This window comes from Lygodium microphyllum, chromosome 2, assembly GCF_053477565.2.
Source record: "Lygodium microphyllum isolate KBCC chromosome 2, Lygodium_microphyllum_v1.1.10, whole genome shotgun sequence".
NCBI classification, from domain to species: domain Eukaryota; kingdom Viridiplantae; phylum Streptophyta; class Polypodiopsida; order Schizaeales; family Lygodiaceae; genus Lygodium; species Lygodium microphyllum.
This window is the reverse complement of record NC_141136.1, coordinates 5777268-5849356: the sequence shown is the minus strand read 5'-3', so window position 1 is coordinate 5849356 and position 72089 is coordinate 5777268. Positions and strand designations below refer to the sequence as shown.

General features: G+C 42.9%; 1 protein-coding gene across 1 annotated transcript; it reads left to right on the top strand.

The window, feature by feature from the left end:
* The first annotated feature begins 25340 nt into the window (after positions 1 to 25340).
* Positions 25341 to 43079, top strand: LOC148039437 (uncharacterized). Its single transcript, XM_087664988.1, has 3 exons — positions 25341 to 25599; positions 42337 to 42401; positions 42500 to 43079. The coding sequence occupies exons 1-3, from the start codon at positions 25452 to 25454 to the stop codon at positions 42566 to 42568; spliced, it is 282 nt and encodes a 93-aa protein (XP_087521114.1). The 5' UTR covers positions 25341 to 25451; the 3' UTR covers positions 42569 to 43079.
* Positions 43080 to 72089: the final 29010 nt, after the last annotated feature.

The window sequence follows — 72089 nt, the reverse complement described above, 5'->3', positions numbered from 1 at the left end:
TGGGTGAAGCACGGATGCATCCTAGGGCATGTAGTGTCACGGAATGGCATTGCCACTGACTTCTCAAAAATCAAGGCCATTGTCGACCTCCCACCGCCCACCAACTACAAGGGCATCCAGTGTTTCTTAGGCCACACTGGATACTATCGACGCTTTGTTCTGAACTACGCGCTGATTGCTAGCCCATTGTACAAGCTGCTGATTGTATTCGAGTGGACTGAGAAATGCCAACGAGCGTATGAACAGTTAAAGAAGGCTCTCACCACTGCACCAATCTTGCGAGCCCCAGACTGGAGTGTAGCATTCCATGTATACATAGATGCCTCCAAGTTTGCTATCGGAACCGTTCTATGCCAACGTGGTGAACATAGTCTTGATTACCCCGTGAGCTTTGCCAGCAGGCAGCTCACCGAAATAGAAATGAACTACTCCACTACAGAAAGGGAAGGGCTAGCCATGGTGTTCGCCATAAAGAAATTTAGGCATTACCTGTTGGCCACACCCTTCGTCTTTTTCGTGGACCATCAAGCCTTGCTATATCTTGTGAACAAGCCATGCACCATAGGTCGCATAGCAAGATGGTTACTTCTCCTGCTGGAGTTTGATTTCTCAGTGATTGTGCGTAAAGGAAAGCAGCACTACATGGCAAATCACATGTCCCGCATACCCACAGGGGAAGCTGCTAGCCAAGGCATCCCTGACGATTTACCGGACGCGCACCTCTTTGGCTGTCTAGCGAAGGGGACTTGTTTAGAGCTGATTTGACGTCTTATTGGGTAGACGATGTTGTCCAAGTGTTAGAAAACGGCCTGCCAGAGAGACCTATTGAGAAAGCCAGGCTAAGGAGACTTATCTTAAAAATCCAGCCATACCAACTAATTGCTGGCCAACTCTATAGGTTGGGGTAGGATGGGCTGTTACGTAGATGTGTGTGGTGCGAGTACGAGATGCACGATGTATTGAGAGAGGCGCATGGCGGGATAGCTGACGGGCACTTTAGTGGGGACACGACCGCCCGTAAGGTATTACAATCCCAACTCTGGTGGCCCACCCTATTCCGTGACGCCGCTAAGTTCATCAAACACTGCGACGAGTGCCAGAGGACTAAGGTGCCCATGCACAAAGATAAGATGGATTTAACCCTCGTAATAGCGCGACAACCCTTCGAAAAAATGGGGCATTGACTTCATCGAACTTATCAATCCAGTAGCTCAATACTCCCAAGCATGCTACATCATTGTGGCAATGGACTACTTGACGAAGTGGGTGGAGGCACGAGCCACTAGAAGGAACGATGCTAGGACCACTGTGAAGTTCCTATGGGAACAGGTCTTTTCACAGTTTGGTTGTCCAATCAAACTAGTAAGTGATCAAGGTGCACACTTCGTTAATGAAGTAATATCCCACCTACTCTCAACCTTCCTAATCATTCATAGAAGGTCCTCTCCCTACTATCCTCAAGCAAATGGCCAAGCGGATTCCACAAATAAAATCCTAGTCAACATGCTTACTAAGGTAGTATCCACATCACGAAGAGACTGGGATAATAAACTGATGGCTGCCTTGTGGGCTTATCAGACGGCTGTTGGGCAAACGCCCTTTAGGCTCACCTATGGGACAGAGGCCATTCTACCTTTAGAATTATTTGTTCCTAGCATAAGAATAGCAGCGCAAGAGCGTTGGGAGGGAAGAGAGGCTTGGACTAACCGCTTAGAGGAGCTAGAGCGTCTCACAAAGACTCGGCTTTTAGCCACCCACGCCTCTAATCTGTGAAAAGGTACGACGAAAGCTGTGGTATGACAAGCACGTCAACCGGCGCAACTTTGGTCAAGGAGACCTTGTACTACTCTACTCAGTGAAAGGGCACAAACAGAAAATGAAATTTCGAGGGTTGGGACCTTTTCGGGTGCGTGCAATTAGCAGAACTGGCAATGTCGAGTTGGAGATGCTTGAAGGGAAAGGAATAGGCTTCTTCAATGTCAGTCGCATGAAAAAGTACTATCCTCCTTCCCATCTGTTGCACGAGCCACCGATGCGCGAAGCCCTCGTCACCATCTGCGTGGCCACAATTACCGAACTAACCAATCAAGATGAAGAAGCAATAGCACCCGCCTACCTCCGAATCACGGTCAATGCAGAACAGACATATTCTTTTGATGCCCTGATCAACGAAGGGGCTGACTGTAATGTCTTAACACACGACTATTGGACACGCATTGGTCAGCCTAAATTATAGCCCACAAACACGAAACTTAGCCCATTTGGGGGCAACACTTACCCTCACTTAGGGAAATGCCTAGCGGCTGTCTCCATCGAGTCTGGAAGTATCCCAGTCATCTTTTATGTGTTACCAAACACTAAAGGGCCGGTGATAAATCACTACTAGGGCGCACTTTCAAAAAGTAGACAAACTGCAATGTGGACTACAACCTAGACCGCATTCACCTGACCGTGGGCAATGAGCGCATAGTAACTACTTTCAACAAGGGCCATCTTGCGCCTTCTATAACTACAGAGCCACCGATAGAGACCCCCACGGCCAAGCCTAAGGAGAAGGGCATGAATATCTTACCTCATGCCCCAAGCGCCAGAAGCAAACCCATCCAAGCCATTCACATGGCCAGGGAGCCCACGCACATATGGGTGCCAAAACGGCGAGCGCCACCTCCTAGTAGACCGCAGAAGCGCGCTCCTAAACGCAAAAACTATCAGTCGCAGCCTAAGAGGCAGTCCAGGTGCCATCGACATGGGCACACCGCCAGGCCACGATGGATATTGAAAGATCTCCTGCGAGCACAATGATACTATGCGAACAACCCCTGGATATGGGTGCCTAAGGGTAGATACCCAAAAAGATCAACTTTGAGCAATCCCACTCCAGTTGGACAGACCGACACAGGCAAAGCACGAATCGCAAAGAACGCCGAACCAGCAACGATGATGATTAAGGCCACCCAACACCTTCATTATCCCAAACCGGATGATCCAGCACCATCCAGGTCAGAGGAGGTGCACACCCCCATACCCGCTCGAATGGATTGCATCATGCCTCCTATGGCACGGGAGCCTGTCGCAATGTTTCCAAATGATCTAGAAAGCAAAGTCCCATTGACGACGCCCGCAAGGGAGTCACTACTGTCTAGCCCAATTGCTCCATCGCCACCAGCAGGCCTTAAGCCTTCGTACAAAAGATGATCCTTCCTTTTCGTGGCCAAGGATCTTGCTAAGACCTCAAGGAATGACGTAGTGACATGCATCAAGGAGTTGGACGACACCTTCACTACATTCGTTAGAAGCTACGAGAGGCTTGACCTAGGACTTCTTGACGAACCCCTCGCTTCTGATGTTCGCTCATTGCCATGCACTTGGGAAGACTACGAGTTCATGGCCATCAAATTTTCTAAAGTTGAGGCCGAGCTAATCGCTAATGGAGAAATCTCGAAGGAACAAGCTGTTCTCAGATGACTAGTCACCTCGTACCGCAAATTTGCTCACTCTACTCTCGAACGAGAACTGAAGGAGCTCGTGCAGCTTGCCAGCTCTACTTCTCCATTCCTGCAACTGTGGTATGCCTTAAGACTCCAATGGGAGAAAAAAGGCCACCAGATCATGACTAATGTTGAGCAAAGGAGGGCAATCAAAACAATTGAACGTGACCCTATGTATGTGGCACCCCTTCCATTCAGAGTTCTGGCCATTACACGCAACCTACACTTAGATGATCAGGTATTGGCCCATCCTTACATTGACCAGTTCCTCACAAAGGTGGAGTTGCACATTGCTAGTCGCCTCAACTTGGGGGACATCTTTCATGACGTCTTAACCTACATCACTCAAGCTTCCCTACAGCCATGCGAACTTGATCGCCATGCCGAGTTTGAATACAACCCTAACCTTTACACCTGGTTTATGGCCAAGTAGCTCACCCCACACAGCCCATGTGAGCCTTCCCCCCTCCCCGTACCACTTAGAAAAGAGGGGGGAAGAGCCAGTGACAACCAAGGGACTAACCAAGTGATGTAGCAAGAAGTGTAAAGGCTAACAGTGCTTAGCTAAATTCAAATAGGAAAGAAAGCAAGGAGGAAGAAGATATTGGTTTTAATTATTTCTAAAAAGTGCATCCCCTTAAATCTACCTGGTAAACTGGCACACACATTTTTTATTGGGATATGCTAGGAATGAATCAAATCGTAACTCTAACGTTGACCTGGGTAATGACAGGCACCTACCATGGCAGGACAGGCTAGACTTCCATTTACGGAAGCAGAGATGACGAAATATGGAATCAGCATCGAGATGCGGGGATTCAGCCAATTCACTTTTAAGCATACCATGAACCTGGATGAGGCCATCTTGGAGGAGCCGGCCGTAAGAGAGTTGATGGACAAATGCAGCCTCCAAAAGTACATAGATAAAGTCGAGCAGGTGATAGACTACAGCATGTGCACAAATTTCTTAAGAAATTTCGATGAAGGATGAAGTTGTGGCACGATCACGGTAAGGGCAGGTAATCAAGAAAGATGGGTACAGGTGCCGCTTAACGTAGTCATTGTTGAAAGAGCCCTAAGACTCGTGCCCAAAAAAGAAAGATGCCCAAAAAGAGATGTGTACGCCATGCTGGGAGTCAAAAAAGAAGATGTGCACACAGTCGATGGAATTAGTCTAGCCAACATTCCAGACGCACCGACTAGGATGCAGGCTAAGATGATCCATTCTCTCTTCTCTAGCCACATATGCAATACACTCATGAATAGAATCAGTGTGCCATTGCTGGAAAGCATTGTGACAGGAGTCCCAAAGGAGGTGGATTGGAATGGTTTTGTCCAGAAGATTATAAAGAGTTCAACCGCCCTTCTAACTCCAGCCGAACACCAGTCGGTGGGGAATCCCCAGCCTCCACCGCACAATCCACGAGGAAGAAACCTACCATCAAGGCCTCTACGATCAAGTACGGAGGTATCCTTACAGCAATCATTGACGAGGCTATCAAGGATGCCGACATGGAGGGAGAGCTCGAGCGAAAGGATGGCTAGCGATGAAGGAGAGCCTGAAGTACCACCCACGCAAATGGCCGGGCCTCAGAAGCAAACTAAGGACGGCAAGATCCAAAAGAAGGGGAAGACACTAAGCAAAGGGGAGAGGGCTGAGGTGAAGAGGGATTGAAAAGAGTCATGTAGGTTGGAAGAACAACTGTAGAAGGAGGAGGAGGAGGAACTCGCAAGAATTAAAGAGGAGTCAAAAAAGGTGGAAGAGGAACGACAAATAAGGGCGAAAGAGGAAGCCCACGAGCTGAGCATGAAGGAATTGGCCGAGTTGGCTGAGGCCACTTACAGGTCTATTAAAGAAACTTAGGGAAAAGGAGAAATCAACCCCTATGGTCCTCACCATGAAGCCGAAGAGAGTGGCAGCGTGAAGGCAGCCCCGATGATCGCGGGCAAGGGAAAGTCACTATTGCATCCCTTGCCTCCCTCCTTCATGCCAGTGCCAATAGACACCCCAAATGCCCCACAATCCATGCCTTCTCTGGACACGGCTCAGCTAATGAGCATGATGTAGATGCTCGTTAGTAAGGTGACGGAGATTGTCCCACGACCTGGAACGAAAAGACCTACCACTACTGACGCTGAATCCAAGAAAGACCAAAAACGGCAAAAACTCGAAGCATCAACAACCACCATAGCTCCTATCCCCATGTCATTGAGTGCAGACTACGACGCCTACGTGGCCGAGCTCCTAGCGTAGCTGGAGGTGGCAAAGGAGGAAAAGAAGGTGGCTCTGTTGGAGCTGGAAAAAGAAAGGGAAACCTCAGCGGCCCTGAAGCTCGAAGTTTCAAAGCAAGAGGCTAATTGGCAAAGGGAGGTCAAGGCACTACAAGATCAGCTGGAGGCAAAAAAGAAAGAGGCCCAGGACAACAAAAACTACCTGAGACAGAGGCTAGAGGACGAAGAACAAAACCTGGTGGCCGAGCAACGGAGCTTAAAGTTGCTAGTGCAGCAATAAGCTGACCTAGAGCAGAGAACGGCCAGACTGGACGGGTATGGAGGACTATTGGCAACTCAAGAAGGTGATCCGAGTGAGTGGCAGGGGGATGCCATGGCAAAGCTTTAGTATGAGCTCGAGGAACAAAATAGGCTAGAGAGATAGATAGAGTTCCTAGCACAGGACCGGTCAAAAACCCTCACAACGGAAGTGCAAGAACAACAACATGAGGTACAATGGCTGCAAGGTGCTTTGGAAGTTGCCAAGGAAGACATAGAGGCCCTCATGGCCATGGCCTTCATGCAACAAAGACTGCACCTTTCAGAGATCCAGAGCCACGAGCAACTAGTGCAGGAAAGATCAAAACAAATCGATGAGGTAGAACACAAATTCAGTATCACAACTCAAGCGAAGGAAATCGCCGAAGAACAGTTGGCTCGGATGTCCAGGGAGTGGCACCAACTCTGGGCCTTAACGAACAAACAACAACAGGTGGTAACCACACTAGCAAGTGTGCTGGAAGAAGAAAGAAGAAAGATGGATGAAAGGGCCAACACTTGGGAAGCAAACAATTGTGAAAGAATCATGCAATTAACGAAATGCTTGGCAGTGGCAGAGTGTGAGAGAGTGCTTGCCGAATCCAGAGCTGAAGTAGCCAATGTATGCACCCATGCACAAAGGCAAGCCTTTCTCAGCACCGTGCTACATGTCACCCAAGCACAGGGTGATGATTCAGTGAAAAGGGTGAGAAGGAAACTGAAATTGATTACCCGAGCGCTAAGGTATGGCCTTCAAGAACAGGAGCTCCCTACCAGCACGGGACTCACCAAGGAGCAGCAATTTCACTACCTGCGCAGTGCCGGCCTCTCCACTGTTGAGCTCAAGGAACTGGGGTTCGAAGAACAGGAGTCGCCCGCACGACCACTGCAAATGACCCCAGCCGTGGCCAAACAAGATACCGAGGCAGGCCCCGATTCAGACCAGGAGGCCGACGAAGAACAACGAAAAGCACCCACTCCCCCTCTACTAGACCTCCCACCAGATGAGCCTGAAGATATCCACATGCCGGAGCGCATCATGGCAGCCACAAGAAGGAGGCAGGAGCTGGCAGAGGATACACAATGCAGAGCACGGTCACTACCCAGACAATTCTCTGACGAGCCAGTACCACTACAAGGGACCCCAACCCCATTGATTGGCCTCAAGAATTGGTCATCTGGTGTGACCGGGAGTTCCAAATGAGGCCTTTTGAGCTGTCATTTTCCTATCCATGCTCGCTAGACCGGGCGTTGCTGCTCAGTATCCTATCCAAGATCAAGGATCTAGCCAATGACCTGGCAAACAGATGGGTGGAAGAAAGGAGCCTAATTATAACCAGGTGGAGGCAAGAGCCCATAGATTATTGGCAGGACAAGGTGAATTGAATTCCCAAATCCGTCCAAGGCTACGAGGCATAGCCGAAGTGGCGGAGGAGGATTTGGGACACCAATTTTGATGCCTGGACTGCCTTCTGCAGCTCACTCCCCGAGGAACGAAATGACCCCACCTACATGCCCTACCCCCGCCAGCATGGAGTGGACTATGACCACACTATTCATGGGGATTTTGATTTTTCTAAAATATATAATGTAAATGCCAGAACTGCCGAGGAATGCTTAGTTTTAGAGTAGAGGATATCCTTCCATCCATCACCCATTTCCTCGCGGACTTCTCCTTCTGCCCGGATCCTGCCTTTCTAACCACCTGCAATTATCTTAGGTTGATCAAATTCCTATTAATATAAAAGCCTACCGCTGAGGAAGCTCACCTTTCCCCCCCCCCCCCCCCTCTTTTTTGACATCAACCTAGGAATCGATTGTAGAGCTATGACTAGATTAATGATGAGGGCAACCCTCCTTTTGCTTGGAACTCTTAGAAAACATGAATGACACCCGCTTCATAAGGTGTAAACATCCCTTTTTGTCATCCACACCTCTAAAGGCCCGAGCTGCTATCAAAGAATACCTCCAAAATCGTGCCTTTCTATCCCAATGCCTGCGACCACCCCGCACTTCAGCTGACGGTGATAGGCACTAGCCAAATGCCTTCTATGTATATCGTCTCCAAAAAAAAAAAACACTTTGCTCACCGCACCTAGGGTTCACCCCTAGCCCCTCTCCCCACTTCACACTTAGGGCACATCAAGGGTAGGACTTCCAAACCTGTCACCCTAAGCTCTGCACTGCACCTCCAACAACACACAAACTGGGTCCTCAAGTGTGAGACATTACCAAGGGCTTGCCCAAGGTTAAACTCATCTCCCGGTTCCACTGCACATGCACTTACACCTCACCTGGAGACAGACACACCCCTTAGGGAGGGCACATCCTTCTCTTGTAGGCTGTTTGTAACTCAGTAGGGGCCTACCATTGGCATAAACCTTGGAACCCCGTGTTTTACCATGGTTACGGAGCCCCGGTTGTGATAGTCATCGCCAATGCCAAATTCCAATTGGGTAACAAAGGCTGAGCACCTTCATGAAGATCAAAGCAAGCCGAAATCTCTCCAAATCATCAAGAATCAACACCCCATCATGTCTCTTTCCCAGCAACACCTTCTTGATCATGGTCATCTACCCACCAATTCCACTTAGCACCACTCGCAGCTTTGCTGCTGCTCCCCACCCTAGTGCCATGGGACTGGCACTCCGCTAGGAGGGGGTAATGTTTATCATAGCACAGAGGAATGAAAAATGGAGGAGGAGTGCGGAAAAAATGGAAGCCTGCAAATTTGAATGATTTAAACAACGGAGAAAAGAAAAGCGCGCTCTTAAATATGAAGGCACTCTCGAAACTTTGTAAAAAGAGCGCCGAGCTCACTCCTGTGCAAATTGTATGCATTAGTGGGAACGGGATAAGTTGGAATGGTGGGAAATAGGAAAAGAGGGCCTAGACTAATGGCCGACTATGTAAAAAAGTGTGGATGACCGCCCAAAAGGTAGGGCATGTATATAAAGTTCAAAAGTGAATGAGAAGCTCATTCTTGGGTGTGGCTAAAGATTCTTCTTCTTCCTCTCTTGCTTCTTACCTTCATGCTTGTGCTTGAGTGAGGGATTGAGGGAGTGAGGGTGTGAGGGTGTGAGAGTGAGGGATCTCAGTCAATAGGCTTAACATCCTGCATGTGGAAGCGCTCAAGGACTTTATGAATGTACTCCCTCTGTGACAGATAGAGTAGTCCCTGAGATCGATCGCGTGTAATGCGCATACCAAGTATATGGGAGGCATGTCCCAGATATTTCATCTCAAAGCTCTTCTTGAGCTGAGCCTTAAGAGCATCTAGCTCCTCATGACTTGTCCCCTACTAAAAGCATATCATCCACATAGAGTACCAAAATTAGTAAAGAACTGTCACGGGCTTTCTTTTGGTACAAGCACGGATCCATAGCACTGTGATTGTAGCCTTCTGACTACATGATTGCATCAAACTTATGGTACCATTCCCTAAGTGCTTGCTTCAAGCCATATAGACTCTTATTTAGCTTGCACACTAGGTGTTCCCTGTCGAGGTCTACAAAGCTCTTAGGCTGCTCCATGTAAATCTCATCATGCAAGTCCCCATGTAAAAAAGCTATCTTGACATCCATCTGGTACAAGTCCAGGTCAAGCTGTGCAACCAAGGCCAAGACTAAGCATAGGGTGGTCATCTTGACCACAGGAGAAAAGACTTCATCAAAGTCAACACCATGCTCCTACTTAAAACCCTTAGCAACCAATTGAGCCTTGTATGCCGGCTTGGGGTGTCCAGGGGTACTTTTTAGCTTGTACACCCACTTGCATGGCAAAGCCTTTACCCTAAGGCAAGGAAACCAAATCCCAAGTCTGATTCTTATGTAATGAGTCAAGCTCAAACTGCATAGCCCTCTCCCAAGAGTGACAATCACCCCTGTGCATAGCCTCATCACAAGTGAGAGGCTCTCGTGCATATGTAACCAGTACATAAACCATAGAGGGTGCAAAACGGTCAGGAGGTCATCTATCTCTAGTAGAATACCTCAATCTAGGCTATCCTGCCTGACCGACATTCTATCTAACATTAGCATGTCTAGCATCTAGGCCATGAGCATTAGGTGATGCTGCACGCTATCTAGCTGGCCGTGGAGTGGGTTGAACGTGAGCAGGTGGCTCCTCCTGAAAGATAACTCTGCGTACCTTAACCACTTTCTCAGGCTGCATATGCATTTTGTCCTCATGAAAGATGACATCATGCTGCAGATCACTTTCTGCGCTTGCAGATCCCATGGATGGTAACCCATCTCTCATGCATCTCCATAGCCAATGAAAATGCATTCGACACTTTTAGGATCCAACATATTGCGTTTGTCCTTGGGCACATGGCAGAATGCCTCGTATCCAAAGACACACAAATGATCATAAGAGGGGGGACTTGCTTACCCATACCTCCTCTGCAACCTGAAAGTCAATGCCATTGCTAGGTGACATGTTAATGAGATGCACTGCAGTAGTAACTACCTCAGCCTAAAAGTGTTGCAGTAAGCTAGCCTAGCTAAGCATGCTACGGACCCGTTCCTGAATGGTCCTATTCATGCGTTCAGCCATACCATTCTGGGGTGGGATATAAGGGGCGGTCAACTCACGCTTAATACCCCGTTCATCTCAAAACTGCTTAAAAGCACGTGATACATACTCAGCTCCATTATCTGACCTTAGGCATTTGAGCCTTTTCCCAGACTGGTTCTCTGCCAATGCAAGCCAACGCTGAAATGTGTCTAAGATATTGGATTTTCTCTTTATGGAATAAGCCCAAACCTTACATGAGTAATCATCTATGAAAGTAACAAAGTACTTTGCCCCACCAAGTGACTGACAGGGCATGGGCCCACATACATCTGAGTGCACAAGAGCCAAGGGCTCACCCATGCATTTCTTACCAGACTTTTTATGTGTATTTGTAGTCTACCTGCCATACAAACAATGATCATAAGAATCAAAATGCGAAGAGTCAAAAGACGGAAGAGATTGTAAAGCACGGAGCATTTTTATTCCTTTAAGAGACATATGCCCCAAACGAGCATGCCAAAGGGATACATGGGGAATAGAACCCACAAACCAAAACATGATCCAATGTAGCTCCAGATATAAGTAAGGGATAGAGGCTGCCAAACTTGGCACCTCTTGCAAGCACAAGCCTGCCAGAAGTAATCTTCTACACAGAGTCTCCAAAAGACACAAAATACCCTGCATCATCCAACTGTCCAGTTGACATAAGGCTGCAGGTCAACGCAAGTACGTGGCGTACATCATGCAAAATAGAAGAATTGCCAGAAGGAAACTGCAGCCTAACATCTCCAATGCCAACAATGTCAAGAGACCTGTCATCATCACCAAGATGCACAGAACTAGACATGGTACGATAGGTATGAAACCAATCTCTATAGGATGTCACATGAAAGGACGCACCCGAATATAAGAGCTAGCACTGCGCATACATAGAATGTATCTTAGAAGTCTATAAGACATCGCATGAAGAAGCTACAAGTATATAATCATCATCTGAATTAGTGGCCTGCATGGCATCGACCTCTTATGACAGTGACAAAACAATCGATCATTATCATGCCTGCCATGTCTGCCACCTCTAATGGTTGATGCATGTGAAGAGCGGGAAGCATCATTGTTTCTCCTGATGATTTCCTCAGTCACTAAAGCACTTTCAACATCTTTGATTTTCAGCCCATCAAGCTTGTTCGTGAATATGGCAGTACGGAAGACATCCCATGATTCAGGCGCAAGGTGCCATGCAGAAACAATGGGTGCAAGTTGTATTTGAACTCAATACCCTGTGACAACAAACTCTTCATGATAGCATGAAACTGACTGAAATGAGATGAAAGGGAGGTCCCTTCCTTCATGCGAAGGTCCATTAACTCCTTCAGCCAATACATCTGTGACGCAGCAAGACTCTGCTAAGCATAAAGCTCCTGAATCTTCTCCCATAAATCCCATGCACTCTGATTCTCATATTCAACAACATTATGATGGACCTCTTTTGAGAGTGACAAAACAATGGTAGAATTTCATAGCTCATCAACTTCCATCCAAACATCATCATCCATATCCTCAAGTTTGACACCCTTGAAACTCAAGGGTTTAATCTGCAACTTCTACACCAAAACCTGCCATATTTGGGACTTTCAATATCCATAGTTGGCACTATCCAACTTGGCAATGTTAAAGAGAGCTATATCTTTCAGATGACCAGCCATACTACACTGACAGTCACCACCACTGCACACTGCAGGTGGCGGGCACCCGTCACCATCACTTTATTCTTTATTCTTTTAGTGACAGCTTGAATAAAGGAAGGCCCGATCACACATTGTGAATATTGGAGTTCCCATGTCTTGTCTCTCTCTTTCTTGCTCTTACTCTTCTCGCCATAGCTCTCGTGTGCAAGCTTCGATCCTTCTCACCTTTCAACTGGTATCAGAGCTCGGCTTCTCAAATCTTGAGCTTGTCTCATGGCATTCTCAGCTTCCCATCGACTCCCCACTTGCATTTGGTCTCCTTCTCGGCAGCCATATCCGACTCTTCGAGCTCCCGTCACTCCCTGGCTTCCGGAGCACCTTCTCGGCCCCCTTTGGGCACCCTTAGGGCATTCACACAGAGGTATACACTCTTTCCTTGCAGGGTTCTATACTGTTCATAGGGTAAACATGGAAGGGGCAGCCATTAGTGAGCTTCCATGTGGAGTTTGAAGCTCCCCCTTTAGCTTGGCTTGCTCAGGCTTTGTTGAGGCTTCGTCCAAGGCTTCATTAGCCCCTTTGTGGCCCTCCCCACTAGCCCTTGCTTAACACGTGGTGCAGCACCTCAGTCTGCAGGTTTGTGCTGATTACGCCTAGGTAGACCATTTCCAATCAGCATTTGAATGATCAACTAAAGCCTAGCACACTCTTGGTAGTTCATACCCTCATTTGGACATTCCCTATTGCCGGTTGGTATGTCTTGAGCTTTGACAAGGCTTGGAGCACTGACAGTGAGCTTCTTCTTAGCTGGAATACACAGTAGACCTGTTGTTCATAGGTCTGGGCAGACTTCTGCAGGTACATTAGAGCTCACCTATACTTCATATGATGCCCGTACGCCATGGGAACAATGCCCATTGTTGGTGGATGTAATGCTTATGGTTTGCCATCATTTTGGCACTGATTTGGGATTGAAATTTCTTAGTTTTGACAGTCATTTCATGCTATAATAAAAGCAGGCTAAAGCTATTCTACATGCTTTGGGTTATGCCTATTGGTTCCGGATTATGTCTTGGATATATGCCATGAAGTATTGATCTTTGGGGTATGACTTCGAGCTTGGATTTCATTCCGGATGCTTTTGGAAGAGCTTTGACATTACACACTCATTAACATAGTTCATGCTTGACAATGGTATATGCTTTGACAGTGATGCTCCTTGGGTTTATGCATACCCGTTGCCTACGGCTTGATGCTCATGTCCCGGTTGATTACCCTATGCATACATTGAGCTTGAGTGCTCATTAAAGCTCTACGTTGGATGCATTTTGGATTATCTGGAGTTGTCTTGGATGTTACTTGGCTTGTCAGAGTTTGGATTGGGATGTACTTGATGTCTTACATGCTTATGGATGCTACATATGGATGCTCTACCTGCTACATGTTTAAGATGTACTATTGATGTACTGTCTTGGACTTATGTCATTGGCACTGTGTCTTTCCTTGGTTTGAGCTCTTGAGCTTGTACATACGGCTTTTGTGCCAGTGGGATTATTCTTGAATGCTTATCAGACATTGAGTAGGCGGTGCTTTTATGCATTGAGGAGTTACTGACACTTGAGACTTTGGGATTTCTTACCCTTTGGGATGATGCATGGTTTATATGTCTTGGCTCACTGTATGCTTATGAGCTGAGTCTCAAATTTGGATCCGTATCTTTGTGAGCTGACACCTACTTGTGTCAAGTTTTGGTAGTGGCAGGAACACTTTGCCCCGTTGACTGGGGGTGTGTCTACTCACTGGCAGATGCTTGTATGACACGTTTGGGTGTTGGATTCATGCTTATCGACTTTCATATGCCTATGTTACGCCCGCATGATGCCGGCTTTGGTCTTGCCAGTATCTGATCAACTTGGGATCCAATTTTGGCACTGTTAGCTCTCATTTACTGAAATTTGTAATTTATTACATCAAGCATATATGTATGGACTTACATGGATTTTTCATGCTGAAATATTCTGAAATGATGTATTTTCGCTAGTACTTGGTGGGAAACAGCTTTGGTTACAATTTTCTCGCCATTTTCTCTCGATTTTTGTGTTTTTTTTGTTATTTTTTACAGTACACATCAAGCAGTTTTGAACTATCTACAGTCTTCCAGCCTGCATTATGGCAAGTTCGTCCACTCAACATGCTATTTTCAACATCACTAAGCTTGATGGTACGAATTACTATTATTGAAAGAGCCAGATTTGGCAGGTATTGGTGCAAAAATCGCAGATCAAACCTTTGAGGTTGAGTGGACATCCGCCTGCAACTATGCTAGATGAGGAATGGCTTGAGCTTGATGAGTTATGCAAGTTCACTATTGTATTATCTCTCACAGAATAGGTTCACTACAATGTATTTGAGGAAGAACAGAGTGCATGGCAGTTGTGGGATAAAATCAAGAATCTCTATGACAAGAAAAGTTCAGCAAGTTAGATGTATTGGCTGAAGCAGCTTATGGATCTATGCATGAAGGAGAATGTGACCATGTCTGCTCACTTGAGCCAGTTCCATGCTATAATCAAGAACTTGACTTCGTAGAACATCACTTTTGTAGAGGATGTCACTCCTCTTTTCTTGCTTGGTACTCTTAATGAGTCATGGGATGTATTTCGCACTGCATTATGTGCCTCGACTACTATCTTGAAATTATCTGATGTTGAGAGTGCTTTTCTACAGGAAGAGGTTAACCGTAAGATTTTGGATGCCTCTCGTGTATCGCATGCTATGATAGTTAGAGGCAGGAATGATGGATATGGAAAGCATGGCAGTGGTAGTGGCAGTGGCCGTGGATGGGATTCTCAGAAATCTCGGTCCAAGTCACGTAGCAAATCCCGTGGCAGGAATGCAGATGTTACTTATCACCATTGTGGGAAAAAGGGCCATATTAGGCCACAATGCCATGAACTACGCAATGAAAGGTGCAAAGATAAGGGGAAAGACAAAGTGCAGGATAAGTCTTCTGATCACTGCATAGTGCCTGCAAAGTCCAGTGTTAAAATTGAAGAGATCAATGTTATGTAGCCTGAGGATATTGATGATGATGATTATATCATTGCAGCTTCTTCTAGTGCTTCGCAGATGATAGAGATACACTCTATGTATGCACAGTGTTGACTCTTGGACTCAAGTGCGTCCTTTCATGTGACACCTTGCCGAGAGTGATTTCATTCATACAGTATTGTTTCGGGTTCTATGCGCTTGGGTGATGACAGGTCTCTTGATATTGTGGACATTGGTGATGTTAGGCTGCAGTTTCCTTCTAGCAGCAATTTTGTTATGCAGGATGTATGTCATGTACGTGCTTTGACACGCAGTCTCATGTCAACTGGACAGCTTGATGACATAGGATATCGTGTATGTTTTGGAGACTCTGCATGGAAGATCACTCGTGGCAGACTTGTGATTGCGAGAGGTGCTAAGGCTGGCAGTCTCTATCCCTTGATTGTATTAGCTTCTTTCCTTGATCATGTTTTGTCTACGGGTTCTATCCCACATGTATCTCTTTGGCATGCCCATTTGGGCCATATGTCTTTGAAGAGAATGAAAATGCTTTCTGGTTTGCAGTACTTACCGCCCCTTGATTATTCATGTTTTGATTTATGTGAGCATTGTCTTTATGGCAGGCAGACTAGTTTACACATAAGAAGTTTGGTAGGCCACGCATGAGTCAACCCTTGGCATTGGTACATTCGGATGTTTGTGGGCCCATGCCTTGGCAGTCTATGAGTGGTGCCAAGTATTTTGTTACTTTCATAGATGATTTTCCATGGAAATTTTGGGCTTATCCTATTAAGCTGAAATCGGATGTCTTGGCTATACTTCAGAGATTGCTTGCATTGGTTGAGAACCAGTCTGGGTATAGGCTAAAATGCTTAAGGACAGATAATGGGGGTGAGTATGTCTCACGTGCTTTTGAGCAGTTATGTGATGAGAGGGGTATTAAGCGTCAGTTGACCGCCCCCTACACCTCCCCCAAAATGGTTTGGCTGAGCGGATGAATAGAACTGTCCAGGAGCGTGTGCGTAGTATGCTTAGCCACATAGGCCTAGCACAGAGCTTTTGGGCTGAGGCAGTTAGTACAATTGTGCATATCATAAACAGATCACCTTCTAGTGGTTTTGATTTCCAGGTTGCTGTGGAGGTATGGACTGGAAAACCTCCCTCTTATGCGCATCTCCGTGTCTTTGGATGTGAGGCCTTCTGCCATGTGCCCAGGGACAAGAGAAGTAAGTTGGATCCTAAGAGTATCAGATGCATTTTCCTTGGTTATGGGGATGCAGGCGAGATGGGTTATCGTCTTTGGGATCCACAGGTACGGAAAGTCATCTGCAGTCATGATGTAGCCTTCCATGAAGACAAGATGCATGGGTAGCCTAAGAGAGTTCTTGAGATCCGCAGGGTCATATTTTAGGAGGAGCCGAGAGCTCTTGCACAGCCAGTTGGATAGCCTATAGCTGCAGTAGATGCTCATGGTCAGGGTGTTGGACAAGCAGCTGGGTAGGCAACATAGCCTACCGTGAGACGGTCTACTAGAGATATACGTCTATTTGATAGATTTCAGCCCTCGATGCATTATGTCTTGGTTACAGATGCAGGCGAGCCTTTCACTTATGATGAGGCTATGCGCAGGGGTGACAGTCACTCTTGGGAGAGGACTATGCAGTCTAAGATAGACTCCTTGCATAAGCATGACACTTGGGATTTGGTTTCCTTGCCTACGGGCAAGAAGGCTTTGCCATGCAAGTGGGTGTACAAGCTAAAAAGTATCCCTGAACACCCTAAGCCAGCATACAAGGCTAGATTGGTAGCAAAGGGTTTTAAGCAGGAGCATGGTGTGGACTTTGATGAGGTCTTTTCTCTTGTGGTTAAGATGACAACCCTGCGCTTAGTCTTGGCTTTGGTTGCTCAGCTTGACTTGGATTTATACCAGATGGATGTCAAGACGGCTTTCTTATATGGGGACTTGCATGATGAGATTTATATGGAGCAGCCTAAGGGCTTTGCAGAATCTGGCAGGGAGCACCTAGTGTGCAAATTGAAGAAAAGTCTTTATGGCTTGAAATAGGCACCAAGGGAGTGGTATCATAAGTTTGATGCCTTTATGCAGTCACAGGGCTATAGCAGGAGTGCTATGGATCAGTGTCTTTACACGAAGAAAGCCCGCGATGATTCTTTATTGATTTTGGTCCTCTATGTGGATGATATGCTGATAGCAAGGAAAGCTCATGATGAGCTAGATGCTCTTCAAGCTCAGCTCAAGAAGAGCTTTGAGATGAAAGATCTAGGATAGGCCACTCACATACTTGGTATGCGCATTAGACGCGACATGTATCAAGGACTCCTCTACTTGTCACAGAGGGAGTACATTCATAAAGTCCTTGAGCACTTCCGCATGCAGGACGTAAAGCCTATTGGCTGTCCATTGCCTTCTTATGTGAAGGTATCACAGGCTGATTGTCCGCAGACAGATGAGCAAAGGGCCGAGATGGCCAAGATTCCCTATGCATCCGTAGTGGGCAATCTTATGTATGCCATGATAGCCACCCATCCAGATATTGCATTTGTAGTTGGTGTTGTGGCACGCTATATGGCTACACCTGGCAAGAAGCATTGAGATACCGTGAAGGGTATCATGAGGTACCTGAAGGGCACAATAGATATGTGCATATGCTATGAAAGCCAGGATATAGGAGTCATGGGGTACATTGACTCTGATTATGCATGACATACAGATAGTAGGAAGTCCACTATCGGCTATGTATTCACATATGCTAGAGGTGCTGTTTCTTGGATGTCCAGGGTGCAGAAATGCACGGCCCTTTCTACTACAAAGGCCGAGTATGTTGTAGCCACTAAGGCTTGCAAGGAGGCCATTTGGTTGGGTCGTTTGATTGCTGACCTTGGTATTGATGCTATCCCTACACTGCATTCAAATTCTATGAGTGCTATTCAGTTTGCCAAGAATCCGGTCTTCCATGCGAAGACGAAACACATTGAGGTGAGGTATCACTTCATACGTGGGGTCGTTGAGGACAAGTCTGTTGATCTTGTCAAGATCTCGGCTGACCAGAATCCTATAGATCTGCTCACGAAAAGCCTCTCTACAGAGCGCTTTGCCTTCCTCAAGAGGTTGATGGGCGTGGGATGAGATGACGTATTTCCTCATCCTGTTGTACATGTATACATGTTGTACTGTCTTTTTTCTTTTCACTCCTCACTAGGGCAGATTTGCCTTTAAGTGGGAGGTTGTTGGGGGTAAAGGTGCCTCTGTGTAGCCGCCTGTGTATTACTACACTGATAGTCACTGCCCACTACACACTACAGGTGGCGGGCGCCCATCACCATCACCGTCACTTTATTCTTTATTCTTTTAGTGACAGTTTGAATAAAGGAAGGCCCGGTCACACATTGTGATTGTTGGAGTTCCCATTTCTTGTCTCTCTCTTTCTTGCTCTTGCTCTCCCGCCATAGCTCTCACGTGCAAGCTTTGATCCTTCTCACCTTTCATTATGTACATTCAAAAAAAAGAAAAAGGAAACAAGTAAAAGAAAAAGAGAATGAAAAAAGAAAAAACGAGGGCAAAGAAAGAAAAGAAAATCAAGTAGAAAGCAAAAAAACACACCTCACTTGATGAGTGCCACAATCACTGCACCTAGAAGTCCTCAAGTTACGTGTGTCTAGTGGCCTTGGTCGATTGGCTATGTCCCTAATCCCCTAGCCCTTTTACTCCCCACTTCATGCTTAGGACACATTAAGGGCAGGACATGCCTAAGGAGGTCACACTCACTTATGGTTAGACCTATCTCCCTAAGCTACATCCGCCGCACCTTTCCTTGTGCACAAACAAGGTCCTCAAGTGTGGGACAACACCCCAGGCTGCCTACACGGACACGATGCATTGCATGGTGAGGTATGTACACCCCCCAAATAGTACACTCTATTTTCTTTCTCTAGTGAATTCGATAACCCGCACCTAACCCCACTGACTTCGAAGGCCCCCGTCACCCACTCAATATATCCTCAATCTCCACAACCTCAATCCTTTTGGCATACTTCTCTCCCATGTCCAATCCCCATAAACGCCCCATCATTGACTCACATGACCACCCTTCGATCATCTGATCCCTCATCAACAAAGTCCCACCAGTGCCATGGGACTAGCACTCAACTAGGAGGGGGGGGCATGTTAATGCCAGTATAAGACAGAGAAAAAGGAAGCAAAAGAAAATTCAAGAAAATTAAAAAGTATGAAGCAAAGTGGAACAAGGCAACCCGACAAAAGGATAAGGAGAAAAGATCAATAGTGCAATGTAAACCTTAAAAGTCGAGGCAAAGGCAAATGCACATTTTAAAATGTAAAGGCACCCCCAATTTTTTGTAAAAGAGTGCCAGACCCCCTCCTGTGCAAGTTATAAAGAGTAGACGGGCATAGGTGAAGGCATACTACAAATAGAAGGGAATAGGAAAAGAGGACCTTGGTAAGATGGCCAGTCTTGCAAAAAAGGGGATAGGTGCCCAAAGGGATAAGGGCATGTATAAAAGCCAAAAAGTGAATAGAGAAACTCATACTTAGTGTGTAGTTAAATTGGCTCTCCTCTTCCACTTCCTCTTCTTCTTCTCTTTTCTTCTTCTTCTTGTTCTTACTTATTTGTGCTTGCGTTTGAGAGAGGGAGTGTGAGGGAGTGAGTGTATGAGGGTGAGGGACCCTGGTAGAGAAGCTTTCCATCTTCTCATCTCTTTTCTTCTCTTATCTTATGCACGCGGCTATGGAGCATGGAGCTTAAAGGTGGAGGATTGAGGTTGCTTGAGCTCGCATCTTGGATTGTGGAGCTACCGGTGTGTTTGAAAGAGAAGGGTACTCGATCGAGCATTGAGGTAAGCTCACTACACCCGTAGACTTGAGAGCACATATGGCTATGTGAGAGGTGGCCATTGGCATTCGGCTTGAAACACTTGAGCAATAAGCGGTCTGTGAGTCTTGGTTGTTGAGCGAAGGCTCCCCACAGCCTTAGTGGCTCTGCAACATACTCTGCCTCTATAGTAGAGAGAACCATGCATTTCTCCACCTTAGATATCCAAGAAATAGCACCTCCATCAAAGGTGAAGACATAGCAAGAGGTGGACTTCCTACAATCTATATGTCCTACATAGTCAGAGTCACTATATCCCATGACTCCTATATCTTGGATACCATAACAAATGCACATAGCTATTGTACCCTTCATGTACGTCATAATACGCTTGGTGGCATCCTAATGTCATCAGCCAGGTGTAGCCATGTAGCATGTCACAACTCCCACTGCAAATGCTATGTTAGGGCGAGTAGCTATCATGGCATACATCAAACTCCCCACTACAGATGCATAGGGGATCTTAGCCATCTTGGCCTTCTACTGATCAAACTATGGACAATCGGTCTAACTAACCTTCATGTGAGAAGGTGAAGGATAGCCAATATGCTTAATATCTTGCAGATAAAATCACTCAAGGACCTTCTAAATGTACTCCTTCTGTGATAAGTAAAGAAGCCCCTTAGAGTGATTGTGTGTAATGCACATCCCAAGAATATGTGAGGCCTGTCCCATTCCCTTCATCTCAAAGCCATTCTTGAGCCGACCTTTAAAGGCATCCAACTCATGATGAGCACTCCTAGCAATCAACATATCATCCATATACAGGATCAAGATCATAAGACTGCCATCTCGAGCCTTCTTTTGAATGAATATGGATCCATATTATATTGGGAATATCCCTATGAATGCATAAAAGCATCAAACTTGTGGTACCATTCCCTAGGTGCTTGGTTAAAGCCATAAAGACTCTTTCTCAATGGTCCCTGCCAGGTTTTGCAAAGCCCTTAGATTACTCCATGTAAATCTCATCATGCAAGTCCCCATGAAGAAAAGCCGTCTTGATATTCATATGATAAAGATTCAAGTCAAGTTGAGTAACCAAAGCCAATACCAAATGTAGGGTAGTCATCTTCACAAAAGGAGAAAAGACTTTCATCAAGGTCCACACCATGCTCCTCCTTGAAACCCTTAGCAACCAATCTAGCCTTGTATGTCAGCTTGGGGTGTCCATGGGTACTTTTCAACTTATACACCCACTTGTATGGAAAAGTATGATTTCTAGTGGGTAAACGAATCAATTTCCACGTATGATTTTTTTTGCAATGAGTCATACTTTGACTATATGGCTATGGGAGTGAATATCACTTCTATGCACGACCTCATCAAGTAAGAGGCTCACCAACATTTGTCACCATAACATAATCCATAGAGGGCTCAAACTGCACAGGCTGGTGTCTATCTCTAGTAGACTACCTCAAATAGGCAGGGGGCTTGGACATCCCATGGAGCATTAGGGACTTGGGCCACTAGAGCATTTGGTCATTGCTGTAGGCTGTCTAGTTGGCTGTACAATAATAGGAGGCTCCTCTTGAAATATCACCCTATGTACCTCAATGACATGCTGAGGCTACTTATGCATTTTCTCCTCATTGAAAACAACATTATGGATGTGGATAACCTTCCAAGCCTCCGGATCCCATAGGTGATAGCCCATCTCATGTGCAAATTTGCTTATTGTGTTTATCTTTGAGTACATGATAGAAAGCTTCACAACCAAAGACATGTAAATGAGCATATACGACAGGTTTTCTAAACCACATCTCCTTTGCAACTTGATATATCAAGAGCAATACATGGGGATCCATTTCTCAAGTGTACGGCAGTAGTAATTACCTCAGCCCAAAAATGCTGTGGTAAGTCTACCTAGCTAAGCACACTACGAACTCGCTCCTAAATTGTCATATTCATACACTCAACCATGCCATTTTGGGATGGGGTGTACGAGGTGGTTAATTGTTGACACTTAGTACCCCTTGCAAAAAATGCTCAAAAGTCTTAGAGATATACTCATTCCCATTATTAGACCTTAGGCATTTCCGCCTACACCTAGATTGGTTCTCAATCAAAGCAAGCCAACACTGAAAATGTAGCCAAGACTTCCGATTTCTACTTAATAGGATATACCCAAACTTTATGCGTATAGTCATCAATGAAGATAACGAAATATTTTGCAGCACCTAACAACTCGCAAGGCATGGGACCACATACATTTGAATAAACAAGAGCCAATGGCTCATCCATGCGTGTCATACCAAACTTTAATGCATATTACATGTATGTTTGCTATATAAACAATGATTGCAAGACCCAAAACACTTGTAGTCAAGGGGTAGAAGATACTATGCAAACGGATAAGCATTTTCATTCCTTTTAAGGACATATGCCCAATGTGACAATGCAAAAGAGATATATGTGCAACTGCATCCATTGCCAAAACATGGTCAATTGACCCAAGTACAAGCAAAGGATAGAGTATATTGGACTTAATACCATGTGCAATGACAAGATTCCCACGAGTAGTCTTCCATGAGGAATCACCAAAAGAAACTACATAGCCAACATCATCCAAAGTGCTAGCAGAGATAAGGCTCTTTGTGAGAGCCGGTACATGATGTACATCATGAAGAGTAAACATGCAGCCTGAACCAAATTGCAGCTAGACATCATCAATACCAACTATCTCTAGCTCCAAGTCATTACCCAAATGGACAAATCCAACCAAACTATGATAGGAGTGGAACCACTCTCTATGAGGGGTCACATGAAAGGAAGCCTCGGAATCTATCAGCCAATACAAAACAGGTTGCTGTAATAACCTGCAAATCAAATCCAAAACCACTACTAGGTCAAGTTGAAAACAAGGAGTCTTGATCAAGTAGTCCACAAATGCAATGTAAAGAATTGTCAAATGGAGGTCACTGCTTGCATAAACAATGCAATAAACATCAATTACAACATGCTAAAAATGAAGTATATCAGTAGAAGAAATCAATGCCAAAGAGGGGCAATCACTGATATAAGATAAACTACAACTACTAGGAAATAACTCCAACTAGCAATGAGTGAATATGTGATGGGCATTGAGAATTGTCAAAGAATCAATGTATTAGATTGAGATACATCCCATAGGCATAACCATCATGGATAGAGTGGGTCTCATAAGTAATAGAGGAGACTAACTGAAGGCACAACGGACTTGGCAATGTAACGAGAGCTCAATACATAACCAACCAAGATACATATATCACTGACAACATTGTGATAGGGACATGTGCTGGTCCAAGAGTAATGTCAGATCTGCCCACTAAGCATCAACTACATATATAAAGCATGATAAGAGCATGTACATGTCACTAAGTCCCACGGTCTCAGTGTTAGACCATCAAGCTCAATTGCATAACCAAATGCTCAATGTAATATCCAAGTGTCAATGAAGTGACTCCCACTAGAATAAAGTCAGATGCGAAATGAGCAAGCAAAGCTTAAATACATCATATATATAGCATCAAACATCCAAGATCCAGGTGTATACATCCAAAGCATCCAAGTGAAAGTAGTTGGTGGCAAAGCATCCAAGTAGGTGATTGACAACCAATATCAATGTCTAAAAGCTCTAGAATAACTCAAAAGCAAGTTAAAGGCAAGGCTCAATATCCGTCAAGCATAGTCAAGACATGTAGTATCCATATCAAAAAAACATCCAAGAGGATTGCCCAAGGATCATCATCCAAGGATAATAGGCATAAATTGTCCCAAAGAATGCTTGCTGTAGGTAAATGACAAACAATGTCAATCAAAATGAGCTCCAATCACTGCTTAAAAGCATTTTGGAGTCATGACAAAGCATGTAACATGTACCATGAGCATTGGTATATCAACCCAATTAGTCGATAAGCACTTGAGAAGCAATAGGCATATATTCCGCTGACCAAATGAACTTCAACCCTGCTTATTATAGCAATGCAAAACCTCTATAAAAGGAGCAAAAGAGTGCTCAAATCAGTCCTAGAGTATTCTAATACTTTGGCGTAACATCCCCAAAAGATATTGTATTAAATAGGCATCCTAGGAAGCATAAGTGACCTCTAGACGTGAAGCGTTGTCTTGAATTGTATGATAGCAGATTGTCACAAACTATGAATCAATGGCTGATCTCAGGAGCTTCAAATGATGTATAAGATGAAAATAACGATGTCGGGAAGATTCCAAAGGTTGCCAAGTGCTGAGAATAGTGCTAGGAGTTGGAGGATGGGGTTAAGATTGTCAAGGAGTGGGCAGCATCAATATTCACAATTCATGCTGTTGCTGCTCTTGTTGTTGGTATTGAGGCCTTGGGAGCACTCTAAGGTGCTCAAAAAAATCGAGTGATGCCTTGGAACAAGTTGCAAAAGGGAGGGAAGAAGTCGGGTAGAAGATAGAGCTCAATACATACCTTGGGATGAAGAATCCATGGGCTGCCATTGAAACTGAGAGCTGAAGGTTTTTTCTATAAGCTGAAGTAATGCTAGGTTGACAGGCTCGAGCTCTTGGGGGAGATGGAACTGATATTAGTTGAAGGGAGTAAGCCCTGAAGTGGAAGCACATAGTAGAATCAAAAGTAAGAGAGAGAGTGAGACACAAGACGTGGGAACTCCTATAGTCACAATGTGTGACCGACCTTCCCTTTATTCAAATGTCGCTTTGAAAGAATAAAGAATAAAGTGACAGTGATGGGTGCTCGCCACGTCATGTACAAGTGTGCAAGTAACTAATACACAATGCGGGTACTGTCAGTGTAATTGGTAGATGGGCGGCTGGGTATAGGCGCCTTTACTCCCAATAGTATTTTCCCTCTCCTCAGGAGAACTAGAGCTATTGGTGGGGGGTGGCGCTACCCATGCCCAAAAATCACAATTAGTGCTTGAGAGAAGATAATATCTCTACTACATAGGCCCCAATCCATGCACAACTTCTTGTTTTGTTTAAAGAGGAGCTCAATGAGCATTTCCGACTATGGTTCTTGTTGTTGCTAGCAATTATTGAGCAACTTGATCTTTAATCTTGTAGCTTTAGATTGAACATCGAGAAGTTTAAGACCCCTAGTTCTACCTCTTTCTTCCAATAGTCCATCGAGATGGGTGCTAAATATCTATCCTTGCGTGGCTTGCCACAAATGAATTTTCCCATCATCGAGTATTCCTCCTTTTTTTTTGGAGTTCGAAGTTTTTTTAAAGGTTCCTCAACAAACAAACTGAAAGCGAAGGGCTCGATACCGGCGCGAAGCAGGGATGGCTCTCGGCATCCTCGTGTCTTACCTGCGCTCGTCTGTGCGGCGCAAGCATCGCGCTAGCCTCGACATCCTCACTTCGAAGAAAGGGCCTCGAGGTTACTATAAAGGCAAGAATTGCCTTCCCACTGGTCGACACACAAGCAAAGGTAAGAACACATCCCGGCCTTTCTCTTTAAGCGTTGGCTTTATTCTTAACACGAACGCAGGTTAACAGGCATGACAGGCACTGCCTTGTTAGGTTTTGCGGAGCTAGAGTACGATCATGTTATCAGGCATCACCTCTTTAGGTTTTACAGAGCTAGTATTGGCCCTTGTCTCAGCTAAATGTACGTTGACTAGATAGTCTTGAGTTCGATTCCTACATGTGCTCAGTCATTTAGTAAAGAAGTAAAAAAAGGAGATTTAAACTTGGCTTAGATGGCTGATAAGACTAGCTTACCACTAAGATAGCTACTTGATTACGAAAAAGAAGATAGGATAGCACGATGAGAGGGGAACTGAACCCTCCACCTTTGTAGGATTTTATTGAAATTAACCATGGGCATAAAGTGCCCGAACCATATACAATGGGCTGATTTGTAGCAAATCTTAAAATTAGGGTTTTGAAACCCTAATTTTTGCATACAGTGGACGGCGAGCTGAATTTTGCTTTTTTGTATTTAGTTGATTAAGGTGAGAAGAAAGGGCTGCTTGGAGGAGTATTAGACAAGAGTGTACAAGGCATGTGGCTGAAATTTTGGTTGAGAATTTGAAATACGTTTTGAAGACTAAATTGTTTCTTGCAAAATTTTGGAGCCTTTGATGCGAACAAAATACTTTCGAAAATATTAACCTTCTAACTTTTAGGAGTCGCCAAATTTGGATTTTGGAGAGCTTTATGGCAAAGGCTTACTAGTTCATGGTTTGTTTCTTTGATTATGAGCATTTGGTTTTTTGTTTGGAAATGACTCATTATGTGAGCTAGTAGTCAATGTAATCACACGAGTGAAAATGACTTAAGTCATTTGTGCTTTTGGATCAATTTGATCACTCGATTAACCTTTTTGTCCTCTTGGGCATCTCATCCATGACGGCCAATTGTAATATAGGGGGTTTTGGCCTTTGGCCATTCTTGAATGAAGGGATGAGCATTTAATCATTTTCAAATACTCAAAGAGTAATATTTCAAGTTCTATGAGCATCGAATTGGTTTGAATTATTGAGTCAATACATCTTGGTAATAGTTGATATATGGAAGATTGGTTACATTCCCTCCCTCTTTACCTCTCTTCTCTCTCCTCCATAGAGTTGTATTTGCCTTAGATGCAAATTGTTGTCAGAAATGAATGTAGCAATGAAAGCATAAATAGATGCTGAAATAAATTGTTAAACACAAGGATACAAGAGAAAAACACGAAAGAACATTGCAAAGAAGAGAACTTTGAAGAATGCTTGCGAAATGGAACCCATTTACCAAACAAGACAATGACACGTATTATTGTGAATCATTGGATGTGTAGGCAATGGTACGGGCTATCTCTTGTGCAAGTGATGATGTGACTGAATGAGAAGGGAACTCGGTATAAATAGGAGAAAATGATGCCAAAATAGGAGTAGGTAAGCATAGACAAGTGTTGAACTAAATTGATAAACACAAGACAGAAGAGAAAGAAAATAGAAAAAAATTGTAAAAGAAGAGAATTTAGAGATGTGCTTGGGAAATGGAATCCATATACCAAACATGAGAATGATTCTTACAACAATGAGTTAGTGGTTGCGTTGGCATTGACATTGATTTCTCTCTCCAACAGGAAGACCACCTGAAAAATGATGATGATTGAATGGGAGAAGGAGCCACAAAATAAATAGGCATAAAATAGACCTAAAATGATAGCTAGTCGGCTATCATTTAATGTTGGATGACATGCATAAAATACCACACAAAAATCACTAAAGTAATGCCTAAAATACAAACTTAAATACCTAGCCTATCTAGGATACATAGGCTCACACATGATTTCACAATCTTGTTAACACCCTCTTAGATCATGGGTGATCTGATACAATACAATGACACAATGATAAAGGCTAATCATAGTCCATTCAACAAAGAACCACCAAAGTAGAACCATGGATATCCAAGTAGTGGATGATTAAGCTACCGCTAAGGTGCCTCAGAGAGAATTTGATGTCGATCTTGATTGTACGAGCTCCTAAAAATATAGAAGAGTCATAATAGATCTTTGTGTCTATCAGCAACGTCTTGCAATAGCATACTAGACCATCCTATCAAAAATGCCTTTGAACATATGTGACCATAGATTCCTTCCCTTTGGCCAAGATTGCCAAAGTGTCCCCTCATGTGAGCTTGGACTAGGAGCCAAGCCCACTCTTTGTCAAATAACTAGCTCATCATGAACCTAGATGTCAATCCTAGCTCTAGGATTTGAACTTGCCAGACTTCAGTTGATGTGTCAGGTATTCCTCTCTTTGGAACTTGTGTACTTGTATACCTATATAGACAAAGCTTGGCTGCCCCATCTATCTGTTCAATCATTGTCTCTTGACAATGTTGAAACCTATCAGTATGCTTTTTAAATCAAATTTAAATAAATAAATAATGTGTTTTGGAATTAGAGATTGACTATGCCCATACATGTGTTAAGACATTCCCAAATACTTACTGTGTGCGGTACTCTACTTGGATTTTATCCAAAACAATTAATACATTTTTTAAAATAATTCTATAAGAAGCTATGTTTTAGGGGAAATTGTAACCACTTACCGCATGATCTTTGAGTTGATCCTAAAAGCTATACCCACGTATTTGGCCTCTAGTCATGTGTCGAGTGTCTTTAAGCCATGCTAGCTTTTGATCAGCCTCTGAGCCATGCACACGTACTTTCGATCCATGCATTACTTTAGGTCCCTGAGTTTTTCGATAGACCATGTCATGATCATCCTTCATTTGTGCATTTCTCTCACTTATGTATCTCCTTTCTTGAATAAGTGTATAGGCTTCGACACTGTCATGAGGACATGTATTTTTGAAACCCCACTTAACATGTGGATTAATTTTAATCACATGGTTAAGTAAATGTTGTACATGTGAAGTGCATTGGGGTTAGAGTAAATTTACAAGCTCGAGACTCCAGGAAATTACGGAATGTCAAAGGCAAAAGTTGCTATAAGTTATGCCGCAGAGGTACGTGGTGGTATCTGGTGCGAGTTGTTGGTCTAGTTCATTTATTTGGCCATAAGTGTTAGTTGGTGACATTAGAGAAGTGGCGTTTAATGGTACCTAACGCCAATCTGATGGCCAAAGATAATACAGACACACTTGGGAATGGAAGTTGGCTAGCCAATTTAATTATTGGCCAGTCAAATTATTTTCCAGGGCATTGAAATAATTATTAGATTAATTTTCAATATTTAAAGATTGAAAATTAATATTTAACTATGGATAATGCTTGAAAAACCATTTGGAAAGGTTGCCACTTGTCAAAAATGCCCATGCAAAACTGAAAAACGTCTTTAGAGGGTGAAGAGAGGCATTTTTAGTGTATTCGACCTATTAGAGAGAGGGAGGAGATGCTATTGGTTTGATTTGCAGCCATTGGAGGACATTTTGAGGTAGCCAAAGGCAAGAGAAGACCAATCAACAGCAGGTGACAACATCTACAGGCCGTTGAGACAGGAGGGCAACAGTAGTAAATGATTGATTTTCTTCAGTTATTTGCATCGACAAGCTATTGTGGCAGGGTAGCAGTTGCATTTGACTGATTTTCAGTTATTCTTCCTGACAAAACTCTGAATTCTCTCTCTCTATGGCTTTCTCTGTTATCTCCCAGCCATTTCATAGCCTTGTTCAAATTAGGGTTTAGCATCAGCCTTGGGAAGTGTACTAGAAATTGGAAGCTCCAAGACTTGGATTCAACAGGGCTGAAGGTGAATTTCAGCGAAATTCAGGTGGAGGACTAGCCAGCCATTGAATTTGAGGCATTTCCATCATCTATGAAGTGGGTGAAGACCAATTATATGCTTGAATCAAGGGACAAATCAAATTGAAGACTTGCTGCTCACTTTGGACAGCAAGGGGAGTTTGGATTGCGAAGGGGATCTGGAGAATCCCATTTTAAATCAACTTTTTTTTCAATAAAGCTAAAGAAATACCGAAAGGGGCACCAATTTTGGGGCCAATCAGGAGTGCATTGTCCAAGATCAGTAGGTAAATTTGTATTTTCAGATTTGCATTAATTGTTGTTGTTGTAATTAAGTTGTAATCAGGGATTTACCACCCATCCACGGAAGGAAGGTTGGTTACACACTGGCTCTTTGAGGTAAGACCTTTTATTCTTCTTTCTTGTATGTTGCGTTTTATGGGTTTAGTTGACTCGAAGGGGAGATTTTTAAGATTTTTTTATCCCCATCTGTGAACACACATTATTGTGCATAAAAGTGGGTGTTTAGGTGTGAATACCTTTTACATCACCTCGCTTTTAATAAGGCTCTAAGGTTTGGGTGGATACCTTAGCCTATATATTTAAGCCTAACTTGTACTTTCATCACAAATTATCACATCAATCTATTCAGCTTGTTGTGTGCTTGCAAGAGCTCTCTTGCTCGCTCGCTCTCTCTCTCTCTCTCTCTCATATGGAGCTTCATCCTCCATAGCTTGCTTGGCACACATCAACTCCATACCCTACAGCTTTGCATTGTGGCCAGGGGTCGATTTACACGACACCTTTTCACCCACAACTTAGAAGGCTACCATTAGGGCCATTCTTGCATTTGCTAGCCATAGGAGATGGCGAGTCTATCAACTTGATTTGAAGTTTGCTTTCCTTAATGAAGATTGGAAAAAGGAGATCTATGTTGAGCAGCCTCTTGGCTTTTCCTCATCAAATGGCAAGATGTACATGTTGAAGAAGGCCCTTTGTGGTCTCAAATAGGCTCCTTGTGCTTGGAACAAGAAAATAGACTCATTCGTCCAAGGGAAGTTGGGATATTGGCATTCCTTGATGCCCTCACATCATATTTGTGGACCATGTCTTGTTAGCAGATCAGAGACTGGCCGTACAGTCGGCCCATACAATCGGATTGCCACGTGGCAATCCGACCTGTACCAGTACAGTCGGCTGCATTTAATGCAGCCGACCTGCCATTTATGATCGCCCAGATTTTGGCTATTTATAGCCGAGTTTTCAGCAGTCTGCATACACTCTTCTGCTCGCAGATTACAGGCTGGAGGCTCGCGCAGATTCCGTGTCTGTTCGCAGATTTCAGACAGGAGATCGTGCAGACTGCAGCGGACTTCGAGGTGAACAGCAGGTTGCATCGTCGAGGTGGAGACACGCAGTCCAGCGCACTGTGCCCGTGTACATATCTGCATATCTTTGTATATAGCACACTTTATACAGTAGATCTTCATCTTCCATCGTCTCTTTCTCTCTTCTCTCTGCGTTCTCTCTCTCTCAGTCCTACGCTTCCGCACCGCTGCACTCTGACATGGTATCAGAGTAGTGTAGAAGGGTTGACTGAGTGAAAAACCAACCTGAAGAGGAGTTTTCATCGCGACACAAGGCTGCGTTTCTAGCATTCGAGGGCGAGCGGGAGGGCTGCGCCTTGGAACAAGGTTGAAGCGAGTGTGGACGTGCGGGAAAGGAGTCTAGGTGGTGGATTTGCTGCTGTTTACTGCTGTTTGATGAGGAGGAAGTTTGAGTTTTCAGCTTTCAAGTGCAGGTTTTGCTTTTTCATTGCCTCTAGCGGGTGAAGAAGTTTCGGGACGCGGAAGAGCCCTAGTAGGCTGCGTTTTCACAGTCAGAGGGGGTTGCTTTTGCGTTTGTAAAGGCATTACAGGTGAAGATGTCTACAGAGATTGACTTGGAGTTCCAGACGATCATGGACCGGAAGGTGCCTCTCTTACCGGCTTTTCCTGCAGATCAGAAGCTCGATGACGACAATTATTGCATTTGGTGCGTGATGATGTTGGCCATCCTTGAGTCCTACGATTTGTCGGAGCTTGTACAGGAGATAGACCGGCCCTCGGTGAGAGATGAGTCTAAACTCTCTTCCGATGCTCGTGCGGAGTTGGCCAAGGCACAGTCTCAGTGGGACAAACTGAATGCCTCGATTCGTTCCTTTCTTTTTCTGTCTTGTTCTATAGCTGTGATAGCTCACATTGAGCACTTGACGGTGGCTCGGGAGATATGGCTAGAGCTTGATTAGAGGTATAACCGGATGACCCTTATGAAGCGGGTTTCTTTGGAGGTGCAGATGCGGACCTTGTCCGTGACCAAGTCTTCTTCGTTGCGGGAGCACATCAACAAGCTTAGACAGCTTCAGATGCAGGTTCAGAATGCAGGGAAGCCGATTTTCTCCGAAGACATGGCGATCACACTATTGTCCTAGTTGCCGCCACGATTCGGTGCTTTCTACTCCGCCCTTATTGCTTCGGGGCGAGAGTCCACTCTTCGGTGGGAAGAGTTGGTTCCTATGGTCTTGGACCAAGAGGAACAACTGAAGGGACAGAATGCTTCCAAGTCTCAGGCACTGACAGGTCAAGCCTCTCAGAAGAAGGGGAAGGACCAAAAGAAGAAGAAGGGGGATAACAAGTTAAAGAAGGACAAGGACAAGGACAAAGAATCCACATGCCATATTGGTGGAAAGACCGGTCATTGGAAGAAGGATTGCCTTGACAAAGACAAGAAGGACACCAACAAGAAGGACATGAAGGATTCTGGAGCGGTAGTTGCACCCTCATCAGCTGCATTTCTTCATCTAGCTGTCATTGAGGACTCTACACCGAATGCTTCTGATGCTGCGATGACAACTCCCTAGGCTCGAGAGTGGATCGTAGACAGTGGTGCCTCTCGGCACACGACTCCTTCATCAAATGGTGTTGCCCAGTTGCGACCCTCGCGTGGGCAGATTCTTATTGGAGATAGCTCTTCGGTGTCTATTGCAGGACGGGGTGAGATGCAGCTTATTCCAGATGGACATGGTGGTTCCCATACCTCCGAGGTCTTGCATGTACCAAGTTTAGGGTATCATCTATTGTCAGTTCATAAGATTTGTTTCCTTGGACTTTTGGTGGAGTTGGACAGTGATTCGGTGTGAGTCCTTGATCGTGGGTCAAGGAAGATTCTCTCATCTGGATATGAGGAGAACGGCATCTACAAATTGAAGTCTTTCACTGCCCTCTCTACTCTTCTTCTTACCTCTCAGACATAGTCAGAGCTATGGCATGCTCGGTTTGGCCACCTCAACTATGATTATCTTTGGAGGGTGTCCCGTGAACAGCTTGTTCGAGGGTTGCCGGACACAGTGGTGAGCCAGCGGCCATGCGTCTCTTGCATTCGTGGGAAGCAACATAGGGATGCCATTCCCAACAAAGGTTCGCGGCGGTCTACTTTCCCAATGGAGCTTGTATCTACAGATCTTTGTGGCCCTATGAGGAACGAGTCCTTGAGAGGGAGCTCGTACTTCATGTTGATCGTAGATGACTACAGCAGGATGACATGGGCCTATTTCTTGGCATTGAATTCAGAAGCTTTCTCCCACTTTAAGGATTGGCTTCTCTTTGAGGAGAACCGATCAGGCCGGAGATTAAAGACCTTGCGATCCGGCAAGGGTGGTGAATTTGTTTCTAATGAGTTTGCTCGTTTTTGTGTAGATAAAGGTATTCACCAGGAGTTTGCTAACACCAACACTCCTCAAGAAAATGGCATTTTTGAACGGAAGAACCAAAGTGTGATCGAGATGGCGCGCACCATGATGGAGCATCGACAGACACCTCAGTTTTTGTGGGCCGAGACTGTGGCTACTGCAGTCCACATCCTTAACCGATCCCCCACTTCGGCCGTTGATGGGATGACACCTTTTGAGGCCTACTTTGGGACTAAGCCCGATGTTTCTTATTTTAGGGTTTTTGGGTATGATGCCTATATTCACATTCCCAAGGCTCATCGTGATAAATTTGAAGCAGCTTCCCGAAGACAGGTGTTTGTTGGCTACAGCTCTCAGTCCCAAGGCTATCGTTTGTATGATCCTGTCAAGCGGGATATGTACACCAGTCGAGATGTGCGGTTTGTGGAGGTTCCGGCCATAACAGCGGGTGAGGAGCATCCCGTTCTTGGAGATCCAGGGGAGAGTTGGGCTCCCGCGACAGTTCCTTTGGAGCTCGCGCCTTTTGATTCTGATTCTGTTTCTGATAAGAGTCTATTGTTCCACCGGTCACCCCCGAGGAGTTACCACCGGTGGATATCCCAGAGTCTTCAGCTGATGGAGAGAGACGAGGAGAGGTCCGGTCTCCTCGTTGGGCCCGTGACACACTCCGTGATTCAAGGATCGAGGAGGTCCCTGAGGAGTGGGGACCGCAGGATGGTCTGTGGCGGTCACAGAGGCACCAGGCACATTCTACGGAGCTTGTTTGCTCTACCTATTGTTTGATGATCCGTGTTATGCAGGATCGAGAGCCCACCTCTGTGACGGAGGCTTTACAGTCTACACCATGGAAGAAAGCTATGGAAGTTGAGTTGGAGGCTATTTAGAGGAATGGCACTTGGTCACTCGTGCCTCGCCCCCTGAATAAGAAGGTGATTGGCGTCAAATGGGTCTTCAAGACCAAGTACCTTAGCGATGGTTCTTTGGACAAGCACAAGGCTCGCCTTGTTGCTAAAGGTTTTGCGTAGTGCCCAAGGATTGATTGTCATGACACTTTTGCCCCCACTGCTAGTACGGCGACTATGCGAGTTGTTCTTGCCTTGGCTGGCCATAAGAGATTGCTTGTCTACCAGTTGGATGTGAAGTTGGCCTTCCTCAATGGTGATTTGAAGGAGGAGATCTATGTAGAGCAGCCTCCTGGCTTTGGATCTTCAGATGGGAAAGTCTACAGGTTGAGGAAGGCCTTGTATGGCCTCAAGTAGGCTCCGCCTACATGGAACGAGAAGATTGATTCGTTCCTTCAGACACAGTTGGGATATCGGCGTTCCAAGGCCGATCCGCAGCTTTATGTACACACTTCCGAGGTTGGTTGTGTGCTTTTTGTGTTGTATGTTGATGATTTGATTGTCACAGGTGATCATGCACAGAAGGTCAAAGAGATGAAGGTAGCTTTACATCGGACGTTCGAGATGATGGACTTGGGTCTACTCCATTTCTTCTTGGGCCATGAGATTTATTAATCTCAAAGGGGGATCTTCATCTCTCAGCAGAGATATGTACAGGAGCTCTTGGTTTCTTTTGCGATGGAGGATTGTCGGACCCTTTCTACTCCTATGGATCCGAACTGGAAGGCCACTTTCCATTTAGTTTCTCCCATGTGTAAAATATTACACGGCGCAGCGAACAGAATCTGAGAAAGAGATAGAGAGTACACAACAGATAAGAGGAGAATCAGTAAAATTCTTTAACTCCAAACAACTGATACAAAGATGGCTCTGTCCACCCGTGCGCTTCCACTGTGTGAAGCTTAGATGGCGATCTAGACAGAAGATAGGTGAAGAGCTTAAGGCTAGCTGGAACAACAACTCTGACTGGGTGAAAGATGAGTGTTAGATGCCTGCGAAGGGGTTTAGCTTTTATAGCCCGCGAAGGTCGTTAGGTCGGCCTGCTGACCGACCTACCATATGAGCCTCCACTAGTCGGCCAGGGAATATTCCAGGGAATATTCCCTTTACCATCGGGCCGGGGGCGCTGCCCCCGGACCCCCGCCAGGGGGGCCGCTGGCCCCCCTAGGACCCCCCAGCCAGGGGCCGCTTCCGCGGCCTCCGGACCCCACAATAGGGGCCCCTTTTAACTCCCTTACCACGCAACTCAATGCAATGTGCCTCGAGTTGCTACCAGCTTAACCACTCCGTCTAACCCAAAGATTAGACCCACAACAGTCACCTTTTTGCCATCCGGTCACATAGACCTCATCTGATATACAAGTCAGGACTCAACCAATGTCCGGGCTCACATTTGGCTTCTCCTCATAATGGGGGCCTTACAACTTTGAGCACCATGGATCATTGGTAGCACCTAATGAGGGTGGGGCATTGATCATATCTAACACCCCCCCTCAATGTCCACCCATAGGTGAACTATCTCCTCGGCCCAATGCCGAGTCTCTGAAGATGAACTTGAAGCAGATCCTTCGTAAGTGCTTTGGTGAAGATATCTGCTCCATTCTCCTCTGTTGGACAGTAGACCAATTCCACTATCCCATCCTCCATCAAATCACGCACATAGTGATACTGGATCTCTATATGTTTGGTGCGTGCATGAAACACTGGATTTTTGGCAATGGCGATGCAACTCTGATTGTCACATCTCAGCACAGTTGGTTCTTCATCCTGCACTCCCATATGCCATAGAATCCTTCTCAACCATACGGCCTCACATGCAGCAAAACAAGCTGCCTTGTATTCTGCTTCGGTAGAAGACAATGCCACTGTTGGTTGCTTCTTACTAATCCAAGAGAAAATTCCTGAACCCAAAGAGAAACAATAACCAGAAACTGACTTCCTGGAATCAATGTCTCCTGCCCAATCTGAGTCACAGTTCCCCACAAGAGAAGTTCCGAAACTGTATGTGATACCATAGTCAAGAGTTTTCTTCAAGTATCTGAGCACCCGCATCCCAGCCTTCCAATGACTCTCATGAGGTTTGTTTGAGAACCTGCTCAAAACACCAACAGCAAAACTGATATCTGGTCTGGTGTTACACAAGTAGATTAGACTGCCGACCAACCTCCTATACCTCCCAATGTCTGCTAGTGCTGATGTATCCTCAACGGATAACTTTACATTCACCTCCATAGGTGTAGCTATCTCCTTGCACTCGGTCATGCCAAATGCCTTCAAGATCTCCCATGCATACTTCTTCTGAGAGATGAAGATCTTTCCTGGCTCTTGCCAGACTTCAATCCCCAAACAATAGTGCAGCAAGCCCAAGTCTGTCATTTCAAACTCAGAACTCAAAGCCTTTCGAGTTTGGTTGATCATATCTTCATAGTCACCTGTAATAAGAAGGTCGTCCACATATAGGACAATCACTACAGACTTTTTACCATCCCTGTAAACATACAAGTTAGCATCTGAGGCACATCTTTTGAAGTTTAGGTTTAAAAAGAACCTATCTATCCGCTGGTACCATGCTCTGGGGGCTTGTTTCAGCCCATACAATGCCTTCTTCAGTTTACACACTTTGTTCTCAGAATGGGGGGCCTCAAACCCTGGTGGCTGAGCCACGTACACCTCCTCCTTGAGGTCACCATTTAAGAACGCTGACTTAACATCCATTTGGTACACTGGCCACTTCTTGTGGGCAGCCACTGCAAGTACCGTGCGAATAGTGGTCATTCTGGCAGTTGGGGCAAATGACTCTTGAAAATCAAACCCTTCAACTTGTGAAAATCCTTGGGCAACCAGTCTAGCTTTGTACTTTTCTAAGGTACCATCCGCCTTGTACTTTACCTTCCAGATCCACTTGGTGCCAATAATCTTCCGCTTTGCTGGCCGATCCACTAGCTCCCAAGTGTCATTCTTCATTATGCTGTCATACTCCGCCTGCATAGCAGCCTTCCATGATGGATCTGCAAGTGCTTCTTCTAAGTCAGTTGGCTCCTTTACTTCTCTCATAATCTCAACCATCAAGGCCATGTTGACTATGTGAGCAGAAGCCCTCCTTTGCTCCTCTATTCTCTGAGACCTCCTTGGTCCGTCTGCCTTCTCCTCAACAGATGCAGGCATAGGATTATTGTGGTCATAGAGCTGCTTCACCCAGCGCGGCAATGGCTTTTCCGGTGGGGTGATGTCAGGTTGGTGAACTTTTTCCTCATCATCTGAAGATGATGCTTCCTCCTCCTTAAGGATAGGGATAGCTCTCGGGACAGGTTCATAGTGGACTACTTCTTCGCTTGATGATAAAGTGGAAGACCTTGCCTTCTCCTCCTCCACTGTATGCGGCTCCTCCTTGAACACCACATCACGGCTCGCGATGATCTTCTTTGCCTCTTGGTCATATAACTTGTAAGCCTTCTGCTCATCACTATAACCCAAGAAGATACATTTTCTGCTTTTTGGTTGTAACTTGTTTCTCTTCTCATCTGGAACATGTGCATAACATTCACATCCAAAAATTCTGAAATGTGAAACAGATGGTTTCTTACCAGTGTAAGCCTCATGAAGTGTTTTTCCCTTGAGAGCCTTTGTGTAGCTCCGATTTAGAATGTAGACTGCAGTATTAACAGCTTCAGCCCAAAAATGGTTAGGCAATCCCTTGCCCTTTAGCATGCATCTTGCCATCTCCACAATGGTACGATTCCTGCGTTCCACAACACCATTCTGCTGAGGTGTGTGAGGCGTCGTCAATTGACGCTTGATCCCTTTGCTCTTGCAAAAGCCTTCAAACTCCTTTGAGTTGAACTCACCACCACCATCTGTTCTAAATTTCTTCACACTTTTCCCTGTTTCATTCTCAACAAGTATTAGCCATTCTTTAAACTTACCAAAAGCTTGAGCCTTATCACGAAGGAAGTACACCCACATCTTCCTACTGTAGTCATCGACAATCAACATAAAATAAGAAGATCCCCCCAAGGCCTGTGTAGGCATCTTACCACACAAGTCAGCATGCACCAACTCTAGAGGAGCATGTGCTCTATTCTTGCTTTCTTGTGGAAATGCCTTTCTCTGTTGCTTGCCCATCATACAAGCTTCACATGGTTCCTTCAATTCAGTTATTGTAGGTAGGTGAGCAACCATACCTTGTTTTTGCATCTCCTTCAATACTGCAAATCCGATGTGTCCAAACCTTTCATGCCAAAGCTTACTTGTGCCCACTCCAGCGGTGGCTGTAAGAGCACTTAGCTCATACAGGTTGTTCCTTCTTTCTCCTTTGCCAACAATTGTGCCAGCACTATCAATAATTTCTGCACCTGTCTTCTTGAACCTCACTTCATGACCAAGATCAGTTATGGCAGCAACTGATAAGAGATTTCTCCTGATTTCGGGAACATACAACACATTTGAAAGCTTTTTGACTTCACCATTTGCAGCAACAAAAGAAATAGTACCTGTGCCCGCAGCAGGGCATTTAGCATCATTTCCAACCGTCACAGTGATGGATTCTTGTAGAGGCTGCATAGAACTGTATAGACCTTTCTTGTTGGTCATGTGACGGGAGGCCCCACTATCCAACACCCAAGAGTCAGTGGTAGATTCTTCTTGCGCCGAGGAGCACACTTCCTCAATGGTCGCCATGAATAATTCCAACTCTGCTTCAGCCGTATTGGCTGTCTCTTTCCCTTTAGTTTTAAGGGTACCATTCTTTTCATCTGCCTTCTTGACACGACAATCTGCAATTGCATGTCCTTTCTTCTTACAGTAGAAGCACTCTCCTTGAAACTTCTTCTTGCCGCCCTTTTTCTTTTTGTCACCATCATTTTTGGTGGAGGAAACACCTTTGCCTTTTGCATTGGCAGAGAATGCAGCATCTCCATTGTTGCTTCCTTCTCGGGCTTTCAGCCTCAACTCCTCCTCCATTAATAATGCACAAAACTCCTCAAAAGTCAAAGCTTGAGGTCTCACCTGAGTATTAAGGGCAGTTACTAGTCCATCAAACTTTTGTGGACAAATCCGAAGACACCTCCGAGCTAGCTCTTCGCTAGTCTTTTGTATCCCAGCGCCAGCCATCTGGTCGCACAGATTCTTAATCCGAGTGATGAATGCTTCAACCGTCTCTCCTTCAGCAAACTTCTCCGCTGCTAGTTGATTCTCCAAGTTTTGAATCCTTGTTTGGTTTCGTGTTTCATACTGACTCCTTAGTACATTCCAAGCCTCTGACGCTTTGGTTGTATGCTGAATCAAAGTCAAAACACTGTCAGAACAGCTTGTAACTAAGGCACACAATGCATCTGCATTCCTTCGTTTCCAAGCTCGTAGAAGATCTGCATTCGGAGGAATCATCACACTAGGATTTGATGGGTCGGGGGTAGGCTGTGGTTCTGCGTCAGTCCCCAGCACAGTCTCCAGAAGCTCATAAGAATCAAGGATAGTTGTAATTTTGAACTTCCACAAGGTGTAGTTTGTACCATCTAACTTGCCTTCGCTGAAGGTTGGTGGACGAATCCTCAGTGTTTGAATAGCCGGTACAGCAGCACCACCTCCTGCACCGCTTCCTGATGCGCCAGAACTGCTTCCCGGAGTCGACATCGTTTCTCTTTGCTGTTGAAGCCTTTGCCTCTTGCACGCTCTCCGATCTCTAGAGCCCCCTGGGCTCTGATACCATGTAAAATATTACACGGCGCAGCGAACAGAATCTGAGAAAGAGATAGAGAGTACACAACAGATAAGAGGAGAATCAGTAAAATTCTTTAACTCCAAACAACTGATACAAAGATGGCTCTGTCCACCCGTGCGCTTCCACTGTGTGAAGCTTAGATGGCGATCTAGACAGAAGATAGGTGAAGAGCTTAAGGCTAGCTGGAACAACAACTCTGACTGGGTGAAAGATGAGTGTTAGATGCCTGCGAAGGGGTTTAGCTTTTATAGCCCGCGAAGGTCGTTAGGTCGGCCTGCTGACCGACCTACCATATGAGCCTCCACTAGTCGGCCAGGGAATATTCCAGGGAATATTCCCTTTACCATCGGGCCGGGGGCGCTGCCCCCGGACCCCCGCCAGGGGGGCCGCTGGCCCCCCTAGGACCCCCCAGCCAGGGGCCGCTTCCGCGGCCTCCGGACCCCACAATAGGGGCCCCTTTTAACTCCCTTACCACGCAACTCAATGCAATGTGCCTCGAGTTGCTACCAGCTTAACCACTCCGTCTAACCCAAAGATTAGACCCACAACAGTCACCTTTTTGCCATCCGGTCACATAGACCTCATCTGATATACAAGTCAGGACTCAACCAATGTCCGGGCTCACATTTGGCTTCTCCTCATAATGGGGGCCTTACAACTTTGAGCACCATGGATCATTGGTAGCACCTAATGAGGGTGGGGCATTGATCATATCTAACACCATGGCGGATGCTTCTCGCTATTGTCAGTTGATTGTATCATTGATTTGGCTCCTCAACACTCGTGTTGATCTTTGTTTTGCTGTTGGGCTCTTGGCGGGGTTCATGAGTGAACCTCAGACGGTGCATTGGTAGGCTGCCCAGAGGATACTTCGGTATTTGAGGGGGACATCTGATTTAGGGATTCATTATCCAGTAGGCATAGGTGGTTCAGATCTTGTCCTTGCAGGTTGGAGCGACTGGGATTGGGCTGGTGATGTGGACCACAGGCGGTTTACTACAGGTTACTGTTTTACCTTGGGTGCAAGTGTTATCTCATGGAGTAGCAAGAAGCAGCCCACGGTAGCCCTTTCGTCTACTAAGGCGGAGTATCGGGCCGCGTCTTCCACCACATGTGAGGCTGTGTGGCTTCGGAGATTGTTGGAGGAGCTTGGCTGCCCCCAGATTCGTCCTACTTTGCTGCAATGTGACAGTGAGAGTTGCATTGCCTTGGCACGGAATCCTGTTTTCCATGCCCGGACGAAGCACATAGAGATCCAGTACCATTTTATCAGAGAGAAGCTTCTGGATGAGACCATCACTGTGGAGTACTGCAAGACGGAGGACAATCTTGCGGATGTGTTTACGAAGGCACTTCCCCAGGCTCTACTTCGAAGACATTCCAGATCCCTCAGGCTTCTGCCTCGCCGAGGCTCTAAGAGGGGGTGTCAGCAGATCAGAGACTGGCCGTACAGTCGGACTGCCACGTGGCAGGCCGACCTGTACCAGTACAGTCGGCTGCATTTAATGCAGCCGACCTGCCATTTATGATCGCCCAGATTCTGGCTATTTATAGCCGAGTTTTCAGCAGTCTGCATACACTCTTCTGCTCGCAGATTACAGGCTGGAGGCTCGCGCAGATTCCGTCTCTGTTCGCAGATTTCAGACAGGAGACCGTGCAGACTGCAGCGGATTTCAAGGTGAACAGCAGGTTGCATCGTCGAGGTGGAGACACGCAGTCCAGCGCACTGCGCCCTTGTACATATCTGCATATCTTTGTATACAGCACACTTTATACAGCAGATCTTCATCTTCCACTGTCTCTTTCTCTCTCTTCTCTCTGCGTCTCTCTCTCTCAGTCCTACGCTTCCGCACCGCTGCACTCTGACATGTCCTTGCCCAATCCAAGAGTCATGATCAATCACGGTCAATGTTCACTCAATCTCATGCAGCCACGAACAATCTAGTCTGCACCCCTTGAACCACTTGCTCATCATGCTTGCACTGTTCCACAGTTGCAATCGTAAGGAGATGACCCCAGTCAATTCACATCACATCTTGTCAAGGAGAAGAGGATATGCTGATCCTCACAATCAGGGCTCCATTGTTGTTGGCCACGATCTTCACAATCGCCAACCTTGATCATGGTTTGTGTTGCCATAAATAGGCCATGCAAACTATGCCTGCCAACTTGCAACATTATGTCATAACAGCCCAACTTCTTTGCAACGCCATGAAAGCTTGAATAATTGGCCTGATCAATCATCAAAACTTCGAACCTGTAGAGAACTAGTAATCACTTGACACTTGTTACTCATGCCATCCTGCTGTCCAACATGCAGCCTCCAGCCATGTCGTAACTGCACTATAGTGCATATGAGCTTATACTACTATTTGGCATGTGATACAACACGCAGCAACACCAGCATACTATATGTGACCTCAAGCAGCCGTAATAGGTGGGTGGGTGTGTTGACACATATATCTGCCTGCTTGTCCATTCATGCTGCATATGAGAGATGTAAGCATATCAGCTTCTCAACTTGCATTCGCTCATTTTGGAATATCTACTTTAACAACTAGCTGTAAATGCTAGTTCATGAAAAATATTGCATCTCATTGTGCCTCTTTTGTATACAGGCAAATACATCTTGATATCTGAGAGGCTGCCCAAATATGTTGTTCCAGATTTGACAGGCTTCACGGCAAGAACATCCTTGGACTACACTGTTATGTTTTAGCTCTGCTAAATGGTTTTCGTTTGAGTTTGGGAGCTACTTATCATGTTTTATTGTTTTTGCAGCTTAAACCATATGTGGAACACAGCACACCTAAAGTGGAAAAAACCACAAGTGAAGAAGCTTCTTCGTGAGGGAAATGTGGAGTGCATCCTTTCATGACCTAGCTGTACGCAGATGATTCTTCAATAGCACCTCAGGATGAAACTAGAAAACATAGTCCACCATATAAACTAGAAAGTCATGAATGGGCAGTCTTTGATGAATTTTTTGATGTCTGATGGGCTGTGTCTCAAAGAAAAACAATTTCAGATTTTCACTATGATAAGCAGCATCCTTCTAGACAGGCTCATGTTCACAAATATATAGGGCTTTTTAATGTAGACAAAGAAACAGTGTGCACTAATCTTTGTATGTGAAGTTGATCTGATCCACAAGGGTAGAAACTGTAGCAACTTTGGTGGAAATGGTGGTACCTAAAGCCTTCATAAAGCTCCAAGTGAGGTGGATTTGAGTGCAATGCAGAGGAATTCCCTAAATGACATTCATGCCATGCCATCCGTAACAAGTGTACACTTAAAAAGGACTATATCTTCTCATTTCTCATCGTTTGATCTTTTAAAAAGGATTTCTTTTATTTTTTGATTTTGGGCCCAACACTTTTCTCATGTCTGGGAGGTGTTTGCCAACCACTCCAGGCAATGAAAGAATACATGTTAAGGGGTCATTTACATTAAGTCATATTTTATGGCACTTAGTTTATCTAAAGGCCACCTAGTATCTACACCCCCTAGTTTGGAGGGGAGCAGGGATACACCAGATCTTTACTTGCGTGGAATGTTCTTGGTCAAAAGGTTTGCACATGGTGTTTGCTGCCTCATAATTGTTTTTAATGGGGGGGGCGGGTGGTTCTTTTTGGGTTGGGTTTTTGAATGGGGTGCACTATGCATGTATACTTTTGATGATGAAAATGAGGATGCAAATGATTTTGAGCTAGATGAGGTTTCTTCTAGATTTATGTGTGTTGGGAGTGTGAATGCTATGCAAATGATGCATTTTGACAATCAAAGAGTTTGTATGCATAGTTCTTTGTCTCATATCTTTTTGTACATGTTACTCTTATCATCAATGACAAATTTATATCTCTAGGCCAAATGTGTAGATGTGTGTCCATCATCTTTAACCTAGACAATATGAGAAGGCATATAATGAATCTTACTCGGGGAGAACCAAGATCAACCCTTGTCAATGTAGATGTGTGCTTGTCATCTTTAACCTAGACAATATGAGAAGGCATAAAATGAATCTTACTTGGGGAGAATCAAGATCAACCCTTGTCAATAAGAAATAAAGAGTGTTAAGTATTGTTAGCATTGCCCTTTAGGGCAAATGCTTATGCAATGGTACGGTGATAAGGTGGTGTAGGTCCCAAGAAAATTATGCATTGTTAACTTCAATTAAATGGTCCACTTAGCTTTGAAATGTGTAGAAATCTTATTTAGAAGATTGAAGAAAAAGGGCTCTCTCTCTCTCTCTCTCTCTCTCTCCAAGGAAAAAAGGGCAATGCTCTTTTGGGTGGTAATGTGCCCTTGTTTCTTGTTCATGGGGGATCGATGTAGTCTTATGAATTCTTTGTTTCAAGAATTGTCCAAGTTTGAGATGATGAACATTATTTGCAAGTATGGCTTGGAAGAGCATGAATAAGAAACACTTCTAAACCCCAATAGAATCACTGTAACAAGTCATGAATAAGAACAACCTTTGTGAAATGAAGTTATTAAAGCATTTATTGTTATAAGTAACGTCCATTACCTCTTAAAGTTTACACTTAACAAATGATGGTTGAAAAATGCAAATGAGTAGGAAAAAGTCATGAGGTAGTAGAGAAAGGATGATGGTATGGACATGGGTGATGCATGTGCAATCATTGTTGGTGAAGACTTGGGAGAGCTTGAGAGATGCTTGGGGAAGAATCTAAAGATCTACAACTGCAAATTTGAAAGCGACATGGTTGCAGTGCAAGTAGAAGTGGTTGGTCAAAAGGTACATGTGACATTTGTGTATAGAGCCAAATCATTCATTGATAAGGGAGGATTATTGTACAAACTTAGTGGTAGAGTCGATTTAAAATCTATGCTAATGGATGATTGTTATATGACCCTTTTGGATGAAGACACGTCTTAGATGGGGGGGATGCGTGATTAATCAAGAAAGGCACAATGTGGCAAGTAGCAAGATTAGACTATGTTTATGCGAACAATGATGTGTAGTGGATTAGCTTAGATGTAAGGCTAATTATGCTCTTATATGTACCCTAAGATTGGGGATAAGTAAGGATTATGATGCAAGGCCACATTTATTTAGATTCAACACTTCTTACTAGGCAAAGGAAGAGGACAAGCACCTTTTATGCAATACCTAGAGGGCTACTAGCATTCTTGAGAAAGACTTAACAAGCAATTGGTTTGTATGTAGTGTTGCCATCATTAATGTAGTCAAGGAGCAAGGCAAGGGGTAGGCTAGAGCTAGAAGGGATTTACCAATCACATTCTTATGGCTTTGGCTATTACTCCTTTTAATCCTATTTTGTATCAAATCCTCAAAAGCAATGGAGTGATTTGTTGACAATATGCAAGTGCAAAGTTAGGGTTGCAAATGTACAACTAAAAGGGCATTGGTATCTAGTTGGTAATCCTCCTAATTCTTTCTTTTTGAAGTTTGTAGGCTAAAAGAATGTTGGAGACTATCCAAACGATACAGGATGAAGGAAGAATATTTAAAGAAGACTAGGACATTGCCAAAACCTTCATGAAGCATCTCTTGGGCATTCTAGAGCTAAGGTTGTTGAATCGCTTGATTATCAAAGCAAGTTGGACCTATTTGTGGAAGTTAAACAAGGTGTCCTAAAGCTAGAAGATACATTGTTGTTGGCTTGACTTTTCTCAATTGAAGAGTTGAAATTTGTGGTGAAGAAAATAAAAGGGGGGAAACCCCTAGGCATTGATAGCACTCTAATGGTTGTCTATTAGTTGATTTGGGAGGTGTGTGTTATGGATCTATGCAAGATGCTCAATAAGATAAGAATTGGGCTGAGTTTTTAAAGGAATTGAATAATAGACTTGTTAAGCTTATTCCAAAATCTATTAATAAAGTTAAACTCAAAAGTTGAACATTATTAACTATGCTCAATGTGGCATACAAAGTTATGGCTAAGGCATTAGCAAGTAGGGTTAAGTTCATACTTGACCATATGATCTACCCACACCAACATGGCTTTGTACATAAAAGGAAGATACAAGATACAATATTGAATTTTATCCTTTCAATCGACCATGTTCTCACTCTTCAGGTAGGTTTTGTTCTTATTAATATGGGTTTTGACAAAGAATATGATAGGATAAGTCGGATTTCATTTAAGAAGTTATGAGATCAATGGGGTTTAGCCTAGGATGCTTCAGGGTGATGAAAGCCCTTTTTTCCAATACAATAGCAATTGTTTTTTAAATGGAATATGTTCCCCCTTAGATGTGAAGAGATCAATGAGGCAAGGTTGTCCCATAGTAGCTTTTCTCTGTGCCATCATTACTTAATCTTTATTAAGGAATCTTGATAGAAGACTCCGACAAGGAGCAATTAAAGGTCTTCCATTTTTGGAGCACAAGTAATTTGTAGGCCAATTCTTTATCAATGACAATTCTAACATTCTATTGGTTGAATCACAATTAGTGAAAGAGATGCTTGGCAGATATGATGAGTTTTGTGAACTTTTTGGCTCGGTGATTAGCACTTAGAAGAGATGGAGCTTGTTTATCTAGAATTGAATGAACATGTAGAATGGGTACAAAATCTAGGCTTCAAAAAGATCATGCATGGTGTGTCATTCTGCCACCTAGGCTCCACAATTGGGGTTAGTGTCATAGTGAAGCAATTAGCGCAATGGATGGAGCATAAGTTCCAAAGCAAGTTGGAAAGTTTGTAACATACTTGCTAAACCATGGCCCAAGGGGTAGCATTTAGTAGTCACTTAAGTCTTATCCCATCTAGACTCCATTGTAGTTTTTGTAATTTTCCAACTAAATAAGTGAAAATAGACAAGGGGGGAAAGAGGTGAAGCACCCAAGAGCACATATACACAAAAGTAATGGAGACTTGAGAATACAAAGAGATAAGGTTGCAACATGATAAGTCTTCTTTCTTCTTGTTTGACACAAAAGAACTAAGTTTGCAACATGATAAAAGGATAATATGAAAGTAGTACAATGTATATATACGTGGTTACTATGTGTAAACTCACCAGGAAAGAAGATGTGGCGCAATGAATGTGCTATAACCAAGGATGGACTACGTGGATGTAGTCTAGTTGTAGAATCACTGGTGTATCCTCATGTCGGTCACCTAACGCGCTAGTGAATAACATTATGTCACATCACCAAGGCATGTAGTGGATGCCAACTCATGTAGAGCTCAACATCTCAACACTTCCCCTCGAGCTCGGCATGAGCTTATGAACTCCAAGCATAGTCCTGAAGGGTTGAAGCTTATCATCTCCCAAGGTCACGTTGAAAATGTCGATAGGTTGATCCTCTGTGTTGTCAGAAACCAAGTCAATATCACTTGCTAGAACCTACTCCTAAATGAAATGGTAATGGACCTCTATGTGTTTGATCTGCGCATGATACACTAGGTTCTTAGCCAATTGAATGCTACTAAGGTTATCATAGTAGATGATAACCTTATTATCCACCTACATCCTCAAATCACCAAGTAGGTGTTGAGATGGCAGGCTCAACATGTGCGGACATTGATGATGGACCGCCTCGCTAGATGGGTCCACATGTCTACACTTAGCATGTTGGTGGTCATTATGATACTCACATGGCCACTAATTTATCACTTATTATATTTAGTTTGTTACACCTACCTACAATTGATAAAGATATAGCACTAGTCGATTAGTGTAATTTGTCATGCACTGTTTGACTTAGTAGGCCACTTTTCTTTATGTTGTATCTTATCTATACTTTGTGTACATTGTTTTGTGTGTGGAAGAAGAAGAAGAAATCAGCAAGAAAACGTTTTGGCCTCCATCTCTCTTCTTGTGTTCTTGAGTGAGCTTCCTCTTGTGTATACAATGTGTGTTTGGCGCAATAGCTCAAGCAAGTCCCCCCACCATGCGATTCTAGTAGCTTGCATAACCAAGATACCTCACATGTTGCAATTACAACACTTATGTACTCTGCCTCTATACTAGACAAGGCAATTGTTAGCTATTTCTTGTGCTCTAAGTAACAACACTACTTTCAAAGGAAAACATAAAACCATTGGTAGATCTATTGTCTAAAATACTACCAGCCCAATTTGCATATGTGTAACCATGCAAATCCAATGACACACCTACACAATAGAATAAGGCATAGTCTAATATGGACTTGACATAGCGCAATGCGCGTCTATAGTTTAGGCTTGGCCTAGTGATCGTCAAATAGATAAGGTATCTACTCACAATCTTCAGATACATAGTGACATCCTCAATCAAGTCACCCTCACGTGTACTAATCTTAGCATTGATGGGACCTCAAATGGGCCGGCACTGGCTATGGCACTAGCCGGACCTCATGCTCATAAACAGACAAACACATCCACATGGCCTCGCGGGCCAAGAGCGTCTATCTGCTGCTAAAGGACAACTGTCCTAAAGCCTAATCTATGCGTTTATAGTTTTATAGTCCAACGTTTCCCTTTCTATAAACCCCATAGAGGGAGAACCCATACATATTGGCAATAAATGCCACGATAATCACATACATGGGAGGCAACCTCTCGGTGGAATCACCGCGGCCCCACTGCAGCTCTCCTACATCGCAGGGATTAGCCCTTTGATGTGCTGCTCAACATATAGAACAAACGAACAAACTCCGCTCTTTCATTTGTTCTTTCATTTCGAAAGTATTCCAGGAGATACCATGTATCCTTACCAAATAATCCCCCAAGAAACGAACATCTATCCTACGGCTTAGGATGCCTTTCCACACTCAAGCGTGGGTCATCATAATCGAAAACAGGTGCTATGCATCCAGTCTTTTGTATTCTGATACCATGATCGACATGCACATGCAAAAGTGGATGCTCCTAAAGTTCTCAAACATAATTTTAAATCAGAAACACGTGGTGCACAACCAGGCTTTCCAATGCATTTACTAACCCGTTGCGGCAATGTAAGGATAGCACCAAGACAACACTCGTGCTACTATCCTCTTAATTAAAATGCAAAAACCTCTGTCATGATATGTATTAGAAAATCAGCAACAATTAGCACGCAAATCACACCATTCAAACATCCCAACCCCCTACGTTTAGGTATTACTTTCGTTGGATAGGTGTAGAGGTTCATTTTGTCACGTTTTGATGTATAAAAAGCAATAAATCACAAACTTTGACAAGGAGATAGGGCAAACTAAGGCTAAACCTCATCTTTGCCACTACCATACATCCACAAATAATCATTATATTTTTCCTTATTTTTGTAAGATGTATTTCTATTTTTCTCCTTATTTTTGATTTATTTATCAATAAAATATGCTATTTTCTGATTTTTCTTGTTCCAATCACTTTAGCATACTAACATTCAATTTATCTTCCATTTTCCCCCATGGGAACACATTTCACCCACCCGAAACGGAAAAACTACAATTTTACCGCTAAAAAACCGCATTTTGGGTTTACGGAAATTAAATAGAGCATGTAAATCATTGAAAAATAAAAAAATTTTGATACACAGTAATTAATCATGATGCAACCAACACACAAACAAATTTTCATCCAATAAGAACATCATTATCATCATAAACTATAAAAAAACTTCATTTTCCTTCATGAAAATGGTCATATTGTGTTTTTATGAAACCCGAGACGCCTTAAATGACTACATAACCAATAGACGGAGCCTCCATTGCTCTCAATCCAATGCTGCACGTCAATCTTCAGCATCTTCATCAGTCTCCATCACCATTTCCTTCAACCCCCTTCCCGATTCCTCCTTCAAGATGGTGCACATGAACAACCCATAGAGGGGAGAGAGAGGGAGGAGAGAGAAAGAGTAGATTCTGATCTCTTCATCCAGACAGCCATATCCCGCGCGAAGACCGGCGATAGAATCAGGAAAGAGGGAGAAGTTGCCGGGTATCATCTGTTAGATAAGTTATTTGTAGCCTCCATTCATGATTTGTGAGGGGGGGGGGTAGCCAAGGTCCCAAAGGGCACCCCCCCTTTGGCCTAAGTTTTGTCCACCTCTTCAAATCTTGGCCCATTTTTTGCCTCTTCCTCGTCCAGGCTCCGTTTCAACCTCTGAAAAATCCTGCGCATCTGTCTCGTCATCCCGCACTGATTGGCTTCTCCCAGCATCCCGCATGGCAATCGAAAAAATTATCAAAAATCCACAAGTGTCGCTCGGGTGCCTTTTAAAAACTGTCTTTCACTTGGTGCTTAAAATCATCCTAGCTGCAGCTGCTGCCTTCGATGTCAAATATTTTTTCCCTAAATTCTGGATTTTTTGGCAAATTTTAGGCATATCCCGAGCTCAAAACTTCGCTCTCATTGGCGACCACGGGATAGGGCGCCTCAGCCCATCAAATCCCACAACAAATCTGCACAAAACAACCAAAGAAAGCATTAAGCTGATACAAAATAAATAAATACTAAAATACAACACAATGCTCACCCTACCCCTGACAAAACCAAGGCATGAAATCCACAAGGAGTAGGCCTAGCATAATCTGAGAGAAAGTCCGAAGCTAGTCACTAACCGACTACTCCAACACGACCAAACTAAAAAGAACTATCAAAGAGGTCGCCCTAAGTGGTGGTCTGAATTATCAAAGAGGCGAGGAATCCTATAGCTTGATCAAGAAGTATTTTCTTTTAGCACATTTCTTCTTTTAGGTTTTTAGTCCCCCATACTCGGGCATGTAAAAAGGAGGGAGCTGAGCATAGTGACCCAAGGAGAACATGGCATTGGCCTTAGGTCTTGTCTCGGTACCTAAGAACCTACCAAGCCCTCGCAAGGCGGCACACTTAATCATTTTCTGACGCTCACTTTTATTTTCGCTCCAACCTTTCTTTCTTTCTTCTTTTCCAGCGAGACGCCACCCCTAGGAGACAAGGCATCGGCCCCGGGTCTGACTCGTCCCCAGGAATCTACCAAGCCCTCGCAAGGCGATGATCAACTGCTTATAAAGTTTCATTTCTTTCCTTTTCTATTTTTATAGGGGTTAGAACCCCTTTTTACACACCTTTGTATCTATTTATTTTCTTTGAGATATTCAGGGTTTTTTTTTATTCTCTATCATTATCATTTTTTCCTCCGGCAGGCTTCTCTAATTGCCTCAGAACTAACAAGAACTCCTAGAACGGCTGCCTAGCAGGCTAGCAGAACAGGGTCACTAGAACTGCCTTCTAAAACAGGTCTTTTAATGCCTGACAATGTCTTTACAAGAGGCAACCACTACTCAGACCTCCCTCAGACAAACCTAACCTAAACCTGGGTTCATGCCTTAGACGCCGGTCCCCAATCAGAAAAGAAAATCCCCGACAAGTACATAGACACATGTAGCATAAAAACACGGTACTCGTAAAGGAGAGATATCACCTGGATAGGGCCACAAGAAGTCTCCACGTAACATAGGCTCCCTCCAAGCTCTTCTTTAAACCTATCTAGCACAGGACTAAAACAAGAAACCATTAACCGCACCTGTATTAAATAGACGACTGGCCCTCTTGGCCTAATGAAATAAAGCACTTTACTAAAAAAACCGATCGGCCCTCTTGGCCTAATGAAATAAAACATTTAAAACCTCACAAAACTAGCCCTCTTGGCCGAACGAGATCAAATAAAATAGCATCTACACATCCCTCCCCAAAATAGTACAAATATACAATAATATGCTCCTTTCCAAGGAGGAAAAATAGGGCTCGCAGCCCTAAGCTAAATGCATAAGATTATGACCCATCCCTCCTGCATATATAGCAAGAGGCGTACACATAACATGTCTAATCAGCCTATGGGTCTAGGATAACAACGGTAGATGGGTCTCGGCTACTCTTTGCATCACCCATATCAACCATCGCCCGCCATATATTGCATGCTCTGATAACATTCCCCACAAGCGACCGAGTCCTGTCTCATTATTGATAGCAATATCCAAACTAGGACCACAATTGAAGAAAATGACTTCTTCATAAGCAAGGTTTGCTAGTGAATCCGCAAACTAATTCCAATAACGTGGAATCAGCTTAAGAGACACTCTCTCAAACTCCTCAAGTAGGGTCATGGCAGTTCGATGATAAATACAAAGAATGGGATTCCACAATGTGTATATCCCATCTAATTGATTCAAGATCAACTCGGAATCCCCTTTTACTAACAACCGCCGAATACCACCTTACTTGGCAATATGCAGTCCCATAATCAAGGCTTTATATTCCACCATATTGTTAGTGAATCCTACCCCGAGATAAGCAGCTAGCTTCACTGTAACTCTACGTCGGGGATCTCGGATTACTACTCCAACACTCCCTTTTTTATTAGGGCCCCTGGACGCTTCGTCAAAATATAATGTATACGTCCACAATGGGTTTACACAGCCTGCCATCACAAACTCCTTTATTCATAATTATGACAGTCAAAATTTAGCATGTTTAGAGGATGAACTGATGGCTCCATCCCACCTTCTTCATTAAACTCAACAGGGATACTTGTCAACATTCGTAAGTAGTGATGGCAGAAGACTTTGATCTCCCACACAAAGGTTCTGTCCTCTTGCTCAATCACTTTGTCTCCTTTGCTCCACCAAATGAGTTTCCCCTGATGGTATCTCTACTCCATATATGGGTGCTCCAGATAAGGAATTAACCGCCCCATCAACCAGCTTTAAGCTTTTTTGCAGGTCTCAAATCGGCCCCAATATGGACCTGCAATGCATTTTGCCGTGTTAGCATACTTAGAAATAATAAGGTTTAATCTTATTAAGATTAACCTTATTTTTAAATTCTACTCCTTGCAGATTAGCTAGTAGAACCGTAGACCTATTTTTTCCTATCCTGACAATCTTGTAGGGGCCATCCCATCTAGGTTCCAACTTCCCTGGAAACAGCTCCCTACGCGCATCATAGTACAGAACTAATTGCCCTTTTTTAAAGGTATACTTCTTCGCTTTAAGGTCGTGCAACTCCTTCATCCGACGTTTAGCTACCTCCTGGTGTAATAAGCTCTGCAATTTCAGTTCATCCAGGTAAGCTATGGTCGTAAACCGTTCAAAGAGTGTATCCTTATCTCCCAACGAGTGCAAACCGTATGGTTGGAAACTTGATTTCGAGGGGTAACACACACTCTTCCCCATAAACTAATTTAAATGGAGTATGGCCGGTAGCTCGCTTGAACGTTGTATTGTACATCAATACTGCCACATACAACTTCATGTCCCAGTCTCGTTTCTTCTCGGAGACTATTTTAGACAAGATACCCACAAGCTGCTTATTAGTAATTTCAACTTGCACATTGGCTTGCAGATTATAGGGGGTCATTTTGTTGTGCTTGATTTGCCAAGCTTCAGTTGGGCTTTTGATCACTTTATTCAAAAAGTGGGTTCCACGGTCTGACACTAGTTCCTTTGGTGGACCAAAACAGCAGATAATCTGTTCTAAAAGGAAACTTGAAGTCTCTTTTGCATTGTCATGCCTCGTCGCCCGCGCTTCTAACCATTTTGTAAAATAATCAGTTGCTACTATAATGTACCTCTTTTGAGTAGTAGACGACAGGGTGATAGGACCCACAAAGTCAATGCCCCACTTCTCAAATGGAAGGATAGCCATAATAGACGTAAGTGGACGTTTCCTATTCTCTCTGCTGTCATGTCTTTGACAGGTATCACATCTCTTAATGTACTCAAATGAATCTTGGAAGATGGACGGCCACCAATATCCAGCTCTTAAAGCTTTCTGTGTCGTCAACTGTCCAACGAAGTGCCCTCCACATGTAGAGTCATGGCACTCTTCCAAGTTGAAAGGAACCTCGTCAGGCATCATGCATTAGTGATAGATATCATCAATACCCTGCCGATATAGTGTTCTTGTGATCAAGGAAAACTTCAAAGCATGTTGTCTCATTTTCCTCTTTTCAAATTTTGATAAACCAGCTCCAGTCTCTCCCGTTGATAGATAATGCGTGATAGCAGCATACCAAGATGGGATAGAAGCTTTATCAATTTTAAACATTTCTTCAATATCACTTCCTCCAGCCAAAGTCTCTTTTGGCTCCCCGAAATCCACAAGGCATTCCACAATACCCTGCAACCTTGGTGGCTTACTCTTAGTCTCATAATCGAACTACTGCAAAGTAATTAACCACTTTGCCAAATGATCAGGTGGTTGTAGCTTGTTCATAAGCAATCTAAGCCCTTCCGCCTTCGTATAGAAAACGACCTTCTCATAGAGGATGTAGTGCCTGAATTTTTTAGTTGCAAAGACTATCGCAAGGCACAACTTCTCCATGTAGGTATAGTTAACTTCTGATATGCCTAATTTCGACCAGCAAAAGCTATTGGATGATACCACTTTTCCTCCCAGATTTGGGCTAAACAACAACTGATACTATGCATGGTGGCTGCTGAAAATATGTAAAATACCTCGCCTCTTTTAGGTGCTTTTAAAACTGGTGCTTTTACTAGATTCTGTTTCACATCCTCGAAAGCTACCTTACAAGGGTTGCTCCATACAAATAGACAGCTAAAGGATAATAAGTTCGTTAACGGCAATGTCCTTTCTGCCAAGGCATTTATAAACCTCCGATAGTACCCTATCAATGACATAAAGCTATATACCTCTTTTGGAGTGCGTGGTGGACTCATAGCAACTATAACCTTGATCTTTTCAGGGTCAGTTGCGATCCCTACTGAAGTGACCACATGGCCTAGCAATAGCCCATAAGGCACTCCAAAAACACACTTCCGTGGATTAAGAGCGATACAAAATTGTCTGCAGTGCTCAAAGCACTTTCTTAAAATAATCAACATCCTTCCCCTTACAGTGGCTGCCCCTAGGTCATCGATAAATACTTTCAACTCATTTGGGGAGATGTCACCAAAGGTCTTGTCTGTTGTTCGTTGCCATGATCCAGGTGCATTGCACAAACCAAAGGCCATCACATGGTATGCAAAAGTACCAAAGACAGTAATGGAAGTCGTTTTCAACTTGTCCTCTTCTGCAATTGCCATCTGGTTGTATCCTGCAAAGCAATCCATAAATGAGTATATTTTCCTATCCGCTAATTGATCCAAAATCTGGTCAATAAATGGCAACGGGTAGTAATCTTTAACTGTCTGATTATTCAGCTCTCTAAAATCTACACATGGTCGGATCTGGTTGTTTTTCTTCTTCTTGATAACAACTGGTGAACACCATTCTGTGTGTTGTATAGGGAAGATTAAACCAGCTTTCCATAACTTTTGTAACTCCTCAAACAGCCTGTCCCTCAATTCAAAAGGCATACGCCTTATCTTCTGACGCACAGGACGACTACCTTCTTTTACAGGAATAGTATGAATAGCCAGGCTGGGAGGAATGCCTCTTAGCTCGTCATAACTCCAAGCAAAGATGTCGTGGAATTCTTGAATCAAGGACACATAGTTCTCCCTTTCTACTGAACTGAGCATGGAACCTAATTTAATTGGCCGCGAATCATTCGACGTGCCAAGGTCCAACTCAATCACATCTTCATCTCTTATCCTATCTTGCGGCTCTATCGGCTCATTTAGAGTTATCTGATAAATATCCTCTGTAGTGGACCCTTCTTTAGATTCATCACTGGATGATGTCTCACTACCAGATGGATCATCTGTTGTTTCTAATTCAGTGGAGGATAAAGGAGCTCTCTCACTCTGAGGAGACTCAGGGTAAGCATCGACTATTACTCGATTAGCACCTCTACCTAGAACCACTCGACCGGTGAGTATATCGACTTGACAGTTTGTTCGTAAAATCCAAGGCCTACCTAGCAGGACTCGATAGCTAGGACGTCCTGCAAATCTTATCACCCTAAAGTCCAAGAAGCATTCTACACTTGCAACTGTAACATGGACTTTAGTAACGCAACTTTCTGGTTGCCTTAGACCATCATCAGCCATTCTAAGAAGGGTGGAGCTCTCTTTTTGGATGCCTAGACCCAACCTCTCCATCAACTCTGAACTCATGATATTGACGGAGGACCCAGTGTCTACGATAGTATGCTCCACTAATATTCCATCCACATATGCTGGAACCCTAGGGCAATTCTTTTTAGCATGATCAAACCAATCTTCCCCTACTCGTGCTATGCCCAAAGGTTCTACAATATACCCAATACGCAGGATCTTCTTGAATTCCTTGCGTACTCCTGGAGATAATTTAATCAACTGTAAGAGGTTTACATCTGGTTTGACTTCACAAAGAGGACTTGCTAAATCAAAATCATGATAGGTAACCAAAACTCTCTTTTCTCGCTAAACCATCCTTTCTTTTGGTCTCGAGACCGGCTTTAGTGCTTCTTTTTTAGCTCTTGTCTTTTTTCTTGGCACTTCCTCATCCTCCTTAGGATCGACTTTTCTGTCCAACAGGCCTTAGAGGTCCACCTTCCATGCCAGGATTCAAGACTTGCGTCCCCTTATCCCCTTGCTTAGGGTTTTCCTCGACCTATGATTAATTGGTATGATTAACCGGACCTGGCTGTTTACTCCCTTGTTGGAGGGAACTAATCTTACTCCAACACGTAGCAGATAAGTGGCCCGACTTCCCACAAATATCACATTTAACATTTGGACAGTTTTTAGGAAAATGTTGTTCGCCACACCACTTACAGCTGAATGTTGATGGACCACTCTCTTCAGGGCGTCGACTCCTTATCAGATTCTACTGCTTCTTCAAGAAATTGACGTCAACAACTATTTGCTGATATTGTTCAGAAATTATGTTAGTGTAGTGCTTCATCATATCCTTAACTTTGCCAAGGACATTAGAGGCACTTGACTCATAGCCTTGATCATCTATCTGTTGTTCCATTGGCCTAACAATTTGATTGGCCATTGGTTGTTGATTCACAGGAACAACATTAGGGTTCGAAACTTGGCCTCCAACATTTGGTGGAGCCAAGTGGCTAGCCATAGGCATAGTCACACTGGGAGGAGCTGGCAGCAAAGGTATATTTTGAACCATACTTCCTCTCCCATTAGGGTTATTCATAGGCATCCCTTGACTTCCATTCATCAATGGTAAATTGCCTTTAGGTACTAAACCCGCATTAAGATTTATTCGAGAGGAGTATGCTGTTTGTAATCGTGGTTCTACTCCTTCTGCCCGCGTGATGGCGGTGTCTATATCAACCAAAGCCACACTGCTCAATTGTACCTAAATATTGAAATCTAATCCATGCAAGAAGTATTGCAATTGGGCAGCCAACGGAATAGGAATGTACGTTTGTAACTTATGAAACACTTTCTTAAGCTTCTTAGCATAGGCTTTCACATTCTCATGGGGGTCTTGGCGTGCTACATTTAAAACACGTAACCAGTATTGGCCACCTCTTTTAGGGGCATATTCTCCTCGCAAAGCTGCATAAAATTGGTCGATTGTAGTGATGGTTCCAGTCTCTATGCTATGATACCATACTACATCCCTTCCTTTTAATGTCATGTTAAAGAACATCAAAGATGTCCCTCATCTTGGATGCGGTAATTAAACATTAATCTTTGAAATTCACAAATGTGAAACTCCGCATCTTCTTCGACTAACCCATTAAAAATGGGCAAAGACACTCCTAAAGCTGGCAAATTTGACGTCCCTGTAGGAATTGCAATGGGTTGTGCCATGACGACAATCGGATTGACAATAGGAGTTTGGACCGATGGGATCACACCCCCACTTGAAGTGGGTTGACTTGGTGGGAGAGAGGAAGAACTTGTGCTTCCTCCTGCACCTAAAGGACTATGTGCAGCAGTTGGGTTACTAAGACCACTGCCTCTTATGCATATCGGGCTACTCCTTTGAGGAGAATAGTGACTTACAATCTCCAACCGTCGTTTAGCCCTCTCAGCACGTTCTGCTTTTTGTATTTCGGCTTGACGGTCCTTATCAGATGACATAAACCAACTTTTTGGTCCCTAAAAACCCTAGATTCGAGAGCCACCACTTGTTGGTAGCTCTCGGTAGACGCACCACTGATGGGATCTCAAATGGGCTGGCACTGGCTATGGCACTAGCTGGACCTCATGCTCATAACAGACAAACACACCCACATGGCCTCGCGGGCCAGGAGTGTCTATCTGCTACTAAAGGACAACTGTCCTAAAGCCTAATCTATGCGTTTATAGTTTTATAGTCTAATGTTTCCCTTTCTATAAACTCCACAGAGGGAGAACCCATACATATTGGCAATAAATGCCACGATAATCACATACATGGGAGGCAACCTCTCGGTGGAATCACCGCGGTCCCACTGCAACTCTCCTACATCGCAGGGATTAGCCCTTTGATGCATTGCTCACAACATATAGAACAAACAAACAAACTCCGCTCTTTTATTTCGAAAGTATTCCAGGAGATACCATGTGTCCTTACCAAATAATCCCCCAAGAAACGAACATCTATCCTACGGCTTAGGATGCCTTTCCACACTTAAGCGTGGGTCATCATAATCGAAAACAGGGGCTATACATCCAGTCTTTTGTATTCTGATACCATGATCGACATGCACATGCAAAAGTGGATGCTCCTAAAGTGCTCAAACATAATTTTAAATCAGAAACACGTGGTGCACAACCAAGCTTTCCAATGCATTTACTAACCAGTTGCGGCGATGTAAGGATAGCACCGAGACAACACTCGTGCTACTATCCTCTTAATTAAAATGCAAAAACCTCTATGTCATGATATGTATTAGAAAATCAGCAACAATTAGCACGCAAATCACACCATTTAAACATCCCAACCCCCTACGTTTAGGTATTGCTTTCGTTGCATAGGTGTAGAGGTTCATTTTGTCATGTTTTGATGTATAAAAAGCAATAAATCACAAACTTTGATAAGGAGATAGGGCAAACTGAGGCTAAACCTCATTCTTTGCCACTACCATACATCCACAAACAATCATTATATTTTTTCTTATTTTTGTAAGACGTATTTCTATTTTTTCCCTTATTTTTTCTATTTTCTTGATTTATTTGTCAATAAAATATGCTATTTTCTAATTTTTCTTATTCCAATCACTTCAACGTACTAACATTCAATTTATCTTTCATTTTTTCCCCATGGGAACACATTTCACCCACTCGAAACGGAAAAACTACCATTTTACCGCTAAAAAACTGCATTTTGGGTTTACGAAAATTAAATAGAGCATGTAAATCATTGAAAAATCAAAATTTTTTGATACACAGTAATTAATCATGATGCAACCAGCACACAAATAAATTTTCATCCAATAAGAACATCATTATCATCATAAACTATAAAAAAACTTCATTTTCCTTCATAAAAATGGTCATACCGTGTTTTTACGAAACCCGAGATGCCTTAAATGACTGCATAACTAGTAGACGGAGCCTCCATTGCTCTCAATCCAATGCTGCACATCAATATTCAGCATCTCCATCACCATTTCCTTCAATCCCCTTCCCGATTCCCCCTTCAAGATGGTACACATGAACAACCCATAGAGGGGAGAGAGAGGGAGGAGAGAGAAAGACTAGATTCTGATCTCTTTATCCAGACAACCATATCCCGCGTGAAGACCGGTGATAGAAACAGGAAAGAGGGAGAAGTTGTCGGGTATCATCTGTTAGATAGGTTCTTTGCAGCCTACATTCATGATTTGTGAGGGAGGGGCGAAATTTTGGCCGCCCTGATCAGCCACAACATGCCGCCATATCTCACGAAAAAATTGAGGGGGGGGGGGGGGGGGGGGGGGGGGGGTTAGCCAAGGTCTCAAAGGGCACCCCCCCTTTGGCCTAAGTTTTGTCCACCTCTTCAAATCTTGGCCTATTTTTAGCCTCTTCCTCGTCCGGGCTCCATTTCGACCTCTGAAAAATCCTGCGCGTCTGTCTCGTCATCCCGCACTAACTGGCAACTCCCGGCATCCCGCACGGTAGTCAAAAAAATTATCAAAAATCCACAGGTGTGGCTCGGGCGCCTTTTAAAAACCGTCTTTCACTTGGTGCTTAAAATCATCCTAGCTGCAGCCGCCGCCTTCGATGTCGAATATTTTTCCCCTAAATTTTGGATTTTTTGGCAAATTTTAGACACATCCCGGGCTCAAAAATCTACTCTCAAGTATGAATATCCAAAGGTATAGAAATAGGCTTGCAATTAGCATACCATACTTCGTCAACATATCCAATGCACACTGTCTACATATGTAGTAATGACCACAATACCTACGTCACTCATATATGCAAAGAGTGAGTGATCAACATGTGCTCTACGAAATCCAATGCTCACAAGGTATTCTGCAATCCTATCATGCCATGCTCTAGGTGCTTGCTTCAACCCATACAAGGCCTTATGAAGCATGCATATATATTTTGGATAATTCTCATTCACATATATAGTGGCTCCTCCAAATAAACTTTAGTGTAGAAACTGTGAGCACTCTCTGCCTATTTTGGATATTTACATCCCTACTCTTGAGACATGTTGGCATGATGGGACACAAGAGCATCAAATAAATGTCAGATAGGTTGTCATATAGGCTTTCACATCATTTTCAGGCTAAGGTTAGTACTACTAATGTACATTTGATAAACAAATACCCATGTACTGCTATTGGTTGTCAAGTTATAAGAAAGGAAATATGGTATGAAAAATCTTCCTCATATGCACATTTTTGCATCTTTGGATGTGAGGCTTTCTACTATGTATCCAAGGACAAATGGAATAAGCTTCAACCTCTGTGTTGACATAAACCAAGTCAATATCACCTGCTAGAACCTGCTCTTGAATGAAATGCTAATGGACCTTTATGTGTTTGGTCCACACATGATACACTAGGCTCCTAGCCAATTGAATGCTGCTAATTTTATCACAGTAGATGATAACCTTCTTATCCACTTGCATCCCCAAATCACCAAGTAGCTTGTGTAACAAGTCTATCTTACATGCTGTAATTACAACACCTATGTACTCTACCTCTGTATGTACTAGACAAGGCAATTGTCGACTATCTCTTGCTGCTCTAAGTAATAACACCACTGACGAAGGAAAACATAAAACCACTGGTAGATCTCCTATCTGAAATACTACTAGCCCAATCTACATCTATGTAGCCATGCAAGTCGAGTGGTACACTTGTACCATAGAATAAGGCATAGTCCAATGTGGACTTGACATAGCGCCCACATAGTGCAATGTGTGTCACACTGCATCTAAATGTGGCTTTTGTGGAAGCTGCATAAATTGACTCTTCAAATCAACTGTGTGGTTGAGGTCTTTGACCTAGTGATCATCAAATAGATAAGGTTGTCCCCACAATCTTCCAATACATAGTGACATCCTCAATCAAGTTACCCTTATGTGCACTAAGCTTAGTATTAACATTCAAAGGTATAGAAATATGCTTGCAATTAGCCATACCATACTTCTTCAACATATCCAATGCATATTGTCTCTATGGCAACCATATATCCCCTAGAGTACTAATGATCTCTATGCCAGGAAAATAGTACACCTCTCCTACATCCTTCATCTCAAATTTAGCCACAATGATCAAATCATTATCAATCTCTATCTTAGTATCACCCACAATGATTAAACAATCCATATATACAATTATGGCTACAATACCTACATCCTGCTCACATACAAAGAGTGAGCAATCAGCCTATGCTCTACCAAATCTAATGTTGATAAGGTATTCTACAATCTTGTCATGCCATGCCCTAAGTGCTTGCTTCAGTCCATATAAGGCCTTACAAAGCCTTCATACATAATTTGGATGATTCTCATTCACATAACTAGGTGGCTGCTCCAATAAACTTCCTCTTGCAACTCCCCCTCCAACAAGGCATTCTTAATATATTTGATACATGATCCAAACTCCCCTAGGTAAGTCAGCGAATTAGCCCTTCCTAGAGTTTCTTCCTAGCGTTTGTTTTTTGGAAAACCTCTTACAGCTAACCGAGATTACCCTGCCATAGGATTGGATCTGTCGAGAATACATCCACCCATTTTCCTCTATGGAAATTCTTAGTTATCTAATTACCTACCACATTACGTGAAACATATAAAAATAGCTTCATTAATTAAAAAGAATTCTTTTATGCACAATTGTTCATTTACGTAATTTACTCATGGACATACAATCAGAATAAAACAAATTTATTGATTATGTTCCATAAAGTGTGTTCTCCCGCTCATACAGGAGAAAATTTACAATTTCATGTAGTACCTCATCTGACACTGCATGTCACCAAGATCAAATCCACCTATAGCTAGCATTTTTAGGTATCCCAAGTAGACCTTGGGCCATACATAGGACCAAGTAGTTCTTAGGTGCATAAAGGATTTACTAGCTGGAGCCCCCTTGGCATCTTAACCACCTCCTACTTAATACAATCCCTGTTGGGAGACCTCTCGCCATCGGAGTCAATCCATGCTTCCGCGGTGGTAAAAACATCCCCTCGTGGTATGGGGATTCAGCACCTATCCTTGGGGGAGGTATAGGGCTCCTCAATTTATATATGTTCCAGTACTTAATTCAAGATCTAATCTCGAAAATCACAAACAAGATTGATGTCTTCAAGCAATTATGACTTCACACACTCATGCAACTTTCAAGTGATGATTAATCTAGTAGCAATCGATACTTGAATTCACGTAATGAACTCCTCCCCTTGGAATTTAACTAAGGATATCTAGATTTTGGGATCTCTAACTTCCTAGTTGAAGGTTTATTCTTGTAACCAAGTTTCTTGGCCTTAAGTCAGTTTCTTTAACTTATACATATTTTCGATCTTAAAACCTTATATCAAAGCTTCTAAATTAAATTATATCCTCGACTAATTTCTTCGAGGTTCGTTCGTAATAAATCTGTCTTGAAAAATTGCTCATGATTTCTCTTGAGTTCTAGAATTTCATAGTTTTCCTAGCAGTTTCTAGCCTATAAGATGTTCTAATAATTTACCATGTGAATACTCTAAGATCGCAGTATTTCTTAAGAGACTTATCTTATTTTTATTGAATTCGAATAGAAATTTTTAGAAAAAAAAAGTTATTAGTACCCGTGACTCCGTTAGTGACTCCCGTGCTCGCAACTCCAACTCTTACTTCCATGTTAGTAGGGTCATTCGTGATTTCCGCTTTTGAATTCTTTTTCTTCGAGGCCATGATGGAAATATGGCTTGTAGAAGAAGAAAAACACGGCAGTAATACTGGTTAGCAAGGGTGTAAGACTCTCGATGATGATGATGGTTATTGCAAAGTTCAATGATGTAGGCCTCGTGGATGGTTCTTCTTGCCTCGTGGAGAGCAATACTTCTCTCTCTCTAGTAGACGGAATAGGGACGAGAGTAGAGGTATAACTTCTAATCAGATTAATAGAATAGGATACATTTCTTTAGTGTCTTCTCTTCTCGGATTAGAGGAGAAGGGAATGAGAGACCTTCGGTGTATCCCCTTTCTTGGATTGAATGGAATGATATCTCTTTGTCTCACGGAATAGAGTCTCCTCCTTCTCAATCAGCGTCTCGTCCTTGTCCAAATTGCTCTTTTTCCCCTTCCTGGTCATCCCCAAGCCCTCAATTTATAGTTTTACAGGGGATAAAAGAGAGGACGCTTGCTTTTTAGTGTTTTTTGATGACATCATTGATGACAAAGAGAGAACGCTTTCTTTTAGCGCTTTCGATGACATCATTGATGACATCAAAGAGGGAGCTCCATTTTTGTAGTGCAAAGATAAAAATTTACGAATATATGGGCAAGCACCGCGTGGTGCATCGTTAGGCGGCTGTCACTCCAAGGCTTACAACCAAGGTGGCGACCAAGGCATAGACCTTGGCATCTTGGCCTTGGCATACTTGGCAACGGGCTACAAAGGCTTCGTTGGCACCATTGGCTGCATGAGAGAAGGTCCTACTAGCTTGTAGGAAAATCTTCCCAGGAGGTCACCCATCCCAACAGTGTTGTTACCTAAGTTCACTTAACTACCAAGTGACTATCCACTAGGCTATTTCTTTTTGTTGTTGTATACTACAAACATAGTTTTAATAAGCTAGTCTTGGGAGGGTCTTCCAAGTATTTCTTCCATGAACTAGCATATAATACCTCATTAATAATAATTATTATCTTCATAATGAGAGTTAGTTTCATAATTAGAGGCAATTTTCTTTGGAATGTATACGGACATTAAAATAAACTGAGTAATGGGGACATTACATGTAGCAACTAATTCAACCCAATAGTAATGAGGCAAGTTTCTTTCTAACATCAATGCACAAGCCACCTCTGCAATGTACCTATTTTTTTTCTGAACAACTCCATTTTGCTACCGAGTATATGTATATGTATAAATACACCATTTTTATGCAAAAAGTCACAAAACTCATTGGATAGTTATTCTCCTTCATTCAATCTTAGGCATTTAATATGCAACCTTGTCTCCTCCTCAATCAAAGTAAGTGAACATCTCACTTTTTTCACGCATAAAAAGTAAGCCTATACTTTGTAAGTATGATCATCAATGAAGGAAATATAATACTTGCAACCACTCAAAGTTGTAGTCTTTGTAAGATCTCACAAATAAGAATGTATCAATTCAAGTGGCTTCTTGCATATATGCTTTTCATATGAAAATGCATGCCTTGCTTGCTTTCCAAGTTGCCATGCTTCACAAACTTTGTGCATCCTATCAACTCTCAAGCCATCCACAATCTGTTTTGACTGCATGTCTTTCAACCGCTACACATTCACATGACTAATTCTCTTATATTAAATTTCAATATTAGCCACAACACATGAACTTTGTGCAAACATGACATCATCCATTTCAAGCAGACTTACATCAAGAGTAAACAACTTTTCCTTTTGCAAACAACCTAGAATCATTTTTTAGATCTTCTATATAATAACCATAGGATGTGAATCAAACTTGCAATCCCTGTTCTATCATCAGACTAACAAAAACCAAGTTTTTTGTAATATTTGGTATGCAATACATCAACCAAGTACTTACTTTTGCCATCCCACATACTCAGAGGGACATTTTTAACATGAGTAATGGGGTGAGCTATATCATCTCCTTTCTTCACGTAGCCTGGAGACTCTAGACTGCGCATCTCTCTAAACCACTCTCCATAAGAAGTAATGTTGTTAGAAGTACTTGAGTCTAAAAACCATACATCATTCTTTAACAAATCATTGACAATCATAGTATTCATAAAGTGTTGCATAACGAACCATTGTTCACTTTTATCATCATTGTTTTTTATGTGTTGGATACGTAATTACCTTGTTGCTATTTCTATTTTTAATTCCACTCTTATTTTTTAATTTTTTTTTAGAAATGTGACATTTTTGACCTGAATGCCAATACTTTTTGCTATCACCAATTTTTTTTGCCTATTAGAATTTACAACTTGCCCTCTTTGACTTCCCCTTCCTCGGGGCTATCCTCCTCTATTTTGATGTGTATCATAATCTTGACCATGACCATCACCTTGACCTTTGTCATGATCTCTACCTGTGTTAGTAGAGTAAAACACCTATTCAGACTTGTTTTTGCTTTGAGAAGAATAGGAATCCAAGCCAAGGTTCTTCTCCTCAAGTATTAGCATAGAAATCAAATCTGCAAAATCAGTGATACCATCTCTCGTATTCATAGATGACCTAAAGCTCTTGTATTCATCTCCAAGTCAATCTAAACATCCTCGCACAATATTATCATCATCAAATACCATACTAATAGATCCAAGATCTTTCACAATACTCTTGATCTTCAAGACATAACGATTAATGGACAAGTTCCTCCTTTTCACTTGGTACAACCTTTGACTTGAGCTACAGCTTTCTTGCCTTTGTATTTACTTTGAACAGTCTTGCCAAATTCTTCTATGCAACAGCGGGGGTTTTAGATTTCTAAAAATATCCCATCATGCTATCTATTACACTGACAAATAGCTCATACATGACTTTACTTTGTGTTTGCTCCCAATCTTTCTTATCCTTTAATTGTTTTGTAGTAGTATTTCATCCAGAAACTTTAGGTGCTACTGCCATATCTCCTTCAATGTAGTTCCAAACATCTTTGCCCTAAAATGTCATGGATCAACCTATTGAACATAGCAATGTTAGTAGTTATCTTGAAGGACATTACAATGAATTCATAATGGCCATTCTTGGTGTTGAAATCTATTTTTCCTCTTCTTTTATCCATATTTGGTAATGCCCATATCTAAAGTCATTCTTTGAGAATATTTCAATACCTTGCAGCCCATCTAGCAACTCGTCAATCTAGGGAATAGAATTACTTATTCTTGATGGCACCTAATTTAATCTTCTATATTCAATGCAAAGTGTGAGGTTTTTGTCCTTTTTCTTCTAGAAGAGAACAAGAATACCTCAAGGTGAGTTACAAGGATGTTTGAATCCCTATCCCAACAATGATTTCGAATTCTTCAATTTGATTACTTCAAGAATAAACATCTTATATAGTCTTTTTGCGATCAGTTTTGCTCTAGCTGTTAGCTTAATCTCATAGTCTACTTCTTTGGTAGCTGAGTTAATTGTTTAGGGAAAAAATATCTACATAGTTACTTAGTGATGAAGTTTCATCCTTATCTTTAATGTGGCCTACCTTGCTGAGTTTGATTAGATAGCCAAGAAGTCCTTTCCTCATTCCATTAAGAATTTGGATTTCTTTGGGTAGTTAGATTCTAGGTTTACTCAACTTTCCCTGTGATTGAACTATTTTTGCAAAGTGATTTTTTTATATTACTTGGCCTTCCCTATAGTGTATGTTTTCCTAGTTAAGAATTGGATAGTCCATCCCTAAAAGAGAATCATAAACTCACAGTGATATGACTCTCAAGTTGGTTTTGGCGGTTTCCTCTCCTAATTGAAATTCCACATCCTTGACTACCTAAGTTGAGAGGGTTTCCTTTCCATTTTCTAATTCTACTAGAAGTATCCTAGCATGTTTTAAACTTAATTCCAATCTTTTTGCATACTCAGGATAAATAAATGAGTGATTAGCCTGCATTTGATGAGGATTTGGAAGGGAGTACCTTGGTGGTCTACAAGGATGTAGATAAGTGTCTAGCACCTTAGTTGTTTATAGTAGCATGGATGGAACCTCTCTCCACTTATTCCTCAATGAAAGGATCCAATTCATCACCCATTGGAGCACATACATGAGGTCCAACTCTACTGTTCTACTCCATGCCTACTCCACACCCACACCCTTGGATGTTGAAGTTTCCTCCTCTTGGAGGGTTGTGAGGGGCATTGACATTGATGTTCATTCCCTTGTTGGAACATTGAGCTCAAAAGTAGCCAAGATTATTACATTTGAAGCATCATGATTGAGTTGCCTTATTACCATTGTCATTGTTGTTATTACAATTATTTGCAAGATTGGGGTGACCCCCATTTTGTACCCATGCTGGTGGAGCTCTTTTGGAATAGGAAAACCTATTATCATTTGGGTGGGAGTTAAATTTATTGTAATGCTTGGGGAGAGTAGCTATCGGTGAATGTGCGCTCATTAATGCATCTTCCAAATCAATGGGTCTCAATGCCTTGATGTGGGTGTTTAGAGGATGATTAAGCCCCCTAACAAAAATGTGCCACTTGCCCGGTCATGTACACATGGGAAGCATATTTTTGCAATGTCAAAAAATAGAAATAGAAACCCTCTAGGGTCAACTATCATTATTTCAAATTGAAAAACTATTTATTTTGAGGGTTTGAGATTATAGGTATCAAATGCAACCTTGACATGTCCCCAAGTTAGAGTACCCTCAGCGACTACCTTACCTTAACACCATTGTTTCCACCAAAGATGTGCTTCCCTTGTGAGCCTAAAACATGCAATCATTGCTTGATTAGTCGCTTTGGTTCCTACATTAGAGAACTAGTGTTCCATCTACTCAATCAAGGTTTTGAACTTCCTACTTGAGAAAGAACTTCCTTTCTCGCTTGTTTGTCCAATTAGTCAAAAGTGGGGGTGCTTGAAAGATTAAACTCCCTTAGTTAGCAAACCAATGTCATGGAAACATTTTTCTTATTGCAATTAATAATTCATCTAGGTAACTTGACCAAATTACAACATTCCTAACCCTAAGAGGTCTTATTAGAATAATAGAAATTTCCCTTGTATTTGTGGGATCATATATCCATACTGTTCTCATGTTCCATTGGAATTTATATAGGTAGTTGATTGAATTTCCTATATTCCATTCAAGTGAAATAATCAATTTGTTCAACATAAATATATGCCATAGATTTATAATAGAACAATAAAGAATTTCATGTAGTTAATTTGGCAGATTTTTACCAAAAAAGATGGCATAGCCTTGTACAAATAGTGTATACAAGAAAGCTTGCACAAGCTCAAAGAGTTTTATATATGATCATCCATGATATCAGAAGGCTTCAAAGCATGATACATATCAACCATGGAACTAGCATACGAAGATAGTAAAGTAAGCAGAAGGCTTAAGCATGGTATCTAGTGCCAAGTAGTCACTAGATAGGTTAGGGAGATCCTCAACCTCATAGTTATTGGTACGAGATTGGCTAGTTAATGACTACAAGGTTGGGTTGGGTAGTTTTAGTGGCATGGTGATAAACTCATTGGTGGAAGGTCATCATCTCTCCTTCTCTATACACACAGGATTCTTTTGGCTCTTATGGAATATAAAAAGTTAGACCAAGCGAAGTATTTTCCCAATGTAGTCTCCATAAGTTGTATTCTAGGCCTTCAATTAAATCGGCATGGAAGGAGTAGTAGGTAGGTGTCATACCCTACCTAGGTATTGGGACCAAACACAAGCTTTGGTAGAGACTAGTAAGTTAGAGGAGTAAAAATTAGCTCCATCATACAAAATATCTCCTCCCTCAAGGTGGAGCTGCATTGAGATCCCACCTAATAGACTATGAAAAACAACTCATAAAACTAGTGTATCCTACCTTGCAAAATATGGAAAATTTTGAGAAAAAGAATTTCCTCTTCATGCCATCATTACTTCTTCATTTCATTTTTCAACTATCCTTAAACAAATTTTCCCATAATAGTAACCTCTACTTCCTCTTAATTTCATTTTTCTTTATTGTGCCATTTTTTGCTACATACCTTCTCTCTTAGGACTATATTTGCCTTTCTTTTATTCTAACAAAGTAAGTGTTGGAATAGCATTCTCTTGTCCTATGACAATTTCCCCTTGGATCTTATTTTCCCCATAGGCAATTGATTATCACAATTCCGTGCTCGTGATTTCTAGTTTAGATATTTCTTCTAAAGAAATACCAAGTTCTAGGCATTCACGTTTTCTTATCTAGGTGGATAGCCACACATGTGGCCTCTCCCAAGACCAATCATCTAGCCTCTTTCATGCCCTTTGGCCTTTGTGATTGTCGATAGTGGATTAGTGTTAAGGCATAAACTTTGCTTGACTAAATGGCTTGCTCTCAAATTTCTACAATGCTTAGTTGTTTTAACTACATGCATGAATAGAATTAAAATTATATAAATATGAATCCATGGGATCTTGCAATTTATATGGAAATGAGCTTGAATATCATTTTTTTACAAAAATATTTTAGAAGGATAGCATAAGATACAACTAAAATAACCTACCATCGGATTTTCAATCCCTAAGATAAATTCTATAATTTCAAAAATCTTGCAATGATTTTTGACACCTCATTGAACTTTCAACTTGCTTTCTCTAGCTTGAAATATGCCTTTCCTTTATTTGATGGCCTTTATTGAATCCTCTAACCTTGACTTTGATTTTCTTCGACCAACTTCTTTAACTTTGATTTTATAATCTTTCTCATTTTGAGTTAACATCACCCCATTGCTAGATGAGTACCAGTCCCTCGGCACATCTATTTGAGGTGACATGCCAATCAAAGCACCGAATACAAGTAATATCTATGATGAAAATGATGGAGAGATAATGGTTAAAATTTGAGGATTCATTGCAAAAGATGGAGATGCTAAAGAGAAGAAGTGGTGTTGGATGTCATAGAGTTAATAGTTCATTTGGGTTTTATGAGGTGTACTTGCAATACAAATGTTGTGCTCTCTTCCTAAGGACTTGTGCTTAAACCAATTGTGCAAGGTGTTGGATGATATATGTGATTGGGAGATATATCTTACCATTAAGCAAGCCAAAGCTCCCTAAGTATGCCCTAAACTTGAGGACCCAATCGATGGAAGGGGTGGATGTGGTGTGGTGAAATTCATGGTGACAAGTTTGTTGTCACACAAGATTTCCCTATATTGTGATCTGGAGGACTGACAAGGGGATTAGAGATGGAGCCAACCGATAGAGGATACCAAGCATCTCTATATTTAGAACCCTCTGCATGCACTTGATCTAGTGGAGCATTTTCTCTCTTTTATTTGTTATTTTTCTTTTTCGATCTTTCCATGTTGCAGGGAGTAGGTATAAGGTCTAATAGCGGCAAGCCTCATTCATTAAGTACTCTTTTATTACCATCCATATCTAAACTAGAGATTGAAAAAAGAAGCAAGGGATGTGAGCAACAAGTGAATCGACTCTCACTCATATCCTCCAACCACCCCAAGTGATATGCAAGTAAGAAGATCCCAAAGAGAGTAAGCTAAGACATGGCACTTCCATCAATCCTAGCATTGACATCAAAGACTAAGGGTGGCGATCGATCCACATAAATAGTGGGATTTTATCATAGTAAAAGGACAAGTACCCCCGAGTAGTTGCATGTGACCAAGAAATTAGGATCTTGACAATTGGTAAAGATCTAGATAAAAGAACCATCACGAAGGATAACTATTGGGGATAAAGGCACCTATGCCTAGCTGCCCGTGTATTACTACACTGATAGTACTTGCACGCCTATACACTACAGGTGGTGGATGCCCATCACTATCAATTCATTATTTATTCTTTCAATGACATTTGAATAAAGGGAAGACCAGTCACATATTGTGACTGTTGGAGTTCCCACATCTCTCTCTCTCTCTCTCTCTCTCTCTCTCTCTCTCTCTCTCTCTCTCTCTCTCTCTCTCTCTCTCTCTCTCTCTCTCTCTCTCTCTCTCTCTCTCTCTCTCTCTCTCTCTCTCTCTCTCTCTCTCTCTCTCTCTCTCTCTCCCCCTCTTCCATCATATCTTTTAATTCTGCTCATGTGCTTCCCCTCCAAGTTCGCTCCCTTCAATTGGTATCAAAGCCATTGTGTTGGCATCGAGGAGCTCTTTCCCTTCAGTTTGCTTCAAGCTGGAACTTGAATGTTCCATGGCAATTCACCAACCCTCTTCTTCCCAAGGTATGAATCTTGCTCCGATTCTTCCTCGGTTTCTCCCTCCATTTAAGGCTTGTTCCAATACTTTGGATAACCTTTGTTGAGCCTTAGTATGTGCTCAAAATCAATCATTACAAGCAACAAGATTAGCAACCACATTGGCATATTCAAAAATGATTTGTGTCAGTTTTTCAGCTCCTATCCCTGGCACTACTGAAGGCATTGGTAGCTCCTATAGTATTTGACAAAGCTTTAAAACCTCTCCCAATATTGTTTGGGACCTATCAGAACATCCTTTGCAAGTGCATACCTCAACCATTCTCTATACATTCAAGATAGTTTATTGTAATACAAACAAGGGCAACCATTACTTCATTGTTTGAGCTTCACTAATGTTCACACACCTATCCATTGATGTTGGGATATTTTGAAAATATATTGAGGTGCAAATGGTTGGACTTGAGCTTGCATTGGCTTAGTTTTAGCAAAGTTTTCATTGCTATAATACAGTGGACAACAAGCTTTTCTCAAGGAACACTACATGCCTATTGCTCTTGGATGTCATTCAGGTGCTTCATACAAATGTATTGATACTTAGCATTGGTCTATGCACTTGAATATGCTACAATGGGACATAGTGTGACATGTACATGCTCTCTTCATGCTATATGTATGCAATTGATGCCTAATGGGCTAATCTGACTTTTGTTTTAGGTCGACACCTATCTCTATCACGCAATTTTCAGTGATATATTCATCTTACATGGCTATGTATTGAGCTTTTGTTATCATTGCTCAGTTAGTTGTGCCTTTAGCAGGTTTCTTTTGTTATCTATGAGACCTACTACTATATGCATGATGGTTATGTCTATGGGATGTATCTCAGTCTATCACATTGACTTTTGATAGTTCTCGAAGTTGGTTCCATATTCACTCACTACTTGTTGCAGTTCTACCATGGTAGTTGTAGTCCACATTCTATCACAGTGATAGCTCATACTTGGCTTTGAATTCTTAGTGTTGTAATCTATTTTCAGCATGTTGTAATTGCAGTTTATTGTACTATTTATGAGAGAGCAATCACCTCCTCTTGGCAGTCTTTTGCTTCCACTTTGTGGACAACTCATTACTTTAGTA

Coding starts and splice junctions, on each gene's coding strand:
- LOC148039437 (XM_087664988.1), top strand. CDS start 25,452: ATGGCTCTCGGCATCCTCGTGTCTTACCTGCGCTCGTCTGTGCGGCGC. Junction 25,600..42,336: donor TGGTCGACACACAAGCAAAG/GTAAGAACACAT, acceptor TTTTGTATACAG/GCAAATACATCTTGATATCT. Junction 42,402..42,499: donor CAGATTTGACAGGCTTCACG/GCAAGAACATCC, acceptor TTGTTTTTGCAG/CTTAAACCATATGTGGAACA.